The following is a 72089-nucleotide window of genomic DNA, read 5'->3' on the forward strand; positions in this document are numbered from 1 at the left end:
CATCAAATATAGAATCAAATGCCACTCCTGGGGTGACATTGGCTCTCTAGCCAGTTCTTGCCTTCTTCTTAGGAGCCATGTACTGAAAATTAGAGCAAAGCACGAGTTAAAGGAGGAACAATCCTACAATCAGCTTTATCGCACGATCGAGAACAAGAAAGAAGGGTATTATGACTCTACTAGACACGGCTCTGAGACATCCTAGAACACTTTAAAACCTTAGGCTCCAATACCAAGTTTGTCACGCCCCAAACTCGGGGAGCGCGACCGGTGCTCAACCGAGTGAACCCGGTCAAGCAATCATGTTACATACTTTCTATCCAAACTCACTTATGAATAAAGATAATACACATTTTAGTTAATTAGACAATAAAGAGATCATGTGTACAATACCAATTCATTACCATTAGTTACTTCATTTTAAAGTCTCAAATTACACACACTTTCATAGTTTGAAGCGGAAGATGTAACACACATACAACATTACTATCTTGACTTTCCCAATACCAATATAACCCACGCCATGTCTACGGAGCCTCTAATAGATACGAAAGAGTATTATGATAGTACCGGCAACAAGGCTCCGGCTATATCTCAAACACAATACACAAGGAACAAAAGATACATGACCCCGAAATGAAGTGGGGCTCACCAAGTCAACTGGGAAGAAGGTGTACCACTATCACTGATCAATGAATCCTGCTGTGGAACGACCTGCATCTATTGAAGATGTAGCGCCCCCGGCAAAAGGGACGTTAGTACATATGGAATAGTACTAGTATGAATGACAAAATACCCTCTCAATAGAATGATTAATAATACACACAAGAACAATCATACTATGAGTGGAAGCCTCAAACAATATCAAACCTCAAGTTAGGACCAAGACAGTGTTCAAATAAATTTTCATATTTTAAATTGGGACATCTTTCGAACCAATATGCCACTGTTCACTATACCAATACCACTGTACATTTAGCACGGAGTCCATCAAGACCAAATCGGCTAGGCCGTATCACCACAATGATGTGTGGATTGACATCATCCTTTTCTACCAATCATCTCGTTTCATACTTCTTTCACATCTTTTCATTTCATTAGCACTAGTGGCCATAATTATAAAATCATACTTGTCACGTTGGTCGTATTTTGTATATCATGCTCACCTTTTTCACTTCCAAACATCATCATCATCAACAACAACAAGGCATTTCAAATCAAGATTTTTAATACACATGAGAGCACTTAAGAGTCCTAGGCACATAGAGATGTTTCACAAACTTTGGCATAATAGCCTTCGTTTGAACTTGACTTGAAGTCAAAACATTTTTAATGCACAACCCATACTTTAAACACATTCTCAAATGATAACATAACATGATAAAAGCATTCGGGATACATATTGAACATAATCTTTCAACACAAGCTTATTCGGAATAGCCAACTTTATAATGAACAACTCGGGACTTACATAAATTACATGAATACCGTGGGAATCAATTCTAAGAGAGGAGTTTAGCCAACATACCTCGATTTGAGCTTTCCTTAAATTACTACAACGTTCCAAAAATCCTAGCAATTCCAATATATTTTGAGACATAACAAAATTAAACACAAATTAGGAAGATATTCATGGTTTCAGCTCATTTGAGCATTTTATCAAATACTAGGTGTGTAAATTTGGCTATAATGTTCTTCCACAAGATTTCCTTCATTCCACAACCCAATCTTTACTTATTTGAGCTCAACAATCTTCCCACAAACCTTGTCGGTACATGCATGTATACATAATACTCTCACACCCAAGAATCATACTCCCAATCACCCATCTTTTATCCGAAACTCGAAATTGAATAATTGGGGAAAGAAATTCTTTCCTCTTTGAAGCCCCTAGCAAGATCCTTGTAAAATCTTCAAGCCTTGAGAAAGAATTGATGAACAAATGGCTAGGTCTTCTCTTTATCTCTCTAAGATACTCTCACCTCTCTCAAAAAAATCAGATGAAGTCCTTAAAAAAGACCCCCAAAGCCTTTTTATAAAAATGGATCGGGTAAAATTTCTAAAACTTAAACTTGCCGAAACCGGGTCTGCGATCGCAGAACGTGCCGCATAATTGATATGCAGCCCGCATAATGGCCATGAAAATGATGCCCAAAAATTGGACTCGCCTGACCCAATCTGCGATAGTTCTGCGGTCCGTACACCTGTTCTGTGACCGTAGACTGGACCGCAGAATCATATTCCAGATTTTCTCATACCAAGTCTGCGACCGAAATGCGGTCCGCAGAGTGCATATGCGATCGCATAATGGACCGCAAAAATGACCTTCAAATTCAACAATCTCCCTGCTTCAATTCGTGGCAGATCTGAGGTCCACAGATCAATTCTGCGACCGCGGAATGAACCGCAAAAATGCCCTACACTTCCAAAGATTTTCTTTAACTCCCCAACACGCTGTTCAACCCAAAATGTCCGAGGGTTTCTACAATCCTCAAACACGTACGCCTACCCCGGCACCACGAAACCTTAAATTCCTTTACAAAATTTTACAGGACCTTACAGAAACAATCCTAAATGATAAAGGTCGAATCTTTACACATTTACTCAAAGTCAACTAAAAAGTCAAATTTGTGCCCGCACTTCGGAACCCGGCAAAACTCAAAAAAAATGACAACTCATCAATTATGAGTTCAACCATATTAACTTCACTCAAATCCGACTCTGAATCGATATTCAAAACTCAAAAATACCCTTTAGCAAAGTTTAGACAAAAAAAACCCATTTCTCTTTTGAAATCATCAATTAAATACCAAAAACGAAGATGGAATCATGGAATATAATCGAAACCGAGTAGAAAACACTTACCCCAATCCATGTGGTGAAATGCGCCTCCAAAATCACCCAAATCCATAGTCCATAGCTCAAAATATGATAAAATGTCTGAAACCTTCGAAATAGAGTTCTTATAATCACTGAACAGATATATGAATCGCGATCGCGAAGAAATAAAATCATACTGCCTTGAAACACTCTACGCATTCGCGAGCCTACTCACGTGAACGTGATGCCCACAGATGCCAACGCTCCGCGAACTCGGACAAATCTACTCGAGCGCGAAAGATAAATCACAGCTCCCAGCTGCCTCATCTCAGCACTATGCGACCATAATTCTTTATATGCGAACGCGATGCTCAAACCCCCACAACTTACGCGAATGCATTCAATATCTCGCGAACGCGAAACAAAAAATTCCCAGCTCCAGACCTTACCGTACGCGATCGCGTCTGCATCTCCACGATCTTCAAGAAAAATTGAGGCATCCGAAACCAGTAGAAACCAACAATGAAATCATGAAGGAAATGGTTTGATTCCACCCCGAGCCTCTCGGGACCCCGTCCGAACATATCAACAAGTCCCAAAACATAAAACGGACCTACTCGAGACCTCAAATCACACATAACAACATCAAAACCACAAATCGCACCTCAAATCAAACTTAATGAACTTTTGAACTTTCAACTTCCAAACCTCGTGTCGAACCATATCAAATCAACCCGGAATGACCTCAAATTTTGCACACAAGTCCCAAATGACATAACAAAGCTATTAAAATTCTCGGAACCACAATCCAAACTCGATATCATCAATGTCAATTCCCGGTCAAACTTATGAACATTCCAAACCTTCAAATTGCCAACTTTCGCCAAATAGTATCGAAACCTTCTAGAAACATCCAAATGCAAATCCGGGCATACGACTAAGTCCAAAATCACCATCCGGGCCTAACAGAACCATCAAACCTCTGATCTGAGGTCAAATGCACAAAAGTCAAACCTGATCAACTCTTCCAACTTAAAGCTTCCTAGTTGAGAATCATTATTTCAAATCAATCCCGAATCACCTGAAAACCAAAACCGACGATTCACACAAGTCATAATATATCATATGAAGCTACTCAAGACTTTAAATAGCTGAACGGAATGCAAATGCTCAAAATAACCAGTTTGGTCGTTACATTCTCCCCCACTTAAACATATGTTCGTCCTTGAACGTGCCAAGAGTCATTTCAAAGCCATTAAAGCACTGGGTAAACTCACCATGGACAAACCCAAGGGTGATCCTACATCACCTCAATCCATATAAGCCTCACAATACAAAATAGCTGGAGATCCTTACTTCAATCTTAGTCCGTAAGCCTTAGGACCCAATTTCCAACATCTGGAATTTATTACAAGACCCGAATCTCGCACCTACACACTGTATAAGTCTGAACCAGCCATATCAAACCATCACCATAACCCAAGATGTAATCATATGATATTCCACATGATTCAAATACTCATAGCAGTAATTTCTTATCACAGTAACTGCTCAAAAACAAACCCGATACCGGTAATAAATCTCATATCAAATAAAACCTTGTTCAAAACCTTCGTACACTATCGATGATGAAAGAAACACGTAGAAAATCATAGCCACTCATCATATCAATAAGTCATGGAGCTCTCTCTTGTCCGACAAGAACCAAAGCCAAATTATAAGTCGATTAGTGACATTATCCTTCCAAATATATCATAATCAAATTCGATAGCACCCATTCTAGGTCCAATGACCTCATCTCATCGAACACAGCTATTCTACTGACATTCCACACCAATATAACCTAAAGCCATAAACCGTGTAATCCGTGCAATAATTAGCAACAATTCAAATGTACTCAAGCATGGAAAATGACTCAAATGAGAAAACGGCCCCGCAAGCTCAACAAGTACCACCACATACGCAATGCTATGAACCCGTCACATATAGTATAACCAAGACACATAAATATATCACCAAGGATAATATCCCAACATAACTATGCTACAATGCGTGACCCGTCCAAACATCGGTCCATATAAAATACCTCAAGCCACAATGCTCAAAATCAACAACCACACGCAATTAAACATGAAGTACACGATGTTCATGACCATAACAATGGAGAAGCGAATAACACAATATACCACATAACGGAAAGACCATAACCAAGGCACAATCAACCATTCAACATCCCAATAACCATCTCGCTCGAATTTTGCCACAAAGTCCAAACAAGAACGCATCTAGTGTGAGAATAAGCAACATATCATAACCCATTGTAGAATAGAAGAGTAACACATAGAAAATATCGTAACACGAACATGCTCAACTCCAACTGAATTGTCACGCCCCAAACCTGGGGAGGCGTGGCTGGCACCCGGTGTCGTGCTGGCCCGAGCGAACCACTCTGTAACTCATGATCGTTCGACCAAAACTAGAACATACATAGGTCGAGTTGGCTGAACTCATTCCTTTTGTAACTATCATGGGCCAACATGGCCACGACTCATAATGTACAAGCGTAAGTGGGAAAGCACTGTATCACGAAAATATTTTTTTTCTTAAAACATAAATACATATGGGCCGTCAAGACCTCTAACATACTGTACAAAATGAACCTCTGTCTACAAAGCCTCTAAGATTATTTGACATCAAATGGGATAGGGTACCGGCGTACCCATAAGTCTGTAGAAAAACTCTGACACGATGACTCATGGGCTTGGCTGCACTCCGAATGAGGTGGAGTCTTACTGATCCTTCGCTGAATTCCAATTTCATCTACTATGAGGGCTCGTCAAACTGATTCTACCTGTCTATCAGGACCTGCAGCACGACATGCAGCGTCCACAAATAAAACAGACGTCAGTACGAATAATGTACTGAGTATGTAAGGCAGGAAAGCATAAGTAAGAATAATAATGTAAAAAGGGATGGAGAATATACAACATGTGACATCTGGGTACCTCTGAGGGCTACTGACATGAAATACATGATACATACATATATATACATAAACTTTTAAAGCATACGCCTTTGTTGGCATCACCATCATCATATCGTACCCAGCCGTAATAGGCTCGGTAAAACGTACCCGACCATCATAGGGCTCGGTAGAATCGTACCCGGCCACGTGGAGCTCGGTAAAACCCAACTGATCAGTGGTTACACAATAGGTGTTGTACCCGACCGACTATAGCGCGGCTCAGTAGAGTAAAATAGATACATATATATGATGCATGCTGGACTCATTGGAATCACATTTTGAACCTTTCGGAGTGACGTAAGGTCGGTATCCTTCGTACACGTTATTAGGATTAACTCTTCATCAAGAATCTTATAAGAATCAGAAACTACCAACAACATTGATAATATAAGAATAAAAGAAGTAACATCAATATCAATCGTTTCATAAGAAGGGCAGCAATGTAAGTACTGCTAGCTTCTAAGAGTAGAGTATCTTTGGGAGCTCGTTCATTACATTATGTACAATCGGAGTCGTGCAAAAGAATGAAGGGGATAGCCTCACATACCTGGAGTAGGGGAAAATCCGAATGATATTCTTGAGAAAGATTACATTGTACTCCCTTAATATTGCAAAATCTCACGTTAATTAAGAATAGAGATGTGATTCTCATGTTCTTTAGACATATAATGCTTCTCTTTTACTAAAATGATGTGCGGCTCAAGCTAGACTTCTGCAACAGCCTATCCAATTCCAATAGAGATGTATGATAGTAAATCGAAAACATACAAAAAGTAGAGGTAATAATTCATACGAATGATCTTGAGTTGAGAGATAGACTTTGGTCTAATGATTTGTATTGAACTATAAATATAGAGATCTCCGGATAGAACTCACGTTATATGAATGGATATGATTCTTATGTCTTTAAGACATATAAAGATTCTCTTTTTAAAAGTCCAATTGATCGTGCCACAAAAATCCCTTAAATTTTGCCACCTAATTCCATGAAATAATGAGTCATACTTTGGCTTTGATGAAGATTCATTGTGCTGCCACGCTTTTGGCTCATTACCCTTATCCAAAAGACTTTAATTACTCAATAAGTTAGTTCCCCCATTACCCACTAATTCACATAATTAAGGATTATCTTAAAATACTACTCACTTTATACATCTTACTATCACGTTCATAGGGTACCTTGTATGGTACTAGTCCATAAATATCGGGTATTATAACTCGGACCGTATTTTATCCCAAATAACAATTTCGGTGATACTCAATTTTTTTGATTCGTCAATCCTCTGACCTTTATAACACTTACTTATCACTTGTTACAAATAGCATAAATGCTTATGGTATGAAAATAATCTCATATTATTTTTTTCTTAAACAGTTTTACAAAAATATTTCACTCAAAATACCATATCAATATATATCTAACGGTATCAAAGTTGTAAACTTATGGGGTCTTATGGTCACAAATTCTCTGTAGAAAAGTACGGGATGTAACATGAATGACACACCCCTCAACAATAACAGTGTTGAGTCAACAAATCCGACCCGGTGCAGTATACACATCCTTATTGGACCAACCAATGGGCCCCTAAATCAACTCCAGTCATCCTCAAATGGATAAATAACCCTCCAAAATACAAAATGACCGAACTATAACACATACTACCATTTGGCTAACTTTGGCCACATCTTCACAATCCATAGCCACGAAAAAAATCTACTTCTGAGAACTCTCAGTCTCCATGTTATACCCCGCAGTATTACGCCGATATTATGCCCTGCAGTATTACATTACGATGATGTTACGCTCCGCAATATTATATTATGACGATGTTACACCCTATAGTATTATACGTGAAATTTTCGTAAGAAATTGACCTCAATTCAAGGACAAGATTATTTGGAGATTATAAGCATTATGATATTTCAAACACGTGATGAGTAAATTCGTGAAGGAGAAAGGGTAAGCAAATCGAAGGAAATGAGTTTCGTCGAAGTTTGACAATTTGGGATAAAATACGGTCCAAGCTATAATACCCCATATTTATGGACTAATACCATACAAGGTACCACATGACCATGATAGTAAGGTGTATAAAGTATGTTAAAAGTGAGTAGTATTTTAAGTAATTTGAGATAATTCTTAATTATGTGGATAATTGGTTAATGGGAAAAATTAACAAGTTAATTAAGGATTAGTTGGTGATTAATTAAGATGTTGGATAAGGCCTAAAGAGCCTCGCGTGGCAGCAAGCCTCCCCAAGATTAATGACTCTTAAGTCACATTGAAAGGTGGCAAAATTGGAGGAATTATTGGTGGCCAAGTCATACATAATTGGGGCCACACCCACTAATATACAACGCTTCTCTAAATTACATTGAGATGCTTACTACAAGAAGCCTCAAAGAAGGAATTCATATGAATCCTTTACAATACTTATGGCAAATCTTTCTTCGGCAAACTAACGTCCAAGACAATCAACAAGAAGCCACAAAATTCATAAAAGATTAGATGATAGCAACGTGATTTGCTACAACAAAATTTCATACGAAGTAATACTATGTAATAGCAACAGGAATTGCAATTCTAAGGGAGCCAAGTATAATCTTTCTCAAGAACATCATACGGATTTTTCCCTACTTCGATCAGCCGTTACGTGTTGTCGCAATCAACGGGTGTTAAAGGGATTGTCAAGAGAATCGGCTCAGGTATGTTAAGGCTAAGCCCTTCCTTCATTTTAGCATGATCTCGTAATTACATGGGTTTGATAACGAGGCATAAAGAGAAGTTCATACTCCCGAATTTAAATACATTATTCTAGTCTCATAAATTACAGTATTCTCCTTATCGGGACTTCATATTTAATTGAGTATTGTCTTCTTCCAGTCAAGAGAGAAGAGAGCCTATATATACAGTATTACAGTATTTTCATTACCATCGAGCTATAATCGATGGGCAGGCTCCTATTGGGCAACCTCTGATCAGATGGTAAGTTATATATCGAGCCTACTGTGGCCGAGCACCTATGAGCGAGCCCAGTTGGCCATGATACAGAGCCTAGTATGGCCGAGCGCCTATGAGCGAGCCTACAACGGCATAGCAGTTATATATATACCGGGCCTTATAGGGCTGGACAACTGTTTTACTTACTATATTGAGAGAATTAAGTCAGTATTAGCAGGTAAGCATATCTTCAGATTATCTTTGACTCCCAGTTACTTTCAATTATTATATTATCAATTCAGTTTCAGCTTTCAGTTAATATGTTGCCTTACATACTCAGTACATTATTTCATACTGACATCCATTTTGCCGGGGATGCTGCATTTCATGCGTGCAGGTTTAGACAGACAGACGAGTAGACCTCCTCAGTAGGTGTTGCCCGAGTTCAGCTTGATCTGTAAGCTCCGCGTCCTTCGGAGTTGCCGGGTCTAGAGTTTTATGTACATCTTGTGTATATATGTTATGGATAGGTTGGGGCCATACTCCGATCACAGTACATCCATCACTAGAGTCTTGTAGACACATATCATCTGTTCGAAACGTACATAAATAGATTTTTATAAATCTACAACTACCATAAACAAGAGGCAGCTACAACCGGAACGCAGGTACATCTTCAATGCAAGCGGGCATAGCAACATCAGCGACCAAAATCTATACGCAAGGTGCAGAAGCGTAGTATGAGTAAGACCGACCCCGTGTACTCAATAAGTAACAAACCTAACCTTAGGTTGAAAGTAGTGACGAGCTTGGACAACGGTCAGAGTCCAACACCAACAGCCAGAAACAACTCGTAACAATATAAATAAAGCAGTACAAGTAATAACTCAAAGATGTGATGTGATGCTCATTCACGTAAGAAGTTTCAACATAAGCCCTAGTGGCAATGTATTACGTAAGAAGTTTCAAGTTATCAATGGAAGATTGTAGATCAACATTGAGGTGAATCGATAATGGATGGATAAAAGATACAAAGTACGAGATGCGATTAGGCCATCAATCTTAAAATAAATAGTAATGAAAAAGCGTTAAAAGACTTAGCTTTCTGCATATAGGATAAGCAACGAGAGTAACCTGGAGTTTGGTCGCAGACCTCAGTCACTACAAATCAAAGTAAGAGTTATGGTATAGTATGGCCTACTTAGATGTAGTAAAGCTAATGACACCCAGAGGAACAACTTGACATAATTTTGTATATGTTCACAAGTGAGGCCTAGAGATCGGCTAAGAGCTAGAGGAAAGAGGAGAGAAGCGTCGCATAGGCTGCATGATAGAAGGTAGCAACAGTTACGAGATTAGAAGGATTCCGACTATAAGTCGTGGTGTGAGAAAGAGGCTTAAAGGGGGAATGCCCTGGCCTTTGGAGTTATTCAAAGAACAGTTGCCTAAATGGAAAGGGAATATTAAAGTATTCGCAAGGGCTATGGGTTATGAGAATGAAAAGTGAATCAGTCAACATTCGAGGACGAATGTTCTAAAGGGGGGAATAATGTTACGCCCCGCAGTATTATGCCGATATTACGCCCTGCAGTATTACATTACGATGATGTTACGCTCCGCAATATTATATTATGACGATGTTACACCCTATAGTATTATACGTGAAATTTTCGTAAGATAATTGACCTCAGTTCAAGGACAAGATTATTTGGAGATTATAAGCATTATGCTAATTCAAACACGTGATGAGTAAATTCGTGTAGGAGAAAGGGTAAGCAAATCGAAGGAAATGAGTTTCATCGAAGTTTGGCAATTTGGGATAAAATACGGTCCAAGCTATAATACCCCATATTTATGGACTAGTACCATACAAGGTACCACATGACCATAATAGTAAGGTGTATAAAGTATGTTAAAAGTGAGTAGTATTTTAAGTAATTTGAGATAATTCTTAATTATGTGGATAATTGGTTAATGGGAAAAATTAACAAGTTAATTAAGGATTAGTTGATGATTAATTAAGATGTTGGATAAGGCCTAAAGAGCCTCGCGTGGCAGCAAGCCTCCCCAAGATTAATGACTCTTAAGTCACATTGAAAGGTGGCAAAATTGGAGGAATTATTGGTGGCCAAGTCATACATAAGTGGGGCCACACCCACTAATATACAAAGCTTCTCTAAATTACATTGAGATATTTACTACAAGAAGCCTCAAAGAAGGAATTCATATGAATCATTTACAATACTTATGGCAAATCTTTCTTCGGCAAACTAATGTCCAAGACAATCAACAAGAAGCCACAAAATTCATACAAGATTAGATGATAGCAACGTGATTTGCTACAACAAAATTTCATACGAACTAATACTATGTAATAGCAACGGGAATTGCAATTCTAAGTGAGCCAAGTATAATCTTTCTCAAGAATATCATATGAATTTTCCCCTACTTTGATCCGCCGTTACGTGTTGTCGCAATCAACGGGTGTTAAAGGGATTGTCAAGAGAATCGGCTCAGGTATATTAAGGCTAAGCCCTTCCTTCATTTTGGCATGATCTCATAATTACATGTGCTTGATAACGAGGCATAAAGAGAAGTTCATACTCCCGAATTTATATACATTATCCTAGTCTCATAAATTACAGTATTCTTCTTATCGGGACTTCATATTTAATTGAGTATTGTCTTTTTCCAGTCAAGAGAGCAGAGAGCCTATATATACAATATTATAGTATTTTCATTACCATCGAGCTATAATCGATGGGCAGGCCCCTATTGGGCAACCTCTGATCAGATGGTAAGTTATATACCGAGCCTACTATGGCCGAGCGCCTATGAGCGAGCCCAGTTGGCCGAGATACAGAGCCTAGTATGGCCGAGCGCCTATGAGGGAGCCTACTACGGCAGAGCAGTTATATATATACCGGGCCTTATAGGGCCGGACAGTGAATTTACTTACTATATTAAGAGAATTGAGTCAGTATCAGCAGGTAAGCATATCTTCAGATTATCTTTGACTCCCAGTTACTTTCAGTTATTATATTATCAGTTCAGTTTTAGCTTTCAGTTAATCTGTTGCCTTACATACTCGGTACATTATTTCGTATTGACGTCCCTTTTTGTCGGGGATACTGCATTTTATGCGTGCAGGTTCAGACAGACAGACAAGTAGACCTCCTCAGTAGGTGTTGCCCGAGTTCATCTTGATCGGTAAGCTCTGCGTCCTTCAGAGTTGCCGGGTCTAAAGCTTTATGTACATCTTGTGTATATATGTTATGGATAGGTCGGGGCCCTGCTCAGATCACGGTACATCCATTACTAGAGGCTTGTAGACGTATCCTGTCAATTAGTGCAGTATGTTGGGCTTGTAAGCCTTGTATGTATATTTTGTTGGTTTGCCAGTTATAGTAGTTATGTCGGCCTTGTCGGCCCAGCTTTATATTGATGTTTTGTCAGTGTTCGCAATTGTCTTGCAATGTGGCCCATGGCCAAAGTATGACATTATATGTTTAGAGTCCCTTAGTCGCAAGTTGGTACACAAGTATAGGTGAGGCACCGGGTGCCGGTCTCGCCCCCCAGGTTCGGGGCATGACAAAAGTGGTATCAGAGTAGTTCTGTCCTAGGGAGTCTACAAGCCCTGTCTAGTAGAGTTTTGTTTATGGGTGTGTTGTGCACCACACTTATAAGCAGGAGGCTATAGGGCATTTAGGATTGTCACTCTTTCTTCTTACTCTAGATCGTGTGGTAGAGTATAAATTAAGCAGTAAATGGGGGAACGAGATTATAATACTCAAAAAGAACGGACGGGTCGTTACAAAAAGACAAGGTAAGAGATTGCATGTGGCTGTGGAAGAGTTGAGTCAGAGGAACTCGATTTTGCATCATGATTCTGATGAGTAAATATAAGGTCTTCCGCAGAACATGTGTGTACTAAGACATGTAAGCCTCTTTGATAAGGAGCCTTAAGGCAAGAATATCTATTCACCCATATGGTGAAAAGCAATAAGAGATTCAGAAGGTAAATACAAGTTTCAACAAGTAAAAGAAGCAAGGTGAAGAAGGGTACGAGGCACCCAGTTAATGAAGATTATCAGTATTTACAATTCAGACAGAAGAATATAAGCCTTTGGAGTACCTTCAACAATAACAGAGATATATACAATTGATCACACCCATCTCGATTATGCTCTATGGGAGCTAACAGGTGTAGTTTAAAAGAAGGACGGGGTATTAGGATCCGGTTGGGGTTAGAGTAACCCGAAATGGTGAATAGATTGTTTGCGTTAGTTGACATTTCCGAAGGGTATTGCAAATGTGCTAATAGATCTCCTTGTGAGACACCCAGATAGTGCACTCTAAAATGGTACAGCTGGATATGAGTACTACAAAGATAGGCACTGGAATCCTGGAAGGGATAAATATTACCTTAGTGTGGCTCCCGTCCCTAGTAAAGCGAGAACGTTGAGCAACCCGAAGAGCCACTGGACGGAGCAAAGGGGAGCTAAAAGCAAAAGAATGTCTTGTTAAAGTTTTCAGAATAAAGTGATAGACATAAATATTAGCGGGAAATAAGAAGAGAGTCAATAATATATGATACATGGATGACAGTGGATGACAACGGTAGATGACAGTGTCACCGAGTCTATAGCGAAGTGAAGGAAAAGACGAGATGTGACATGCCTTGAGACAACAAAAGAGTATAGGCCATAAAGTCATATCCTCATTTCAAGAAATAAGTCCGTGACTCCAACGCGACTACCAGAAGGAAAAGTTAGACCCCTGAATAATAAAAATCAGTATGGAATGGTGAACAAGATAAACTAAACATGAATTAGGGACTGAGTGATTTGATAATAGTCGGTATCGTGAGAATTTCATATTTTGTTCCGGCGATAATAGAATGGATAACAGAAGAAGATTCATGAGAAATTCAGAGAATGGTCATTCAGGAAGATGCTTCCCTAAATCAAGCAATGTGAGTAAAGTTAAGCTTAAGGAACTATATGTTTCAGTTACACTAAGTGTCACCCTCGTGAGTAAGGAATTCTATTATCCTTGGCACAAAAGGATTATCGCAAGGCGAGTAAGGATCATCGATGATGTGAGAAGACGCCAAAGATGAAGAGGTAAAACATCTATGGGTAGATCATCATAGCTCCAACTCTTAGTACTCCCCTAAAAGGGGAAATATGGAGTGATGTGACATTAAGTCAAAATTAAGTGATTCTAGTTACTATGGAATGGTAAAGGAAGAATGCGATAAAAAAAAAAGGAATAAGATTGCACTTATTCAAATCCTACGGATATGCTACGACTTCAGAACATTATGCAAGCACGACGTCAAGGAGAGGAATTAAGGGTTCCGGCCCGGGATGTTTTTGATAAATAAGGAGCCAGCGAGAGAGGTAAGTTAAGACAAAAGATATAACCCAAGAATAATTGCGCAGAATACTGATATGAGAATGGGCCAACGAGTAGTCAGTAGTTGATTCAGGAAAAGCCTAGTTATGGCTAAACAAGAGGATACAGACAAATCAACAGATCGTGCAAGATAAACATAGTGAACCCCAACATGAGGCATTCAGTCTCACAGATATGACATTGTAACCTTGAGAAATATTAAGATAGGAGTTGGGGTAGTAAAGGTACTGTATGCGTGTTACGAAGATAAAAAGAGTGCCACTGGGAAGACAATCAAAATATCAGCTCAGAAGCAATCCTACAAGCACAGGGTCATGAAGGTAAGTAAGTAAGGTTAATTACAAGTAGGAAAGAACATCAAAAATTCCGCCGGATAAACGATGTAATAACCTCGCAGTCTTGCAAAAATCAGAGGGTCCTCCCTAAGTACTACAATGAAAGACTAGCTGAGGAAATAAAGAAGAAGGCTTCAAACAAAGCACAGTGACCTAAAGAGGAAATGGTCATGTAACAACAGTCTCACAACAACATTATATGCACTCCATGAGAAGATGGCACCTACCGTGGCTAATGATCGGGAAATAAAATCAGAAGTGATATTCAAGGTCATATGAGTTGTATGGAATTCCAATATGCGTGGGCACTAAGATAAGCTAAGTACGCACGCAAAAAGGGGGCAAAAAGACCAGGAAAAGTAATAGCTTACGTTTAAAGAAAGCTGAGAAGGGACGAAAGGAATTATTCGATCAATGATCTAGAGTTAGTTACGTTATGAATGCACTTAAGAGTTTGGAGTATTATCCATGCGGCATGTATGTTGACAATCATATAGCCATAGAAGATTCTGGTATAAGTTAAAAGAAAGAATTGAGCCCAGGTCATAGACAAAGGATTAAATTGTTAGAAGATTGTATCATGGATATTCCATAGCGTCCATGAAAGGCTGAAGTAATAACTAATACCATGAGCCGTAGGTCGGAAGATAGCTTAAGCCTATATAAAGGTTGATCGGAGGAAACTAAAGAGTTACATCAACTAACTAAATTAGGAGTTTGATTATTGGACCCAGAAAATTAGGGACATCGTGACTAAGAACATTGCAGAATCACTCTTAATATCATAGGTACAAGAGAAACAATACAATAGCCATATTTTATAACAGCTCTACGATAAATCAAGTTAGAGAAATACCAGCCTCATAAAAAGTCAGTATAAAGCTCTCACCAAATCATGTAAAGAGGTGCAAATATTATAATAGAAATTCAAGTTGTGGATGTGAATTATACCTATGTGGAAGGGAGGTCATGAAAGAGATAGAAGATGTGATACGAGACTTTAAGGTAAGTAAGGTAAAGGTAAACAAAGTACGAGATACTCAAATGTAATAGGTTGTGAATAGTCCATACTTCGGATAGAAGGCTAGAATCGCGGGGATTCAATATCCAGGAATGATAGCGGCATCGTCAGTGGCATGTCTTCCGGCCTATGGTTTTTAGGTATCGAGAGGTCTAGTTAAGAGAGTAAAATAAGAGTAGAGACGATGTGATATCTCACGTGATGTTCCAGAAAAACATAAGGAAATCGGTCGCAAGCTAAAGTATGGTAAAGCGACAAGGTTTTAGGAAGACAGGAGTAAGGATAAGAAAGTGTGAGTGAGAAGGTGATGAGAATGAATGTGTCCCCAGGATTAAGTCCACGAAAACAAGAGAGCTGATGGTTTCTCTAAGTTGTAGAAAGCTCAACATAGCCTGAATGAACTCAAACGAGTCTAAGACTAGTAGCATTTAGAAGAGATGGAATGATGCCCTGGTAATAGAATGAGGGTGTAATTGTGACAAATAAAGGATGACGTTTGGGCATTCGATTGAGTAATGATTTGAAGAAGAAGAAGAAGAAAAGGGATTTGAAGAATTGTACAAGATTGAAATACCAACATAAGTGAATCACATTGGGATGCTATGAAATACGGTTATTAAAGTACAGTATCGCCCCTAAGTGGATCAGGAAAATTACTTCAAATACTCATCGATGCAACATAAGCCCTAGTGGCAATGTATTACGTAAGAAGTTTCAAGTTATCAATGGAAGATTGTAGATCAACATTGAGGTGAATCGATAATGGATGGATAAAAGATACAAAGTACGAGATGAGATTAGGCCATCAATCTTAAAATAAACAGTAATGAAAAAGCGTTAAAAGACTTAGCTTTCTGCATATAGGATAAGCAACGAGAGTAACCTGGAGTTTGGTCGCAGACCTCAGTAACTACAAATCAAAGTAAGATTTATGGTATAGTATGGCCTACTTAGATATAGTAAAGCTAATGACACCCAGAGGGACAACTTGACATAATTTTGTATATGTTCACAAGTGAGGCCTAGAGATCGGCTAAGAGCTAGAGGAAAGAGGAGAGAAGCGTCGCATAGGCGCACATACAAAGTTAGAGTAGTATAGGCTGCATGATAGAAGGTAGCAACAGTTACGAGATTAGAAGGATTCCGACTATAAGTCGTGGTGTGAGAAAGAGGCTTAAAGGGGGAATGCCCTGGCCTTTGGAGTTATTCAAAGAACAGTTGCCTAAATAGAAAGGGGAATATTAAAGTATTCGCAAAGGCTATGGGTTATGAGAATGATAAGTGAATCAGTCAACATTCGAGGACGAATGTTCTAAAGGGGGGAATGATGTTACGCCCCACAGTATTACGCCGATATTACGCCATGCAGTATTACATTACGATGATGTTACGCTCCGCAATATTATATTATGACGATGTTACACCCTATAGTATTATACGTGAAATTTTCGTAAGATAATTGACCTCAGTTCAAGGACAAGATTATTTGGAGATTATAAGCATTATGCTATTTCAAACACGTGATAAGTAAATTCGTGAAGGAGAAAGGGTAAGCAAATCGAAGGAAATGAGTTTCGTCGAAGTTTGGAAATTTGGGATAAAATACGGTCCAAGCTATAATACCCCATATTTATGGACTAGTACCATACAAGGTACCACATGACCATGATAGTAAGGTGTATAAAGTATGTTAAAAGTGAGTAGTATTTTAAGTAATTTGAGATAATTCTTAATTATGTGGATAATTGGTTAATGGGAAAAATTAACAAGTTAATTAAGGATTAGTTGATGATTAATTAAGATGTTGGATAAGGCCTAAAGAGCCTCGCGTGGCAGCAAGCCTCCCCAAGATTAATGACTCTTAAGTCACATTGAAAGGTGGCAAAATTGGAGGAATTATTGGTGGCCAAGTCATACATAAGTGGGGCCACACCCACTAATATACAAAGCTTCTCTAAATTACATTGAGATATTTACTACAAGAAGCCTCAAAGAAGGAATTCATATGAATCCTTTACAATACTTATGGCAAATCTTTCTTCGGCAAACTAACATCCAAGACAATCAATCATACAAGATTAGATGATAGCAACGTGATTTGCTACAACAAAATTTCATACGAAGTAATACTATGTAATAGCAACGGGAATTGCAATTCTAAGGGAGCCAAGTATAATCTTTCTCAAGAACATCATACGGATTTTCCCCTACTTCGATCAGCCGTTACGTGTTGTCGCAATCAACGGGTGTTAAAGGGATTGTCAAGAGAATCGGCTCAGGTATGTTAAGGCTAAGCCCTTCCTTCATTTTGGCATGATCTCGTAATTACACGGGTTTGATAACGAGGCATAAAGAGAAGTTCATACTCCCGAATTTAAATACATTATCCTAGTCTCATAAATTACAGCATTCTCCTTATCGGGACTTCATATTTAATTGAGTATTCTCTTCTTCCAGTCAAGAGAGCAGAGAGCCTATATATACAGTATTACAGTATTTTCATTACCATCGAGCTATAATCGATGGACAGGCCCCTATTGGGCAACCTCTGATCAGATGGTAAGTTATATATCAAGCCTACTGTGGCCGAGCACCTATGAGCGAGCCCCGTTGGCCAAGATACAGAGCCTAGTATGGCCGAGCGCCTATGAGCGAGCCTACTACGGTAGAGCAGTTATATATATATACCGGGCCTTATAGGGCCGGATAGCTGTTTTACTTACTATATTGAGAGAATTAAGTCAGTATTAGCAGGTAAGCATATCTTCAGATTATCTTTGACTCCCAGTTACTTTCGATTATTATATTATCAGTTCGGTTTTAGCTTTTAGTTAATATGTTGCCTTACATACTAGGTACATTATTTCGTACTGACATCCCTTTTGCCGGGGATGCTGCATTTCATGCGTGCAGGTTCAGACAGACAGACGAGTAGAGCTCCTCAGTAGGTGTTGCCCGAGTTCAGCTTGATCTGTAAGCTCTGCATCCTTCGGAGTTGCCGGGTCTAGAGTTTTATGTACATCTTGTGTATATATGTTATGGATAGGTTGGGGCCCTACTCCGATCACAGTACATCCATCACTAGAGGCTTGTAGACATACATCATCTGTTCGAAACGTACATAAATAGATTTTTATAAATCTACAACTACCATAAACAAGAGGTAGCTACAACCGGAACGCAGGTACATCTTCAATGCCAGCGGGCACAGCAACATCAGCGACCAAAATCTATACGCAAGGTACAGAAGTGTAGTATGAGTAAGACCGACCCCGTGTACTCAATAAGTAACAAACCTAATCTTAGGTTGAAAGTAGTGACGAGCTTGGACAACGGTCAGAGTCCAACACCAACAGCCAGAAATAACTCGTAACAATATAAATAAAGCAGTACAAGTAATAACTCAAAGATGTGATGTGATGCTCATTCACAGTTTTGGAAAATAGGCATGCTTTTCAAGTATAACAATAAATTCCAAATCTTTCACCGATATCACCAAAATATGAGTAAATCTGAAAACTGTGATTTTTTCCCAAAATAATCTTTCGACAAAGATAAGATGTTTCATTACCGGATGGCATGAGGAAGTGTGTCATTATGCCTACATGTCCATGTGCATGTGAAGTCATGAATGTCACAATGATGTACAACATGAGGAAAATGCATCTCAATGCCTACATGCAAAGTATGCATGCCAACTATAATGCAACACAGTGATAAAACCATATGCATACTCTCGGAGTATCAATTCGCTCAATCCTCCCAGTCACTCAATCCTCACAACCACTCAGTCCTCACAGTCACTCAGTCCTCACAGTCACTCAGTCCTCCCAATCACTTAGTCCTCTCAATCACTCAGTCCTCCCAATCACTCGGCATTCGCACTCTCACTCAGTAGGTACCTGCGCTCATTGCTGGTACGTCAGACTCCGGAGGGGCGGATCCTGCCCAAGCGCTAATATAAGCCAATCATGGCATGAATCAAGAAAGCCTGCTGCAGCGTGCAGCCCGATCCCATAAACATCCTTACAATCATGCCCTCGACCTCACTCAATTATCAATCTCTCCAGTCTCTTGGCCTCACAAATCTCATGCCAATCAACCCAAACAATGATAATATGATATGAGACAAATGATAACAGAGACTGAGATATGATATTCAATGAATGAGTATGACTGAGTATGTAATTACAATTTAAGCAAATAACTCAACAGCATAAATGACCTCAGTGGGTCTCAACAGGATAAACATATAGCCTAAACATGGTTTCTAACATGGATCACAACTCAATTACTCTAACACGTAGAAATTTCATGGATAGAAACAAGATTAGGTCACTACACAGCACCACAGAATCAATCGAGTCATAATTCACACAGTGCATGCTCACACTCCCGTCACCTAGCATGTGCGTGACCACAACACCAAACACATAACACGTATATTCAGGGGTTCATACCCTCAGCACCAAGTTTAGAAGTGTTACTTACCTCGAACAAGCCGAATCAAATACCGAGAAAGCCAAACAATACTCTGGAAATACCATCTCGCACGTACCGACCTCCGAACGGCTCAAAACTAGCCAACAGCAACTCAATAACATCAAATAATGCCAAAGAAAATAAACCTAATCAATAAAGGTGGAATCTTTAATCAAAAGCCCAAAGTCAACCAAAACGTCAAACTCAGGCCCGCACCTCGAAACTCGATAAAACTCATAAAATATGATAAGACATTCAATTACGAGTCCAAGCATACTAGTTTCACTCAAATCCGACTTCGAATCGATGTTCAAAACTCGAAAATTCACTTTATGAAATTTTAGACAAAAACCCCCAATTTCTCTTTTGAAATCATCAACCAAATGCTAAAAATTAGGATAGATTCATGAAATATAATCAAAATCGAGTAGAGAACACTTACCCCAATCCATATGGTGAAAATTACCTCCAAAATCTCCCAAATCCGAGCTCCCCAACTCAAAATATGTCCAAATGAATAAACTCTCGATATTATATGTTTCTGTCCAGTTGTTCTGCCTCGTTTCCTTTACCAAACGATCCTGAAACTCACTTTTGATACCTCTAATAGATTTTTTGTGAAATTCTAGTCAAGTTAGGCTTTTGAATTACTCAATTTGACCTTATAATGAAGGAGATGTGTTGGTTTCAATATTTGAAAATAGTGCAAATTTTTAAATACGAATTCAGTGGTAATTTCATAATTAATCTGAAAAATCTGACAATCCAAAATGACCATAAATTCCTCATACGATGTCGAATCTTGATAATTCCAGTTGTTATAGTTCCAAAATTACGATACGGATCTAATGATTTAATCAAAACAGAAATTGGAGATCATTTGTTTAATATGGTACCATTTATGCTTGAAGAAACTACGTCAAAATATTTTTTTTTTTAAAACGAGCGTAACACAATCCAAACCTATCTGAAACTCACCTGAGCCCCTCGGGACCCCGTCCGAATATTCAACAAGTCTCATATCATAACACGGACTTACTCAAGACCTCAAATCACGCATAACAATATCAAAACTATGAATCGCACCTCAAATCGAACTTAATGAACTTTGAATTCTTCAACTTCCAAAACTCGTGCCGAACCTTATCAAATCAACTCGGAATGAACTCAAATTTTGCACACAAGTCCCAAATGACATAACGAAGCTATTCCAATTCCTGGAACCACAATCCAAGCCCGATATCATCAAAATCAACTCCCGGTCAAACTTATGAGCATTTCAAACCTTCAAATTTTCAACTTTCGTCAAATAGTGTCGAAACCTTCTAGAAATATCCAAATGCAAATCCGTTAAAATCACCATCCGTACCTAACGGAATCATCAAAACTCCGATAAAAGTCAAGTACTAAAAAGTCAAACTTGGTCAACTCTTCCAACTTAAAGCTTCCTAGTTGAGAGTCATTCTTTCAAATCAATTCTGAATCACCTGAAAACCAAAACCGACGGTACAACAAATCATAATACATCATATGGAACTACGCATGCCCTCAAACTACCGAGCGAAGTGCTAATGCTCAAAACGACCGGTCGGGTCGTTATATTCAGCAACAACCTAAATATGCATTCTTTCTCGAACAACACATAATAAATAGGAACCATTAATTTAGAGCTCTTTCATTAACTAAAATAAGCATGTAGTTGAACAAGTAAAGAAATTCAAGTATATTGTGGTTGAATCTTCCTCCTTGCTCCTAGCGTATTCTTGCCTCCAAATATATTGTACCTCATCAAAAGGACGTTTTAGGGTGTATTTATATGACCTAGGTTTTGCATGGGGGGCTTCAACCAATCCAAGTTTGTATAAGAGAGCCAAAGGGGCGCGCCAGGTCCCGCGTCTATGGGGCATACTTCACTGTTTTGCTTTTGTGGCCAAGTTGTTGGGGTGTTAGCCTCTGCGCGACATGCATGTTTAGACGAGCTCCCAACTTTTCCTTCTTCACTTCCATTTTGCGTCAAATCTTATTGTTTTGCTACACGTCCTTCCAAACTCGTTCGTACATACACAAAACACGTAATGAGCACATTTTACTTCAAAACCGTGTAACTTCCTGCTAATTCACATAAGTAATGAGATAAAAATATACTAAAAAAGTATGCAATTTTCTACATTTATCATTCACCTAGAAGAAAACTTATGAATATCTTTATATAACAAGTTATGCAGTTAATCACCAAGGGTTAGTGCTGGGATATATGAATATGATCCCTTTATCGTTAATTATAAGTTTTAGGTTAGCCCTGAAAAAATAAATAATTATGGTAGGGAGCACTTTCTTCTTTAATGGATTTTATGTGGCGCTATTTTTTATTAATTGGGGTATCAATTTGAGTATCGAACATCGGTTAAAGAACAAAAAATACCGAAGTCTGCAGTTTCTGCAATTACAAGTAAAAACCATCTCTTTTTATCATTTCGAACCGCAAACGATTTGAAAATTTTCTTCTTACTTTCTATTCTTTTGTTCTCCTTTTTATCAAAGTTATTGAGGTACAACAATAATAAAAAATTTCATCAGTATAAATAGTTCAATCTCCATAAAGAAGAGACAGCAAAGAGGTGATTAAACGAAGAACATAATTATTATTAATACTTCGACGATCCATCATCAATAATAGCCAACAAGTATTTGTAGCCATTTATGCTATTTCTAGATGTGCAAGTAAAAACGCTTCTTTCTTTTTTTCTTTTTTCTTTTTTCTTTTTTCTTTTTTCGTTTAAAAACTTCATTTTTCTACTTTCTTTTTATGGATACAAACACCAGATTATTCTTTTCGGAAGATCTTATTCTTCAACTTTTTTCCATTTGAGTTGAGTTACGATGGCTTAGCTCTTAATTTAATCATAACTAATATTTTAACTTAAACTCAATAATTGAATATAACAAGAGTAGGTAAATCTATCATTTCGATTTTCCAAAAAGGGAGAAGTATTCATTTTATGGGTGGATTGCATCTAAGATGAGAGTAATAGAGCGGGCATGGTAAGTGATGATTCATATAACTAACTTTAATTTTAGCTATAGTTGTTATTGTTGCATAAGTATTTATTTAATGTGACTTAAGTTTTCTATGATAAAGCATTATCAAGATTCGGATTTAGGTTACAATTATCAATGAACAAATTTTGAAAAATGAAGTATGAAATAAGTGGAAGAAATTAATAATTATATCTAAATCATGATTAAAATGTCATAATTTAAGCTTCTCGCATAAAAAAAAATTGTGTCACTAAATTTGTGGGTCACAGTGTACAATGATTAATTGTCCTCCTCGTTAATTTCTAATTTAATTATATACATCTCATTCTTAATTCATTTCCAACTTTCAAACTTGTACCAAAAATGCTAAACAAACTAATTTAACATGACTAGTAGCCACCTCTTGACAACTAAAACTATGACCAACGAACTACATTATTACCCCGTCGAAAAATCAGCCTACATTGTCTCTTTCGACCTAATATATATAAAGACTAACCAACCTATTTACATTATATTAAAATCAAGCTCTTGACTTCCAAAACATTAATTACTACGCGCTTAGCACATCTTGGGTTCTCTACGATTTAAATTCATTTTCTAAATAAGATTAAACACAACACATGAAATGATCAATAAGGTCTGAAGGTTGATCTAGATGCATATAATAAAAAAAAGGAAATTTTATGGCTTTTTCTCTTTCTTTTAATTAATATGATTCTCTCTCAAAATCTCAATAATTTTTTTCTTCTCTCTCTTCCTTTTCTCTCTCTCTCTTCGAGAACGGGCAAAGAAAAAGAACGGAAACAGAGTAAAAAAACGAGAGACAGAGAGAGAATAACAAGGGATAGACAGTAGGGAAAGAGAAGGACGGCCATGGATAAAGTTTTGAGCAAATTTTGAGAAAATTCCTAGAGTTCTCAGATACCTTTTTTTTTCCTTTTTGATTTCCCTTCTTGAAAAACGAAAATAATCCAAAAAAAGAGTATATCTATTTTCGGTTCTAAATCCAGTTTCCAACTTTGGATTCACATTTTTTAAGCCGCACAAGATTTGAGGGCCGGGCGTTTGTCCGTCTCCATTTTTAGTTTTAATACAATATATATAGTAAAACGCCATCTCCGGCGAACTTTCTTCTCTTCTTTGCTATTTAGTCACCTACAATTATACAAATACATCATATTCTGTATAAATTCACTCAAATACATTATTTTTTTATATAAATATATTATTTTTTTGTCTGTATTTATGTATTTCGAAGGTTTATATTTTTTTAATACAACTGAATACACTTGTATTCATGAATACAGGATATAAACATTGAAATACATTGAATACAAACATTAAAATAGAACAGAATATAAACAGTAAATACATTTAATTTTAAAATACAGTAAAATACACTTAATACAAATAGAAATACAGTGAATACAACCAATGAAATATATTGAATACAACAGTAATAACTTGTATTAGAAATTACTAAAATACTGTTAATACAAATATATTTGAATACACTGAAAATAAAATAGTGAATACAATAAATATAAACATTGAATCTAATGAATGCAACAGTAAAAAATAAATATTGAAACACACTAAATACAACAGGTAAATACAACATATACAACTTACTACAGGCAGTAGATTTGTGTTTAGCGTCCGAAAAGTCATTCTAATTAATTGGGTTGATAATGAGGCGTGTTAGAATTGATTATGTTGAGTTATATTAGGAGTGTATCACGCGAATTGATTCTATTTCCGTTATTAGACAGCTGGACATACCTATTTTTAAGGTGATTGTTGTTGTTGTATTCATGAATACATGGCTCGAATACATGTGAATACAGTCGCGTACAGCTGTAACCCCCTATTTTTTAGGCGATTTTTGCTACTGTATTCATGAATACAGTAGCGCAAATACAGTTAATACACTACCGTAACAACTGAATAGTAGCTATAGGAAGTTAATAGCCACTAAACAATAGTGATTTCTGAAAATTCCTCATAAAAAACTACTACGTTTAATTATTCTTGATTTTCCTTTATGATGCATGGCTCAAATTATGGAATGTAAATTGTAAAAGTAAAAAATGCATGGGATTTTCTTGGGACAAAGGATCAAAGTCTAGAATTTTCAACGTTGGAAATTTTAAATATGTTTGAACAAATGTTTTTAAACTCAAAGGAACACATTTTGTAATGATTAGTTAATATATAAAACATATCTTCTGTAGCAAAATAAAAACACAAAGGAAAAAAAAAGTAAAGATTTTATTAAGCACGGAGTCAACTAATTCAATTTTGTATACTATACTATACTATATATATATATATATATATATATATATATATATATATATATATATATATATATATATATATATATATATATATATATATATAGTATAGTGGTTAGATTTTATTCTAATATGGCTACTATTTTGAACCAATCAAGGGAAAACATAAAGATTAGATTTAGGTCGAGATGAAAGTTATTACTCCATTAGTCTCACTTTATGTGAAGGTACTACTATTGGGAAATCAAATAATATTTTCTTCAATTATAAATTTGTTCAAACTTTTTCTATATGTTAGTTATTAACTACATTCACTTATAGTAAATTTTATGTATTTTTTAAATATGTAACTTTTATTTTTAAATGCTTAATATATATCCGGCTGATACTCTGAATACTGAACATAAATTGGGAATAGAGATAGTACTTGAAATTAATTTGTAGTTCTTAAAATTGAAATCGTTCAGTTGTTGGACAAATAATGTAAAGTTAATTAAATGTATGTGCTTTTATTACTAAACAGAATTAAATAAACGTAACGGGATTAAATTGAAATAATAGTTGGGCCAAACAGATTCCACTGTGATGAAGCAATTGCTGAGTTGGCGCCTCTAAAGGTCTGTGTGGGTCCATTTAAGTTTAAAATCCCGTGTTCTAGCTGTTTAACGGACCCCACAAACGGCCTTAATCAATTTCTAGGCACCACCTGTCCCCTCCGGCCGTCCAAAGGGATTGAAGATCACCTTCCAACACGTGGTACGTCAACAATATCGCGCGGCAGCAGCAAACAGTAGAGGTGTCATGCCACGCACACATTACGGAGAATACGCTGACTATCATTGGTTTCACGCTCACGTTGGAACCTCAAACAATCCAACTCCATTGTCAAGACTGTAAAATCCGTCCAACCTATTTACTTTGATCCAAACTTGATATTTGTCATTAAAAATTTATTAAATATGTACAAATTATCAATTTAAAACTCAATAACTTAAAAAGAATAGAATACCGAACCCAATAATTTCAAATCCTGGCTCCGCCTCTGTATAGCGGGCCCAAGCGTACACCCATGAAGACTTGTCCATGACACGGTTGTTAATGTGAAAGAAAGAAAATCGAGAATGGAAGAGGAAAAAGAATAAAACCTTTATTACGTCAAGGCATTCAAAGTACTTTACAAGTATGTCATGGACAATTTGCAGCTCATTTAAACTTTTCCACTACTGTATAATGAGATGTAAAATATTTGCAAGAAATGAAATAATAAGCCGGAAATGGCTAGAGCTCACTCATTCTTTACATCTGATCAGAAGGGATATGGCCAAAAATATCAGGACATGCCTCCCACTTGCCCTTTTCCCTTGCTTCCCAATAACCACCAATGTAGTGGTAAGTATCACCCCCTTTGTCTTTTGCAAACCACCGCGGCTTCCAACCCCTCTCTTGCATTTTCCGAGCCTGCAAATAAGTAACAATAACTTGACTTGCTCAACTAGACACACAACAAATGCTACTTTACGCATTCTATTACATTTTTAGAACCAACAACTAGAATATGCACCCTTTTCAGGATTAAACAGAAGTTTTAAGCTAAAAAACGCAAATCATCTACTTTAACATCTATTAAATAAAAGAGCCCAGATTTGTTCAGAATTCTAAGAACATTAGTTAAGAATTCAGTGGGTAGAAATCTGAAGCAACAATGGGCACAAGGGTAGGAAACTGGAAACAAACTGCAATACAGTTCTCTTCTCAAAAGTAAATGAACAAACAAGGAAAAAAGAATTTCCTCTCATTTACTAGTCGGGTCATGAATCTCACCTTTGAACAGAAGAGTATTGGCTGTTAAAGTTACCTGTCGCTGCCGTTCTTCAAGTCGCAACTTTTCTGAATTAGCACTGTCATACTCGCCGTTCTCCAAGCACCTTTGATCAGGTCTAAGTCTAGAATCTGTTGGTGGCAGCTGGTCCTATAAATAAAATTATATTAAAACCAAGGTCATCCAGGAACGGAAAGAATGTGGAGAGTTAAAGTTATCTACTAAGGTAAGAGCAGATGACGTGTGCAGATGATTACACATACTTTTATATCACTACTGCTTTACTATTCTATGGCCACAAATCTAACAGCACAACTATGCAAGCTAAATTAAAGCCTGAAAACTTCCTAGTGCATTGCAATGAAGCACAATGGGAGTTGAAGATGAAGTTTCAGCAGGCATCCTAGAAACCAAACCTAAACTTGGATTAACAAAATAGGTACTAAAGAGGGTTTTAAGAATTTCCATCAGTAACAATCAGTGCCAACAAATTAGCTCCCCAAGAAGGTGATCATTCAAAGAAAATAGATCTATACCATACCTTCAATCCAGGGATGAGCTCATTCATTGTAATCGCAAAGCGTGTCAGGTTATATCTAGTAGGATTTTTGGGAGGTTTGCTCCGCTTCCACAGCAAATGAGCCTCAGAGACAGAATCAAATCCTTTTCCTATGGAGCAATCTCCATTCACATAGTGCATACTCTCATCCCACTTCCCGAATAGTGTAGCTACTGTCTTCCCACTCCTGTCTTGGACTATCCCCTGTACCTGCAAAAAGGAAATTTAAAAGCAGCATGCTCAGTCTGAAGCTAAATCAGTCCAACTTATATAATAAACCATTTCAGAAGAAAAAAAGGGGATAACATCCCTCATGTCAATTATACAGAATTTGCAAAATCAAGAAACTACCAAAGAAACCTCTTCAGACATCAAAGATACAGTGAGGCGCAACTGGGATCCTAGTACTTTGTCTACATTTCCTGTAAGTATGACTTGCAAGCCACAGAAGTCTCATTTAGCATAGGTGTCTCATTTTTCTCCTCTCCTTCTGCGGGTGAACAGCATATTGATTACTTCCAGCTTTAGCTTTGAAAAAATATTTTGTGCATTTAAACATGAAACTCTTTCGGTTTTTTCCTACAGACTCAATTTACTAAATCAGCTAACATCGTAGCATCTTTGTGTTAGCCCTTTCTTCTACAAAATGTTAACAATTCAAAGAGCACTGGGTTTAATTACCTAAGGAAATTTTACAAGGAATCTTTTGCACCAAACACAAAGCAGGAAATCTGAATGAACCAACTATTTATCAGATTAACTCTCTGAGCACACATGAATTGCACCTACACAAATGTTGCTTTTACTCTAATCTTTTTTGCTGCATAGCCCAATTCACAATAACTTCAAGCTAGGGAAAATTTTTCATAAAGATACATCCACAGCATGTTGGATTATTACCATTCTGTTCGCATAATAGTCTAATGCTAAACTTCAGAGAGTGGAAGCATCAAAAGATGAGGTTTCTTGCATTTTCATGCAGGATGCCGAGAATAGAAAGAACCTGATGGGGATTCCGGTCTATAATTGACTGCTCCTTGAATTTCAGCTTACAAGAGTAATTATGACTTCCTTGTATGCGCATTGTTCCATAGTGATCACAATACAGTTTTCCCAAAATCAGATTGTATATCGATGTAGTTACCTATTACAAGATTATTCCCATGTTATAGATGAGCATGACAAATAAGAAATTTAATCATTATGTAATGATTAAATAGAGGATAAATATTCAAGTGCCCATATGCAAATACCTTGCTCCATTGGAAGATTTATAGATGAGTATGACAAATAAGAAATTTAATCATTATGTAATGATTAAATAGAGGATAAATATTCAAGTGCCCATATGCAAATACCTTGCTCCATTGGAAGATTTCTCCATCATCAAATTCAAGTGTCAATATACCAACAGGATCCAGCTGAATTGAGCGACCCCAAAATTTGCTTTTTAAATTACTATCTCCCCAAAATTTCCATCCTGTACCCTCACAATGGCATGCTATTATCATGGGATGATGACTTACCTAAACAAGGAGAGAAATATATCAGACATCAGCGACATGCTCTCTAGCAGCCTTGGAAACATTTCAAGCTACAGACTCTTGCTTGCAAATTAACTGTCACCCGACAAGAGAGGATTGCTCAAGTGGTAAGCATCCTTCACCTCCAACCTTGAGGTTGTGGGTTCGAGTCACCAAGGGAGAAAAATGGGGAGCTCCTAGGGAGGGGTTAAAAAAAATGTCACCCAAAAAAAAGAGCCACTGGGAAAGTAACCCACACTTAACACCACCAGTCTCCCAAACTTCCTCCTCAAGACCTCTCAACTAGAGACTAACAAAAATTACTACTTAATTACCACAAAGCACCTCCACGAATACAGTTGCATCAGGAAATCAAAATAATGTAAAGACAGGAAAAATGAAAAGCATTAATAGAGACACAGTGATTCCATAAACATCAATTCCATGATAGGTTGGAAGCTCGTAATGGCCATTGTCTCCGCCATAATCAGAAACTAAGGAAGAACACCTTGAAGAGAGAAAAAGTATAAGAAACTGATAACTGATTCCATAAACAAAATGACACCTTCTCTGAGAAAAACCGGAGGCCTTTATCTGGATAGTCAGCCTCATAAGTCTCCCCTAACAACGGATTGAATGGTTTGCAAATCCGTCCTTCAGTAGAGGCATATGCAGATACGGCAAATGCTGCTACGTTGAGAATCCTCATCAGGCTGTCACCCTATCAATAACATGAGATTAAAATCAGAACCTTGCACAGATAGTGCAAAATGGCTAACATATAATGCTTATGTGAATAAATGGCAACTAAGACGGAAAACCACTAGAAAGTTTTTGACGAAGGAAAAGCACTCAAAATGGTGATGAATCTTTTCCTTTATTTTAACAATTACCAATTACAATGAACGTAGACAGCACAAACTCATATTACAGGTACTAGGATGAGGACAATGACACCTGAAAACTGGTAAAAGTTTGTAAATAATGGTGAATAAGAAGAAAGATGAAAAGAAGTGCTAACCATTAGTCTTGCCAGAAAAAACAACTGAAAGTGAGCAACTATTATAAGCATCAATTCAGAGTTGAGATGGCATGACAGCTGTATGAACACACCAATAAAAACATAACCGCACTTGCTACAGAGACATACGCCAACAGACCAGGAAAGAAAGCAAAAGTCTGTAAGCTCACCTATGAGTGAAGGGAGTTCAAGAAGATACCAATGTGTCATGCCAGTGACCATGTAATGATCATACTTGCATTTTTTCAGAAACGAAAAAGGTCACTTAGTTCATCAATGGAAGAAAAAAAAAAGGCAACAGACGATGCACCTCGTAAAAGAGAAAGAGGAAATGGGATATCGTGAAGATCCGGGCGGCAAAGTGGAAAGATCACCATTAAGCTTTTCAAAGAATACATTTGCAGTTATCCCATACTAGTTAAAGATAAATGCAAAATCAGCTACAGCTATATGGACAATGAGAGATGGAAGTTCGAATAGATTATTCCTAAGCTAAGGTAGAGCCACATTATATTCATTGTTCCAACTACATGAAGAAATGGGTTCTTAGCAGATTAAATATATATCAATCAATCAAACAAACTTCAACCCAAACAAAGTTGGATCGTTTTTATGAAACTTCTATCACCTTTCCGTTCTATTATAAGAAGCTAAAATAATATATTTTCTGAATACTTGCAGAAGCAAAAGGTTAAGATATTCAGGCAGATTGAGAAAGAGAAGCTCCAGTAATTTGAGGGAGAGAAAAGTTATTTGCTATCAATCACTTTGAATATAGAAAAATCAAATAGATGACAAATGTGAAACAGAATAATAAATTAGATAGGTACACACCAGTGGTTATACTAGGCTTGAACTATAGGAGTTCTAGAATTGCACTGCAATTGCAGTGCTTAGTACACATAATAATACCAAAGAAGTTGCAAACAAGAACATATGAAGCTTTACAAAATTGTTATGGGTTCAAATACGTGCAGCACCAGAATACAGAGGGCCAAGGGAACCCCTCTCCTCCCCGTCTTGTCTAAATACCATGATTTATTTCCTCCTTTTTTATTGCATGTGCGAGAAATTAATTTAAAGTGTCTTAAAACTTCAAAGCAATACCAGTGCCAAAACCATCAGAGATGGCACAAAAATTTGGAACGCAATATCGTACAACTAGGAGAGAAGATCGTGGCCAAAAATCATTTCAAGCATTTAGCAAACGAGAATAAAAAAATATATACAATATCTATGCTATTATCCTTCTTTTGGCTTAGTTCAGGCAATTTGTGGTGAAAGGTAAAAAGTAATAAAAGAACCACGTCTTGATTATCCTGTGCATCAGAAAAATGCCCCAAATAATTTTAACACGATGAAGATGCATTACTTTTACTAACATAGGACGAATTACTGTATCCAAATAATTCTAACAAATCTATCCAAACGGTGAAGAGAACTTGTTTGCTTACCCTTCTTCCCCATTCTGAAGCCCGATCAAGAAGGTATGAGTACTCCAAGTCTTCAAACGATTTTTGCAAGGAAGAAAGAGGTTCATTGAAGTACACAGGGAGGCAGACTTTTGTGAGATCCTTCCCGATATTGTCTTTAATCATCGACCACAGACTGACTCCTTTCTCTTTCTCAATGGGATTAGGCAATTTCTTGCGACGCTTGACATGAGGAAACTTGGTTCCAGCAGATCTAATAACAGGGTCAACACTTTCATCAGATGCATATGCATACAGATCATCCTCGTCTGAAGAGAAAGATGATGTTCGAAAATCAGAACCACTGCTTTTAAAAGAACTTGATGAAAGAAAATCCCTAGTGTCAAAAAAAGCATTCTCTTCATCATCAGTATCGTCCTCAGCAGCATCAACTCTTTCATTGTCATCCTCCGATTCACTTGCACTTGCTTCTGGAACAAACATCCAAGAGGATTTAAAGGTAAGGATAAAATTGGTGAACACAAAATATATCCAAGCTGCACACACCACAGTGATCCTCTTGATCTGCAGAAGTTCAAACCAAATCACATCGGATGTGAAACCTTTCAAATTTTTTAAACTCTCCATGTATCATTTTATATGGCGGTGTTTGACTAGGAAGAAAGTATAAGAAAGAAAAGACTTTTGACACATACCAAAAGTCCACTTAAAACTTGTGCTCTTAAATAATGCCATGTCATTTACATGGCTATAAGAGCGTGTCATTAACGGTAAAATGGAAAATTTGAAGTTGAAGAGTTTCCAAATAGAGGAATTTGCCATTCTTTTGGAGCAGACTGGCAGGAGAGTGTCATATACAATGGAACAAATGGAGTAGCACTTATAGATATTGAAAAATAGGAATCTTAAGACGAAAAAAAAGTATGACAATCTTGATTCAGTTTTACCAATGGCAACAATTTGGAACAATATGTAACAAAGTAAAACGAAGACAAAAACAAATCGAGCCATACCACTGTATTTATCCTGCCTTAATCTAGTAGATGGCCCAACATCTTTCCACTGCCTTTGACTCTCATCAACCACGGTATTCTCTAAATCGACCTTTTCTGTCTGCAAAACGAAGATCCAATACCTTATTTTCTGGTGGCCAATAATGTTAGTGTCATCTTTCTTTCTCTTTTCTTTTTGATCAAGTGAAGTGGTTATTGTCATCTTTCAATTGATGAATTGCTGAAGCAAATCATCTTACATATAGTGAAGTCATATTGACACATGTAAAGGGAAGAGAAAGAGAATGTTCACAGAAAAGTAGAACTGTGACGGAATTATCTAGATCAAATACTTGTACCACCACAAATCCCACACTACAACGAAAGAGAAAATGACTTTACTCCGGTGTGGATCTATCCTATTGAATCCAACAGGCAGAAATTCACTAGAGGATAAAAAACAAAACTGTAAATATTTGGCACTTATCGGGCATTAGCACATATCTCCCTTCTTTCTAGCTCAGAATAACAGTATCAAGGCTATCCCATCCATGGGTGCTTCTATAAGTTCTATGGTGCTTGTCACTAGAGAAATGGAGGTCAATATTAAAGACGGAAAACTCAAGAGTTTTGGGTTAATAGCTCCAATGTCAGATATAATATAATAATCAAAACCCCAAAGATCAGAACTAAATCTGAAAAGCTAAGTGGGCAATGAGTTTTAACCTAAGTTGCTCGGACTCGGGTGCGGGCATCTGATACGGGCACGGATCCAAGTGTCAAATTCGGCAAAATCTAAAATTTAAGATTCGGGGGTGCGGATCCAGGTATAGATACAGGTGCGGGGATTCAGCTAAAAAAACTCAAAATTATAAAAAATAGAGCTATAAGTCCGAACTCAGAACACGACCCCTTGAATTCTTGGTTTTTCTGGAACATAAAGCAGCAAATATGAGACAAAAGTACTACAATATTAAAGGTATGCCATTTCTCATGCCTTAAATCTGTTTTATTTTTAATTTTGAGAAATCAAAATCTCAATTTCCCCCACAATTTATCGATGGACACAGGTCAAAGTATCCAAAGTTAGTTGACCGAATCCGGGACGTATCCCACTCCCGTCCCGTGTCGAGACAGGTGCTGCACCAAAAATGAAGAGTCTGCGCAACTTAGGTTTAACTACTTCGCTAGGACACAACAAATATCCAGCAACAAGACCAGCAACCTGCAGGAGGGGTGGGTGTAAGGTGTTGGTCTAAAATTGAAAAATCAAGTCTGTCCAAGAAGACGATGAAAGAACAATAGAGAAAGAAAAACTTCTTGTCTTTGGGAAGAACAAAAAACCAGAGTAGTAGTCGGCAAACTACACCTCTTTTTCTATTCCTTATTTTTGAAGGCTGCACCAACATCAAGAACGGATCAAACATTTGAATGGACATCCCAACTACGCAGCACGTCACTGTAACAAATTCCAGATATTGCATATAAGAAAATCTCTACTGTAGAATCGTTACAGTTTATTCAAATAAGTTTACTGACCATTAACATGCCCATAACGTCAAAAGCATATGAGAGGAAGTCTAAAAGACATACAAGAGCAGTAGACATAGTAAGTAAGAAAACTTTAGAAATACCGACATCAACCTTATAGTGCATATATCCAACTGCACACCCATCCAACGACGAAACTAATAGGAAGTTTGCAAAACAAGTGTCTAATACCGAGCAAGTTCGTATTTTCCTCCAATTTTTTAAAAATTCGGGTATACTTGACGCGCCACATCCAAGGGGAGGTGCCATGGTGCATGTTATTTGCAGATGACATTGTATTGATTGATGAGACGCGAGGCAGCGTTAACGCGAGGTTAGAGATGTGGAGGCAGACCCTAGAGTCTAAAGGTTTCAAGTTGAGTAGGACTAAGTCGGAATACCTGGAGTGTAAGTTCAGTGGGATGACTCAGGAAGTGGAAGGGGAGGCGAGGTTGGATTCACAAGTCATCCCTAGGAGAGGAACTTTTAAGTACCTTGGGTCTATTATACAGGGGGATGGGGAGATCAACGAAAATGTCACACATCGTATTGGGGCGGGATGGATGAAATGGAGACTTGCTTCCGATGTCTTGTGTGATAAGAAGGTCCCGGCAAAACTCAAAGGTAAGTTCTGCAGAGATGTAGCCAGGCCGACTATTTGTATGGGGCTAAATATTGGCCAGTCAAGAGCTCCCATGTCCAGAAGATGAAAGTTGTCAAGATGAGAATGTTAAGATGGATGTGTGGGCACACAAGGTTAGATAGGATTAGGAATGAAGTTATTCGAGACAAGGTGGGTGTGGCTCCAATTGAGGACAAGATGCGGGAAGCGAGGCTTAGATGGTTTGGACATGTGAGGAGGCGGAGCACTGATGCTCCGGTCAGGAGGTGTGAGAGGTCGGCATTGGAAGGCCTAAGGAGAGGTAGAGGTAGGGCGAAGAAGAATTGGGGTGAGGTGATTAGACATGACATGGCGCAGCTTCAGCAAACCGAGGACATAACCCTTAATAGGAAGGTGTTGGGGTCGAAGATTGGGGTAGTAGGGTAGTTAGTTTAGTGCTCTCCGTGTCATACCGGTAGTATTAGCACGTACTTTAGTATTCTGTTGGCATTAGATTTCTATGACTACCTGTCATTTCTTTCATTGCGGTCTCCTGACTATTTGGTTGTTATTTATGCTGCTTTTACATGGCTTCTCACTGTTGCGATTCTTGTTTTTTCTCTTCTTTAATGTGCTGCTTATGCTTCTCTGAGCCGAGGGTCTATTGGAAACAGTCTCTCTATCTCCACAAGGAACACTACCCTCCCCAGACCCCACTATGTGGGATTATACTGGATTTGTTGTTATTGTTGTTCTTGTTGTACTTGTCATCCCTTCAGGAAAAGTTGTAACTTAACTAAGTGCCACTTCGGTTACTAATGCCTGATTATGTTTCACTTTTATGTTCTGAAATTTTCCTTTTAAATGATAAAACATGAAAAAATCTTATCATACTTTTTCTCTGGGGGAGGGGGGCAATGAACTTGTTAAAAACCAAAAGTTTCCAACTCTTCGATTGAATGAAACCCAAGCCCTGAAATGAGGTATAGATGTCTCATCTAGCTTCTTCATCTAGTATTTCACATTACGATTACAGAAATCCAGTAGGTAAACGATGAGGTTCCTACTCTAGATGTAGACATTAATATTATTTTATTTTTTTAATTTAGTATTTTTGGACATGTTGCTCAACCAATATTGAAATACAATGCAACTTATCTACTGTCAGCTCTGTTTGAAACCATCAAAGTATTTTGGTATGCCCATCAAGACTTTTGATTGATAGTGTTGATTATCTTTCTTGGTAAATTAAGGTTAGATAATTAAAGATTAAAAGAGTGTGACTATTCATCACGTCTCCTTAATATTCAAAAAATTCATATACCGAAACTTAACCTTTATCCTTTAGTTTTGGATCCCTATCTCTCTTAACGACTATAATTTCAAATATATTACTCTAAAAATATGTGCCCATTTAACTAGGACAAATGATATGGCGTCGAGGGAGCATATCCAAATGCAGGAAATTTCGCCACAAATGGAAAGACAACAGAAAGGAGGAAAAGAAAAGGGGGAAGATAGGGTCGATAACTTAAAAAGAAGGAAAGAGGAGACAGTCATAAATATGGTCAAATTAAGGCATCAAAACTCTATTATTTTTCTCCTTCCTAACACAAGTTAATAAAGTTTCCAATTCGCAAAACAATCAGAATTCCGCACTTGTAAGAACTGAAGGGCCGTCCACTTCGATTGTCATACTCTCTTTCTCCATCCTAAGACAAAACGCATCAAGTGTCTCTCTCTCTTTCCCAGATCAAGCAGCAGTGCTCTACAGGTAAGTTTCGTCACTTCCCTTTCTTCTTCCTCCTCCTCCCCTTCTCTCCATAATCAGAGATCCTCTTCAATTCAGCTCCTTTAGGTCAATGGAGGACACCAGGTAAGGCCAAATTGTACATTCACGTAATGCCGCAAGCAAAATGGCTTGGTATCTAATGAAACATCTATAGATGTTATTGTCCATCGCATCAACCGAGCATATCACTATACATTCACCTGCTATACACAGCCTTACCATGTATTGGAAGGGAATGTTTCCATGGCTCCAGCTATTAGCCTCTAAGTCAGATCCATTTGATTTTTTTGAAACTTTTTCTTTTTTTAATTTCACGGTGTCTCTACTCCAATCCAATGTTCGGTAGGAATCTTTTAGTTTTTCAATGAGAGATTAATATGTCAATAGAAAATATAGAGAACCTTCAGTGTTAGAGAAACTAATTTTTATGATATTGGTGTGATACGGGCCCAAATGGAGTGATATAGAAAGTGAGAAGTAGATATTCGAGCCCAACTTGCTTGGGATTGAAGTGTAGTTATTGTTGTTGGTACCTCTACTAGAAGAGAAGCCTTGAAGCAACATAAGAGTTGCCTCCACGTGCCCAAGCGACAACGGGTTCAAGCCATAAAAGCAACTTCCAGCAGAAGTGCAAGGGAAGGTTGTGTACAGTACATCCATTGTAGTACGGCCTCCCTTGGACCGCGCGCATAGAGAAAGCTTAGTGTATCAGTTGTCCTTTTGGTGCCTCTACTCAATAACAGTAATAAAGACTCCATACATAGGAGACGTGTACAACAACAACACACCCAGTGTAATCCCACAAGTAGGGTTTGAGGAGGGTAGTGTGTACGCAGACCTTACTCCTACCTTCAAGAAGGTAGAGAGGTTGTTTCCGGTAGCATGTGATAAGCTTAAACGTCCTTGAGAACTTTTAAAAAGAGAAAACAGTAAATCAGGTTTTTCTAGGTGAAGGAACCAAATAAGAAACAAATGACACACAGTATCTTCATTTAGGAGACAAAACATAAACTCTATCATGAACAAGAAAGGAGGCAGCATAGCCACAAACGAGTCACTTCATCACAAGCATGACACTCTCTTTCATCTGGTGACATAAAGAGAAATAGGCCCAATTTTGTTTCTCAGATCCTTTGTTTTTAAAGTTGCCACTAAGTACAACTGAGCAACATATGTGCCACTTTATCATTGAACAAGTGAAAAATCAATATGGGCCACTTTATTGTGATTACATATCTTTTTAAGGTAACAAACAAAATAAGTACTATTACGGTATTCCTGAAAAAATCTCAAGAATAACAGTCAGTTAGACACTAGCCACCAACCAAAAGAGCAATCAATTGAGAAGATTTCAAAGCGGTTTCACATTCAGAATCACATAAGCAACTGAAAAAGAATACTGATGCTTTCTACAAGTCATGCTAGGTACCTCTAACTGTCTCAAGGTGTCCATCAGCAGCCAATGCTTCTGCTTAAGTACCATCAGTTGATTCTGCAAAGATGCAAACTCATTCCTCATAATCTGCTCGCTGTCCTGAATAGTAGCCTCACTCACACCCTCCTTCAACAACCGTTGCCTCAACTTATCTGTTGAGACAGCTACATTGTCCACTGGAGCCATTAACTCACTGTTGGACAATCTGGGAAACATGTCCTTCACAGCTTGCAATGCTTCCACCCATGCTATTCTGTCCTCTCTAGTCTCAGCCCTCAGGTGCAGCCTCTTTGTTCCAGTGAAAATCGAAAACCTCCTGTCATCTGATCTACTCTCGCGGATGGACGAGACCTAGCAAAGACTACTCAATTGTTAAAAAGATATGTAATCACGATAAAGAGGTTAGCAGTTCAGAGAAAGTGCATATCTAGAAAAATTAAGCAAAGAACTAATTGACCAAAAGAAAAGAAACTATCACCACCATAAGACTAAGCAAAATGAACACCACGTACAAGGGAATAAGGGGCAGACTTTAGGGGAAGAGTGTTTTCTAAGGATGTGAGAGGTTACTTTTAACAATCCAGATTTTACCCTTCAAAGTGCTGAAAATTTTAAAAATTTCTTCAAAGGAGTAGTCTTGCCTCATCCTCCCATCCCCACTAGTGTGATCAAAGGCGAAGAATTTAAAAAGCATTCCGGGTCTATTGGCGCTTTATTCACAAAGCGCAGTTAAAGCATAAGCTTTAGTTTAAAAAAGGCACAATGAAGAAAAAAATAAAAATATATCTATAATGTGAGAAAAAATTACAAGTTCATTCATAATGTTTTCATTAACAAAGTCTAGCTAATCGGCATAATTTTTTGTATTGTACAACAAAGTATTCTTTGAAATTGCAATTTCAATTTCGATCAAACCAACCCAAATCTGCTCCAAATGATGTCAAATTTGAAATAAAATGTCCAAATACCAACACGACAAATATCGAATCTCCAATTTCTTCAACACTTTTTAAGGACCAACAATGAAGTTTTGAAATTTTTAAAGTAAATCACTAGATCTGTAATTTCCTTCTTTCCAGAAACCTCAGCATGTAACAACTAAACTTCAATTCCACTAGGGACATCCGATAAAATTGGAATTCCACAAAGCACTTTGAAACAATTCATTAACATGGTAAAAAACCGGTAACTGAAATATATAAGTAGTAGAAGTATAACCTTGAGATGAACTTCACCAACGGGCTTGCGGCGAGCCTGAGAAGTAGAAACATTAGTAATCTTATTTGGCCGCGTCCTCGAGATTCTCCGAAGCGATTCTTCGCCAATAACTTTGGATCCTTTCTCAGTTTCCGAGTTCACAACGATCCTATCCGGTCCATGGATCTTGTAATAAGATAAAACTCCATCCTGCAACACGAACCAACGAGGCCTCCATCCTTTGCCGTAGTTCACCCACTTGTATAAAATTCCCGATATACCGTTCCCGACGATGTCGTTGATCTTCACTTGATCGCCGGCGGAAGTGGCAACGCACGTCAACTGAATCGCCTCCCTCATCGACGGCGGCCGTGATAGAGATGTGAAAATCGCCGCCGTTGACGACGATGATGACTCTGTCAAACTCCGATGACGAAGATGATGATTCGAGTTATTCGCGCTCCAATTATTATTATGATTGTAATTGTAATTATTCCCGCTAGAGGAGCGGTTCAGTAAGTCAGCCGATCTACTAGTAGATTCCGCCACCGGCGGCGGAGGCGGAGGCATTGGTAACGGTGAGGATTCGCGATTGTTGTTGTTAACACAGCAAAATGGATGCATTTAGCATATATCATACTAGTATTCCAAAATTATACTTTTATACTTGCATAAATAATAAAACTCTATAAATATATACTCCATATAACTTCTTTTTTTTTCCTCCCGTAACAAACAAAAATTACAATAACTGAACGGAAAGAAAAGGAAGGAAAGGAAATCAGCGACAAGAAATGCTGACGTGGCAGGAGAAGATTAAAGAGAACGCCTTGGGGGGCCTGTTTGGGGAAAGTCAAAAAAGAGTTGCGGGAGGGGGCAGTTTTAAATTTTATTGAAAGGAAATGTGTGAGTTGTAAGTCATGCCGGCGGTTGTGTGTGGAGAGAGTGAAAGGTGGGTGATGTAAAAGGCGACACGTGGATGAGAGCAAATGGTTTCTCCCGTGCATACCGATTCACTAGACTAGAGAACTTTCTTATTTTCTTTTTCAACAAAATAAATACTTTATTTTTCTGCAGTACAAAAAGTATTTTCTTTAATTTTATTAAAATAAATACTTTTTTTTATTTTATTGTAATACCTAAAAAAAGTTCACTATCGTCCTTTATTTTATTGATATAAATTTTATTTATTATTTTTTCTATTGTGATAATGTATTTTTTTTATTTTCAGATATTTTTGATTATTTTTGTCAATAACGATTAGTTAAATAAATTATTCGACATCATGAAAATAAAGTACTTATTTTGTTGAAATAAAAGAAGGTATTTTTTCTACGTCATGAAAAAAGTATTCATTTTGTTGATATGAAAGAAAATATTTTTTCTACATCATGAAAATAAAGTACTCTAAATAAAATTTTTATATATTTAGGGTGGGGGTTGGGTGGTGCGTGGGTGAGAGTGGGGGTTGAAGTGGGGATGGGGTGGGGTAAGGGTTGGGTGGGGGTTGGTGGAGATGGAGAAGGTTGAAAAACAGTTTTGGAAAATATTTTTTCTTCTCTTGATACGGAAAATATTTCCACCAATTGGAGAAAAACGAATTCATAAAGAAAATATTTTTCAAACATTTAAACAAACCAAACATGGAAAAAATAAAATATTTTGCAAAAATGGGTCAAGGTAGAACTTTAAGATTGAGCATTTCCATGAGTCAAGGTTGGGTATTATCATGGGTCCATTTGGGCTGATAATTTTTTATGAGTTAACTTGGGTTAGCCCAAAACACCCCATCTCCAAAACTGTTCCAGCCCAAACCCATTAAAACTTGGACGGGTTGGGCGGATCAAATGAGGGGTTAGTTTTGTCACCCCTAACTATCATATATAGGTTATAGTTGTAATACTTCAAATACTATCAAAATTTATTAGAACCGTCAAAATGAGTTTGGTCCGTGAGGCCAGCTCAACCCAGCCCGCTACTTGGGTAGGATTGGATTAGAATTTTTTGAGCCCATTTAAAATTGAGGCTTATAAGCCCGGCCCAAGTCAGCCTGTTGGCCCTTGAGGCTTAACCGAGTTGGGCCCGGGCCGGCCCGTAGGCCAAAAATTAATTAAATTCAAATTAATTAACTATTTAATATTTTTAAAAAGTAAAAACTAAAAAAACTATTAACTATAATTCTCATTCTCCAACCCTATATTGCTCATTTAACCTTCCATATCAACTAAAATTTAAATTTTTGACATGCATGTAATATGATAAAATTAGTTTTTCTTTTGCTTAATTAATAACGAACTCAAATAGTTTTAGGTGGCCAATAATAATATTTTTTTCAAAAGAAAATATTACTTTAAGTGGCCAATGATCAGTTAGGATTACTTTAATATATTATTAATATTTAAAATGCTCTTCTGTATAGAAAAAGATTAATTTTAAATTAAAAAAATGATCACTAGCAAATTTAAGGAATTTTAAAAATTTTATGGATTATAATGATGAAATCAGCAAATGATGTTAATCATAAATTAAAAAACCCCAGCATATAAACTTATTGAACCAATCTCTGAATCTGAGAAAAATGAAAGAAAAGTATTAAGAAAATATTCATGTAACTTTAAAAAAGAAGAGCTAGAGATATAGAGAATTTGCATTTCAATTACGAGATTTCTCGTCAAATATCAAGATTTTTGTACGCTCTAAGCAAACAAAAGTTGTTTATATGATTAATCGACTACGTCACGAAAAAATATTTAAGAATTTAAAGAAATTCTTTTTTCTAAAAAAATTGAAGGGTCGGCCCGCCCTAGCCCGCGACCCTCTTAGGGTTGGATTGGGCTGGCCATTTTAAGGCCCATTCATATGGCGGGCCAGCCCGTCCTAGCCACTAAATTTAAAAGCCCATAAGGCTTGGGCTAGGCTGGGCTGGGCTGACCCGTTTTGAGAGCTCTAGCATTTATAGACTTCTAAAATGATTAATTTTAGGATATGCATGCTGCACGTGTAATCTATATCCATGAATATAAGATTTTTAAAATCACACAAATATTTTTAAACTATGTGAATGGGTTATAAAATATAATTTTAAATTAATACAAGCTCTTGAAAATGATGAATTTTATATCCCAAACTTTGAAAATAACATACATTATATTTCATAAATATGCTAGAGTTATAAAATAAATATTTAATAAAAATTATAAGTTTCTGAAAATGTTTAATCTTGACATGGTTAGCTAACATCTCTGAATATTGAAAAATGGGAGGATAAAGCCTATTTCAAAGAAGAAGAAGAAGAAGATTGCCATGTTTATTTTATTCTAGTAAGTTAATTCATAAAAACTGCCTCTATTATTTTTTCTAATTGGTTATTGTGATCCCCTAAGAGTGGCAAAAAGGGGTTACAAATAAAATCAAAAGAAACAAAAATAGTTTATTGTGCTTACAATATTTGTTGAATCTTGAAAAACAGCATATATAGGCCCATGATATCGACAACCACATGCAGAACAATATCCTGCAAAGTAAGCAATTAAACATATGTAGGTGAATTACTCATCTTAAAAATAGATAAATCGATAAAGAATAATGATGGAAGTATTCGAAAAACACCAAGAAGTGAATGTAAGATTTTCCTAAGTGAACTCTGAAAGAACTCTTATCAAGTTTTATTCATGCCCAACTTTTCAAACTTCTGAAGGTTGAATTATGGTGCCACTTAAAAAGAATGTATATAGATATATTATCTGTTGAATTCCCACAACATCTTAGTATATTTACTTTTTTTTTTAGTTTTATATTTTGAATCTTCTTTGTGGACATTCTGAGCTCTTAAGTACTGCGCAAGTCCATTGAAACTAACTTTGAGTTCCTTCAAACTTGCACCAAACTCTTCATATACAGAAGTAAGCTTTTTACTATGTCCATATATACGTGATCGCTTGTCAATCACGCAATATATACACACAATTTTTTTCAGTAATAATAAGCCAAACAATGCTCCTTATATCATAAACAATAAGAAATCACTGAGTAGATGAATTTCATGAAAGCTTGAACAAGGAGGCATCTATAATGGCATCAGCCTTTGTATTAAACATGTGTTAATTCCTATAATCTATATCTATACTATATTAAAAGCACAAAGGTTATTAGCGAAATGTCGTTCTCCTTTTTTATCCTTTTAAAATAAAATTCACATTGAACCAAATAGTCATTTACTTATTTTTTAATATTTAATACTTTGAAATCTACTAAAACCTTGTTCATTATAATTTTCCTTATTTGATTTTTCACGTAAGAAGTTTATTTCACAGTAATTATGAATTGAGAATATATTGCTTCTCTATAAGTAATTTTTTTAAAAAAAAAAATTGTTAGAGGTAAAACGGTTGTTTATAATTTTGGATATCAAAACTAATTTCTTAGTTATTCGATGAATTTGAACTAATTAATACATAGGAGTTAGAACTTAGAACTAGATAAACTATGATTTTGCCACTTTGACTTAACGTATTTTTCTCCGATGATGGGAGAAAGATAGTGTTTTACATTTCTTAGATTTTTTTAGTGTATATATATGATTATTTCTTTCCAGTACTTCATTTCGCAAAACAAGAGATTACAACTTAGTACTACTTATTCTATTCTTTTTTGAATTTATTTCTTGTGTTTAAGTTTCTTACTAACATTTAGGAGCTTTAAATCAACTAAATATTGTACATTAAATCCTTTTCTATACGAAATATTCAAAAATTTCTAATATAAATCTTTTGTATAAATTTTTCCTTATTTGAATTATGTAAAATAGTAACTTTTACAAAATATAATAAAATCAGGATATAGGCGAAGTCCACAAAGAATAAATAAGAACTAATTGTAACTAAAATCGATATATCAACTAGCATTCTTTCCATATTCAAGGATATGTAGGTTTTTAGACTCTAGGTTCCTAAATATATTGTTTAATTTCTTTTTAAATTTTATTATCTTTAGTGTCAACATTTTAAAGCTCACGTAATATTATTTAATAACCAAAAATACAAAAGAAAATTTGCATTTTCTAAAAGAAAAAAAAACACTATTCTTGGAACTCTGATATGTGAAGGAATTAAACAATAAAACTCTTTCTGCATCCAAACTTATATGTTCTTTTAAACATGATTTTAGGTCTAAAGAAAGTAAATAAGCTTTTCTTAAAACAAATATAATATATGGGTTACACGCGCAACGCACGTACACTAAGACTAATTTTAGAAAAAGTGCAAAATACAATCTGATTAGTTTGTAATTCTCATAGGTCTCTTTATTCACAAGAATTTCATTTATTAAATTAAAGAAAAAACGACGAAAGCATGAATAAGATTCATAATGCTAATTGTATCGTTATGATAAAAGACAATTTTATTTTTATTAACAAAGAAAAAGGAATGTAAAAGAATTTTTCTATTGTACTAATAAATAACTATGGTACGTAAGAAGACAAATAATAATATAAACAACATAACTCACAAGTAATTCAACAAATCGCTTATAAAGAACCGTCAAAATAATTGATTGATTCCTGATTTTCAGTTGCTCTATTCAAAACCCCAGAAATTTTAATTGAACGAATTTGTGGAGGAATCAAAAACTATTTTGTGGAGAAAGCAGACAATTGCTTTATTCAACTACCTGCTATTTTGAGAAAACAAAAACTACGATTAAAAGAATCCTAAACCCAAAGTAATATTAATTTTGTTGAATCCTAAAACCAACTTTAACCTAAAGTGAATCTTAAACCTAAAAGATATAATGTAAAAGAATCCTAAAGCTAAATAAAAGAAGCGTATCCAACAAAAAAGGGCAAGAAGCGGCAGGTTTTGGTTTTTGTTCCCACATTTTTTATTAGTGTTTACAATTACAATTTTGTCTAGAACAAAATTAAGAAGGATAAAAAAGTCTATCAATATTTTGGATAGGGTATTTATAATTTTAATATAGTATAAATATAAATGATGCTACGATGGAACACAACAATTTGTGGCCACCTTTTGTTAGTAATAGCAAATACCATCTTACTAGCGGTTACTGAGCCAATTCAGGAAAAAAATTTACTGCTACTTTTTCCAACGTTAGAAATTAAATAAATAAAATATTCATTTTTTGACTATTTTTTCACGTGAAAACTAATAAATCTCTTTAACGTCGTGGAAGGTTATTATAAGAGAGAAGACACAATGACTTGTTTGGTTGATGTTGTTGTCATTCTTTACCCACACTAGATGTATCCTTTAAGAAGGAAAATTAACTGTAGCACCATATATAATTGTACGTAGTACCTCTGGATGGCAGTTGCCCCTTATTACGGGGTAATTAAAAAATAATTAGATTTACGAATGGTAATTAAAAAATAGGTACAGTTTCAAAAGTAATTGAAATTTAGCCACTTTTCATGTAAAGATGAATCTGAACGAAAATACTGTTTAAAATCCGGAAAACATTCCAGCATAATATACTGGAGTTCGAATTTTTTACATGTGAACTTCCAGCATAATATACTGGAGTTCCAGTATATTATGTTAAAACTCTAGTATATAATGATGGAGTTTCAGTATAAATATACTGGAACTCCATCATAATATTATGATGGAGTTCCAGCATAATATACTGGTCCAACATAATATGTTGGAAGTTCATACATAGGTGCTCTAATCTCCAGTATATTATGCTAGAACTTTCCGTGTGCTGGAATTCCAGCATAATATGCTGAAAGTTCATATACAGGTGTACCAATCTCCAGTATATTATGCTGGAACTTTTCGTATTTTTTGCAAACGTTTATTATTTTTCAATTACTTTGCAAACGCTTACTATTTTTCAATTACCAATCCAAACACTTGCTAGCCTGCGCTATTTTTACCCTTATTATAGCTGGCTGGCTCCCAGTCCCATAGGAAAAGAATGCTTCCAACCAGTCACGAGAAGCAATTATTCATCGTTACTAGATCTGTTAGTACCATTTGGCGACATGATATCACCAGAAACATACATACTGAATGGGATTTATACTTTAAAACCAAGCAATGCTTCTACAGTGAGAACGTACAGTTTATGGGTCATTTGGTTTCCTTTCCACATAAGTTAAAGAATCTTGTTTAATAATTAATATATTTACCAAGGTTAGTTCAAAATGCAATTGAATAGTGGATGTGGATCCATCATTTTGTCCTTCTCTATTTAAAATTTATCCACCACTCATATGTTATGGCATATTAAAAAAGTGATATGGCATGCCTCTTTGGACTTATCTTTTTTTTCAAATTTTTGACATTTTTTCTATTTATGTGCTACATTAGAAAATTCAAAATTCACTTCTTAATTATATTCTCTTAATTCTACCTCCCTCCGTTACTCTTCTTTCTCTCCCATTTCTTTTCAATTTAGAAGCCTAAAAGTCTCTGTCATTAATTCAGCGATCAATTTATGCAATATATAAAACAAAGAAATAGATATGGCTTCTTCAGTAGCCATTAGCCAACGCACTAAAAATCTCCGCCTGGAACCAAACTTGCCCCTCTTTTTCTTTCTAGAGGTGCTTTCAACTGTAACTTCTTCTTATTATATTTGAATAGTGTATTAGTTATTTGATAATCACTTAATATTAGTTTGTGTTATAAGAAAAATTAAATTATGATGGATGTCTACTCTTCCTTCATGATCTTCTCAAATGCTTAGTGACATATTTCTATGCTTAATGACATATTCAATGACATATTTTTCTTCACTTTTCATGTCTATATAAAGGTCTTGTAATAGATAGGAAAAAACACACAACTGAAAAAGAAATAAGAATCTCTCCTCTCTTTCTCTCTATATCCCTTAGCTTGTTTTTCCTTGTTCTATATTGTTACTTTGAGTTATATTTTATAACACGTTATCAACACGAAGTTTCTAACCTCAAGTTTGAATTCCACTTCTGGTAAGGTATATCTCGATGATCTATTGTCAAAATTATCCAGATTTTATTCAGAAAGGTATGTAGTGTTACAGACACGTATTTCTGCTACAGCAACAAGTCCGAACTTTAAACCAAATATATTTGTACCACTATTTAGAATAAGCAATGGTCTGGTTATTAGAAAATTAGTATTTATGTGGCTGCTAAGGATGTCACCTTGTTCAATTTTCATGAACTAAATAATAGGTGGCATGCGGTATGTTAAATAATCTACAAAATTAAAATTATACTTTCTTATGTATGCTTATGGTTTTACCTTATAATACGATTTTAGTATGCCTAGTAGAATGATTATACATTATTTTACTGTCAAATATAATATAATAATAATAATATTACTTGTAACTATTTTATTTTGATAAGATAAAATATTAGTACAAGAAGTATGTACTACACCAAATTTTTCATTGGTGATAGTTCTTATCAAATTAACGTGTTGAATCATTTCTATATGGAAAGCATATAGTAGTAGATAGTAGACAAAGATTTGTCCCCTATTTTATTTTTTGATTCCCTGATTAACCTAAAGGTTCTGCTATATCTCTTTGTTTTTCTAGAGAGCATAATACTTAGTTTCCACAAAAGTGCATGGTAACTAATAGTACTATATTATTCTATTTGATACATCATTTTTCTTTAATATTCTGGTTATATCAATTTCATCTTGAAGTAAGCTTATTGCAGCAAAGACCATATGTGAATTTTCAATATTATTTTGTATTTTCATATATCTGTTTGACACTAATTACTTAGCCGATTTAAGTAAATGAAAGTCTATTGTTGAGAATTATATCCAAATGACATTATGAAGAGTTTAACTCAAGAGGTAAGCATTTCCTTCGTATTTGAAATTGTTTTTATCATTTGCTATTAATGATATCAACTTCAATGAGTTCAAGTCACAATGCACCGTGAGGGTAAGACATTAGGATCAAGTCCTGGTGCTCCATGATGATAAGAGTTGGGGTTTGAGTCCCAATTCACTAACATGCCTTTATATTGGTAAGATATTGGGTTTGAGCCCCACTATACCATATTGATGATATAATGATGACTACAGAAAAATAATATATTTTTCATGAAAAGGCATGAATATTGTCTCACTTGATTTGCTTCATTCTTGAAGTGAATATGGTAGCGGCGCATAATAAGTCTAAATGAAGACAAGTGGTTGAATAATAAACGTGGACGTTTAAAAGGTCAAAATAATAATAATCATCACTATTATTATAAAAAGAGAACAATAAGGGTTCTCAAAATAGTCCTTCAAAATGTGAAGGCAATGTTTATCATCAAATTGGTATGAAAAATAATAAAGCACGCCGCTGATTATGATCCATTCCTTGAAAAGAATGTGACTTGTGATAAGCATTGAGAATGCAGACTCATTCCTAAAAGTGAATGTGGCAATATGTGATAAAAGTAATGAATAAAGACATGCAATGCATGATTAGACGAATACCACACAACTCACCTCTAAGGGAGGGCAGTAGACTGTTTAAAGAAAGAATTTGAAATGAAAGATCGTGGAAAGACAAAATTTTGTCTTGGTCTACAAATTGAGTATATGAAAGATAAAATTTTTGTCCAATAATCAGCATACACTAAAAAGATTTTAAAGCAATTCTATATGGAAAAAGCACATCCATTGAGTACCCCGATGGTCAGTGGCGGAGCCAGAATATGTGCGAAGGGGATTCAAAAATTTTAACAGTGTAATTTTCCGACGAATTCATTAATAAAACACTAATAAAATTCTGAAAGGGTTAGAAAGAGAAAGGAACTTACCTGGGGCTAACACCGGTGACTGGCGGGGCAACAGAGAGAAGATAGTGGTTGAGGGCTTTAGGCAGCGTGAGCAGTGGCGAAGAGAGAGAGAGAGAGGGAGTGGCAGAAGAGTGAGGCAACGAGAGATATATATATATATAGAGAGAGAGTTAGGGATTTTCAACCCAAATCCCAATTGGTAACGTTTTTTGGGGGAAATATAATTAAAAAGAAAAACGACGTCATTTTACTTAGTTAAAAATTAAAAAAAACTGATGTAAAAAGGGTAAGATTGCATTTAACACGAATGGAACCCGCGATCTTGTACAAAATTTGAACCCCCTTGACCACTCGGCCATGCTTTTGGCTTGTGTCAAGGGTGTTCAAGATATTATATTTTTATATATATATAAACAAATTACCCCTATATAAACAGTGCAATTTTTCGATGAAGGGGGTTCGGATGAACACCCTTCCGCCTCCCTAAATCCGCCCCTGCCGATGGTTGTGAGATCACTCGATATAAATAAAGATCCATTCCGACCTCATGAAAATAATGAAGAGCTTCTTGTTCCCGAAGTACCATATCTTAGTGCAATTGGTGCATTAATGTATCTTTCTAACATTACAAGGCCTGACATAACCTTTTCAGTTAATGTCTTAACAAGATATAGCTCTGCTCCTACAAGGAGACATTGGAATGGAATCAAACACATATTGCAGTATCTAAAAGGAACTACCGATATGAGTTTATTTTATGACAATGATTGCAATCTTGATCTTGTTGGTTATGCCGATGCTGAGTATTTATCTGACCCACACATGGCTCGATCTCAAACAAGCTATGTGTTTACATATGGATGCACTATCATATCTTGGCGATCGACTAAGCAATTAATCGTGGCTACTTCATCTAATCATGCTAAGATAATTGCTATTCATTAAGCAAGTCGAGAATGTGTATGGTTGAGGTCTATAATACATCTTATTATAGACAAATGTGGTTTGAAGTGTGACAAACTACCCACAATTTTGTATGAAGACAATGCAGCATGCATAGCCCAATTGAAGGGAGCACCAAAGTTATATTTCACACATGATCTTCAAAAGAATGGTGATATTAATGTGCAACAGATTCGTTCAAGTGATAATATGGTTGATTTGTTCACCAAATCTCTACCGACGTCAACCTTCAAGAAACTAGTGTACAAGATTGGGATGTGAAGGCTCAAGGATGTGAATTGATGCTCTCATCAGGGGGAGTTAATACGCGTTGTACTCTTTTTCCCTTACAAGGTTTTGTCTCACTGGGTTTTCCTTCAAGGTTTTTAACGAGGCAACCAAAAGGCGTATTTCTAAATAAGTGTACTCTTTTTCCTTCACTAGGATTTTTTTTTGCATAGGATTTTTTTTTCTAATAAGGTTTTAACGAGGCACATTATCTATGGACATCCAAGGGGGAGTGTTATAAGAAAAATTAAATTATGGTGGATGTCTACTCTTCCCCCATGATCTTCTCAAATGCTTAATGACATATTTCTATGTTTAATGACATATTTTTCTTCACTTTCCATGCCCATATAAAGGCCTTGTAATAGATAGGAAAAAACACACAATTGAAGAAGAAATAAGAATCTCTTATCTCTTTCTCTTTATATCTCTTAGCTTGTTTTTCCTTATTCTATATTGTTACTTTAAACTATATTTTATAACAGTTTGGTAATTATTCATTTTATTCTACTGGTATTTAAATTCTTACTTGCACAGTATTGAGACTTTGCATATTTTCTAGAGAGAGGGTTTATTGGACTAAATAGTGTCTCATAGCTGGCATCACTAATGCATACTCAGGTTTGTCTTCTGCCTTGTATCGCTCATATACAGTCTATTTTTTCAATTAAATACTATATTTGAGATTACGTTTTGAGGTTAATTCTCATGTGGGATCTAGCATATCATGCAAGGAATAAGCTTGCTTTACTATACCGTATAGACCATAAGAGGGTAATTTGATATCAATTAAAATGCGCTTTTGCTTTTTTGTTTTTTTTTAAATCATTTTATTTGTGATCTTTGCATATATCTGACTATATTTTCTATCTGTTAGTCTTTATTTATTTCCCCTACGTCCCAAAAATGTGACTGCTCTGCATGTTCTTTATATTATCCTGTGCATCATTTTATCTTTCTTTTTCCCTTCTCATATAATTATTTAGTATTATTAGTACATTTTATGCTGATATATAATATATTATGTGTAATTGTTTTATAACGTTCGTTGTTGTTTTTTCCAAATTCCTAACTGTTTATTCTCTTTAATTCGTTTATTTTTCATATTCTTATTATTTGGTTTCTTTTCTTATTCCAATTAAATCGGATAATTAACGAGAAGGTTGTTCAATATTTCTCATGTTTCTTTTATATTTTTTTGAAAACTTTAAATAGTTGGCAGTCTTCTAACGGGCAATTTACTTCCAATAACTTTTATTTATTTAATAGAGAAACTATGTGTAATAAGAGGTCGAAAAAGGAAATTAACTCACGGGGATCTCTGTGAATTATCCTGTAATATGGCCTTCAACATGGTCATTATTGTAGTTCTTTTTTCTTTATTGTACTATGCTAATTTTATATATTTGTAGCGGCATTAAACTATAATTTTTAATAAGTGCTCGAATTAAAAATATATTGTGCAACATTTATTAGCGTGAAGAAAAAGAAATAAATGCATAAACCTTCATATCTTTTTATTTATACAAATAAATTTATTGCGGCCAATTATTGTAATTTTGTAAATATTCGTATGCAATTATAGAATTTAATGATACTTTTTACATTAATACTTTGTTTGGAGCGTTTTAGAAGGCTATAATTATGAAAGATTAATAAGTTTTGTTTCCACTTCAATTTGTTATTCCAAATACACATCCAATAAACTGGTAAAATATTGTGGGCATGTGCAATAACATTTGGATGTTGATAGTTATTATCGCTTTAACTTTTATTCTCACTCTCTAAGATATCACAAACTATTTTACTGTCTAACGAAAGTTTTAATTTCTTTTTTATAAAGTCTCTTCCTAAATTGCGTGGGATAGTCACTTTTTAAAGTGGTATTTACTTTTTATCCAACATTTTTAATGCTAAGCAAAAGTAGCCTCTAGTCTATTAAAATTAATATGAAAAGACAGTGTTACCTTTCTTCTATCTCTTTTCTGTCCATGTTCTCTTCCTTGCCAGTGTACCTCCATGGCTTTGACCCCGCATGCACAGTAGTGAACAACTTTCACCTTCTCAAGTTTCACATTCTCTGGGTGACGCCACAACATAGCTAATACCAAGTTGTACTTGTTTGGAATTGGCTTGTATACATCTCTGAAGAATATGTTTAACAAATCCTACAAAATAAATCCAACTCTGTAAACATACAAAAAGTATTAAATATTTATACTGAATTCATAGATAGTCCTGAACTTAGAGTTACAAGTTCAAAAGTTAAGGACATGTAGTCCTGAACTTAGAGTTACAAGTTCAAAAGTTAAGGACATGTAGTCCTAAACTTAGAGTTCCAAGCTCAAAAACTAAGGACAGACAGTCCTTAACTTAGACTTACAAGCTCATAAATTAAGGACAGCTAGTCCTAAACTTACAGTAACAAGCTCATAAGTTAAGGACACTTGGTCCTGAACTTAGAGTTGGAAGTTCAAAATTAAGGACATTTGATCCTTAACTTAGAGTTACAAGCACATAAATTAAGGACAGGTATTCCTTAACTTAGAGTTACAAGCACAGAAATTAAGGACAGATAGTCCTGAACTTCGAGTTCCAAGTTCAAAAATTAAGGACATGTAGTCCTGAACTTAGAGTTACAAGTTCAAAAGTTAAGGACAGGTAGTCCTTAACTTAGACTTACAAGCTCATAAATTAAGGACAACTACTCCTGAACTTACAATAACAAGCTCATAAGTTAAGGACACTTGGTCCTGAACTTAGAGTTGGAAGTTCAAAAATTAAGGACACTTGGTCCTTAATTTGAGCGAAGTTCTCTGCAATCCGCGTAGGTTTCAGCGAATTATAGTAGAAGGGTATTTTCGTTCGGGCGGGTAAAAGTTTATTAAAGCAGTGGTTAAAGACTAAAGACATTTTAAACAGTGACTTAAAAGTAAATACATATCTTATTACTGGCTAACTGTGCACTTCCCGCAAAATCATCTTTAAAAGAAAAAGAAGAAAGATCTTAAAAGCTTGTAGCTCCAACCCCACTAATGATAAATTTGAATATACTATCTTCATTTTAATTTTTAAGAGGCTCTAATCTTTTCAAAGAAGAATTAATTTTGGTATATTGCAACATTGTAACTCTATATTAAAAGAATTCGAGTAGAAAACTCCAATAGAAAAAGAAATGCAAAACAAGTACTCATTAGAACAATATTCTTTTTATTTATTTGCTTTGCCTTATCTTTATCCGCCGCGCGGAGCGGTTTTTTTTATACTAGTAATGCATAATTGTAATACAGAGATTACAATAAGGTATTATTTCTCCTTGGAGATGTATTAAAATTACTATACCATTTACAACTAAAATGTGTGTTTACTCTTTTAAAGAAAATACAAGTTTGCTACTACAAGAGTTTGTTTTGTTTTAATCAAATGTATTACTAAATATATTTTCTCACATTCTTTCACATAAAATAATGCATGAATCACCACATAACTTATGCATATATTATTTATGATGATACAAAATGTAATAACCAAACATTATTCTAATAATGCTGGATATTATGTGAAAATTAAATCTCCTTAGCAGCAAACCAACAGTCATTTGGTTAAGGGTATGTGATAGACAAGAATATTTATCCCATGGGATTAAATATTACACCTTTTATATGGGATAATTAATTCCATCATTTTAATATAACAATAGTTCCTGAGACTAATTAATACGTATAACCAAACTCGTGATAAAATAATCTTGCATCTTATCCCGGCATTGTTATCTCTTATTCCTTAGCCTGCCGATGGAGATATTTTGATAAATCATACTCCTCTAACAGTATGATAATTACATGAATTGAATTTAAATGGATAAGTGGTGATTTATATAGTTGACCCTAACTTATTTGAAACTAAAACGTAGTTGTAATTATTGTTTAAAACTCCTCTGCCACTATTTCTCTGTGGAGCGCATCCGAATTTGCATCTCAAAGTCCTCATGCTAATAAGTCTACAGCAGGGCTAAGGAGCTGCTCTAACAAAGAATTATTCCTCCTTAATTTTTTTTAGACTAATTGAACAAAAGTCATTTAAGTAATAAGTAGTTCTAGATTCTTCAGAGGAAAAAGCAACTGCCCTTAAAATTGAATACAGAAACCGAAAGACTTTTCTTTCTTAGTGTTTCGGTTTAAAAATAGTGCTTTTAAAAAGTCACCATATGCAGGCAGAAATCATACTGTGCTCTCCTTCAGCTCATTTTTCTTTTGATAAGCCCTTTGAAGAAGTTAAAACTGCATCCAATGAATAAAACAATGTTAATTACCACTAATGGTCCAAGCATACATGCTAAGTTTTATCAGAAAACTAACAGCTCGTGACTGCCAAAAATAACCTAGACAAATTAGAACCAAACACAGCAGCCAATGATAGTTCCTTATCAGAAGCCATGAACTCCCAGTAAAACCATTTGCTTCAGAAATAAATGTAATGGAAGAACAGCTCATCCTTTTTCCCATTTGCTCACCTGCAAATTTAAATATCCTAAAAAAAAAAAGGTAGCCCGGTGCACTAAGCTCACGCTATGCGCGGTGTCCGGGAAGGGCCGGACCACAAGGGTCTATTGTACTCAGCCTTACCCTGTATTTCAGCAAGCAGCTGTTTCCACGGCTCGAACCCGTGACCTCCTGGTCACATGGCAACAACTTTACCAGTTACGCCAAGGCTCCCCTTCTAAAATATCCTAATAACGCAAAATAATTTAGCACCTTGTTGAAATGAATGCACATTCATCTTTAGCATGAAGTGACAAAATATTCATTAGAGGGGCTAAGATCTATGGCATTAAATTATTCAAAAGTATTATCTTTCATGAATATTCTGATCTCTCCGCATGGAATTAAAGCCATATTTGGTTTGAATACTAGAGTATACCATCAATTTTTGACATCATACAAACTTTAAGTCAAGTAGGAATCACTGGTTTCCAGCAAACATATTTTACTACTAATAGGTTTGAAATAGAATGCCACTATTCCTTCTTTTAAGTTGGAGTTTGGACACTTTGCTACCCACAACAACAGTTGCAGCTTAACCGCCATCGACCTTAGTCAACAGCCTAAAAAAGAGTATATCTAGTCATCATGTTCCATCTACTTCACAATGATTGCAGTGTGGTAAAATTGCACGACCTAAATCTAGCAATTGAAAAGCGCACTTGTTAACTTCATGAAAATAAAATTACAGAAGCATCCATCTCTTTCCACCCACACCTGCAATCTCAGTCCAGCCTTTGTTCTGTGCGATCTTCTATTGAAGAAGATTATCGTTACCAGTGTCTTAGAAGTAAAAAGAAGCTAAGACAGTAGTTTCTTAGAAATAAACACGACTACCAAAATATTGATTCTGTGATTATCAAGATTCACAAACAGAAGATGAGGGTAGTCTACACGCAGCTTACATACCATCAGAACACAAGCACATTTAGGGGCCCTTTTTTTCAAAGATTAAGATGTTTGATTCTGAATACATATCTAAGAAACATTTTTTTTCCTCAACATTTGAATGTTTATAATTTATTTTTATTAAAAATTTCAAAATATAAAATTCAAATAAAATAATTTAAAATATTGTATCCATAAATTATTAGGTTGTAAGTCAGTAGTTGGTGGTGGGCGGCTGGTGGAATTTGGCAGTAGTGGCTAGTGGCGGTGGTTGTTGTACGATAGAAGTGGTAGCGGTGATGTTGGCAGTGGTAACGTTGGTCGTTGGTGCGATTGTGCAATGGTGGTGGTTGTGATAGTGGAGGTGGTTGGTGGTAGTCGCTGGTGGTGGTGGAAGGTAGTGGTGGTCAGTAATGGAGGTGATGGTGGTGGTTAGCGGTGGTGGCACTTGTGATGGTGGAGGTGGTTGGTGGTAGTGGTTGCGGTAATGGTTGATGGTAGTGGCAGGTATTGGTAGGTACTAGTCGCTGTGGCAATGGTGGTTGGCGATGGTGATAGTTGTGATGGTAGAGGTGATTTGGTGTGGTAGGAGTAGCAGTGGTGGTTGGTGGTAGTGGTGGTGGTTGGCGATTGTGGTGGTGGTTGTGATGGAGGTGGTTGGTGGTAGTGATTGGTGGTGATGCTGGTTGATGGTGGTAGCTGGCAGTCGTGGTGGTGCTGGTTGATGGTCGTTGTGTAGTGGTGGCTGGTGGCTAGTGGTGGTAGTGGACATAGTGGTGGTGAAAAACCTCTTTGCAATTTTTTTGTGAACCTTTTAATAATATTAAGACATTGTTGAAGATCTGAATGATCCAGATCTATATAAACCCTTTAAACGATTAAATCTTTAAAAAAACAATCAAATGAGGCCTTAAAAGAAGAACTAGCAAATCAGGTTGATATCCACCCAATAATTAAGTATTGGGCAAAGGAACACTAAAATTGGTCCATAGCAACATTTTTTTCTTTGTCCGCATTCAAGATATGATAGGCAAACGTTAACATGTTTAGTTCAAGACAAACCTGTTGCCATCTGGGTGTAGCTCACACATTTGACCATCATCTGTGATTCCTAATAAGTACCCTGAGGATGTCAAACCCTGAAAGTAGAATGATCTGTTTATGTACTAATTACACAGACAAGGCAGTTTACTAGAGCAAGGACAACTAAGATAAAGTATGAAAATATGTGGTCACCAATCAAAACTTCAAAGTGTGCACACTTCATATAATTGACGAGGGTGCATGCTTCGGCTGAGTGACAATACGAAGAATAATAATCAACATTATTACAAGCATAAAGTAAGGAGTTATGCACGTCCCATTATGGAATGGAAGTATAAAATCAAAGATTTAACAGTAAACATAGAGCTCTACAGGTTTCCTACCCTCTTCACAAGAATAAGTGGCAACTATTCATAACCTCTCTTGTATGAGATGCTTTATATCTGTTCAGAAATCTTTCATCCAAATTCATCTTGGCTAACAGTACAGTTTCTTATACTTCTCTCTAACTCAGGACGTTGAACCCAGTTTAACCCATGGATAATGTATCGGGTAACAAAATCAAATTGAGAACTAAAAGGGAAAATATATTAGGTAACTTGTAAATTGCACAACTCCTTAAATTTTCCTAAGCATACACTCTTTCTTAGTGTCTTAGGAGCAAAGTCCACATTTAAACTCCCAACATGAAGCCCAAAAAAAAAAAAGAAACTTTTAGTCCTATTCTGCAATAACACAAAGACAATTGGAGACATATCAGGATTTAGTAAAATCATTAGAAATAAGAAAAACATGAATAGTTAATTTCAATAGAACCCCTTCACACCCAAAACCTTCTCTTTCCCCTTAGCATAAAAGCATGCCATTGTGCCAAAGCAACTTGCTAGCACCCTCGCCGGACCCCTTCTCACGCCGTTCCACACTCCATTGTCACCGGCATTCCCCAAAGTCTCCCAAATACTTCGACGTATCAATAAAGAAGCTTATTTTATTTCCTTCTTTGGAAATAGTATCGTATTACTGAAAGAAGAAATAAAGAGTTGACTAAAGACATATGGGAGTTTCTAGGCAGCTTATACATATACTAAACTCACCCTTTAGGTGAAACTGTCGAATATCATCACATCAACTTTAATTGCCTGAATGTTCATGAAGCTGCTTGATTAAATTGACTTTCCAACTGAATTACTAACTTGATTCAAAAGGTATAGTTCAGCTTCCCTTTTAATCATTTTTAGAAGGCAGATGAAAAAGGGAACAGGACAAACATTCAAGCAACAGGAAAGGAACCCAACAAAGTCACGGTTACAAGAAGGCTTGATTGTCCCATAACCTCCTTCAAGTGTTTTGCTAGAACCAATTCAAAGGGGCTATTAGCTGCACTTAGGCGCTTTATGGAAAATTTCCTTTCTAATTACTCCCTCCATTTCTATTCATGTGGAACAGTTTGATTGGTCACGGAGTTTAAGAAACAAAGAAATACTTTTGAAACTTGTGGTCATAAACATACCATGACATCTTTATGGTTATAAAAGCATCTCATTAGAGTAACATTGAAAATTGAAAGTTTAAAGTTAAATCATTTTCACATATAGAAAGCTTCCATTCTTTTTGGAACAAACTAAAAAGAATGAGGATCGAACTGCTCGTTTGAAAAATGAGGGGGCGATAATGCACTTTAGCCCAACTAAAATAATATAATATAATAAAATGTTAATATAAAGCTAGAGATAAAAGGAAAAATTCTAATGGTTGCTGCTGAACAACAAAAAAGTACCAAGATGAAATTCAATCTTAGTTTGGATTAAAAGCACTAGGCATATCTGCTTATTGTACCAGCTTCAGATTCATTGCAAGGACAGCTCATTCCTCTGAACATGTTCAATTGTATGCAATTAACATTTTCAGATCTTAGATTTATAATTATTGAGCTTTATAATGAATAAACATTATTTTTACTCATTCCCTTGACGTTTAATTGCTTGGTACAATTTTGCAAAAGAAGTTTGTCTTCACATGTGGTTCTCAGCATCCTAAATGTAAGCTTATTAAAATAAAGGAATTGTTAGTAAAGAGAACCTTACGATGGTTTTAGTTATTACCTTAAGCGAGTCTAGCTTTTAAAGAAAATTAAGGACTTATCAAATGCATTAATAAAGACGAGAATTCTATGCGATCATGAATTAGTCACAAATTTAAGTTTTAATCACTATATTTATAACAATAAAACCTACATAACAAATCTTGTAAGTTTACAAGAAAATCGTTGATAACTGTTTTTGACAAGCTTTCATACAATCCTTGAGTCATACAGCTTCAGCAAATCTCGTTTGTCGCTTTTTGTTAATTTAGTTAGGAAAGAATTTAGCATACACCAATTGAGTTAGACCAAAGGTCCTTTTCTCTGGGCAGACCGCTGATCTTTCGTTCGTTTTATCCATTGAACTTAGAAAAGATGATTAATGTGTATATTCATTTATAGTTTTGAACAATTTTAGGAAACTCCTTGTGCTAACCGTTGTTAGAAATCCTTTACCAGTTTCAAGTGCTTAAGTGGCCATTTCAGTCTTCCATTCAGATAATCCTAAGAGAAAGATTGAATGGAAGCCGTTGACATAAGGCCTAGGCTAAAACGCCCAAAAGTTCTGCCAAAAACCACCGCATTGTAACTGCACAGTACTATCAGGTGGATTCCCCTTTCCATGCACCTTAATATGTTATCTGCAAAGCATATACCTGTTGGAGTTTAAATGACATATCGCTGTGAAGAAGCAGCCGTACTAGAATTGAACTCAGATTCAAATAGTTACCATATTCTTAAAAAATAAAAAGAAATAGACAAGGCGTAATACTGAAAATTGAATGGTGCCCAATAAAAGTTTATATCTTAGGATAAGCAACTGAGAGATTCCACTCAAACCAACCTGAATGGTGACTACAGTTTCAACAAATTGGTCCTGATCACCACTTCTCTCCTGCACCATAACCCTTTGTCCACTATATTTATGTGGGAGAGCAGAAGAATATCAGTTAATAACTGACGAGATATTATCTTGTTACACTTGAATTCAGTAAAAAAATGAAGTAGAATTCACATTAACTTAACAGGTGTAAGGGTTGGCCAGATTTTAAAATAAAGAAGCATTCTAAAGGAAGACGAAGCCAAATTAACAAAATGAACCATGTGGGTATCCAAAAAAGGTTACATGTTTTGTCCACCATAAGTTAGTTTCATGATAACACAAGTAAAGTGTTCTACATCTATATTAAGGAAGAAACGGCACAGACATTTCAAGTGTAAGTGTGTAGCATGTAATCAAACACAAGCAGGGTACCTTTGGGCTTGGTCAGTGGTAAACTTTCCTAGACTCTTAATTTCTGCTAATGAATCAGTATACTGGTATAGGATATGAGCTCCATTCAATTTCCTCTATACCTTTTTTTTTTTTTGGATACGTGAACTTCATTTTAATATTAAAAGAAGGATAACACTTTTACCAGAAGAAAGAAAAGAGAGGAAAAATAAGAGAGATGAAGGCCAGTTGAGGGGACAGAAAATACCATATGACCATTTTAAGAATTTGTAGATAGAACTAGAATATCTGGAGGTCTCCCAAGTATCGCCATCCATCTTTATCTTCAGCTTATTTTGATGTCAATTCTTTCTTACAATAAAGAAGCATATGAAGTGCTCAACTGGCAAAAGTGTCCTAATAGAGCTTTGATCATTTTGACTATTGAGGCTACAACTTTAGCTCCACAGAACAGGATTCTTTCTTCATAGTTACAATTTTTTGGAGGATGATTAGATGAACATTCACCTCATAGGCCCACAAGCTCTTGGTCCATCTTATTCAGGATGAAGCTACGCTCATTTTCTGTCATCTGATGGACAAGAAAGGTTACCTTTGTTGGACCTAGTATTCCATGTGTATCTCCAGCTTCGCCATGGCTATCCTTCAGTATGAATCTACCCTAACCTCCCCCATCTCCAAAGAACCCTGTTACCTAGGATCGGCCATTTATCCAGTACAAGTACATTGAATTTAGCACATATTTAGCGTGTTTTGAAATGCAAGTGAACTACCCAGCCCTAAGTCCATTTAACATTGTTTAAGAGTCTCTTTTATAGTCAGAAGAATGCACAAACTGTAATTGTTATATCACAAAACTTTAGGTTGCTCATCTAGGAATATTCTTTGTCCTACTATCCGACAACGCTAAAAGAATTTTGACTTTCTCCTATTTCCCCCATCAAAAGCACATTCCAGCACAAGAAGATGTCCACATGTAATTAGAAGTAAACAAAGGATCAACTTTACGGGATTCCCATAGCATAAAGTTCTCTGATTTGTAAAGAGTGTTTCAAATTGCAATAGCAGAGCATTACAGATGTTCGAATCTACAGTAATTTTAAAAAGTACTTACCTGTGTAACCAAGTCCTATAATACAATCCTTCAAGAGCTTGAAATCCTGCATGCACACAGCAAAATGCATCACTATTTTCATTATTGTACCAACATATGCAGAAAAGAAGGGGGGGGGGGGGGGGGGGCGGAGAACCAACATATGCAGAAGCCCCCTAGAACAAGTAGCTCGTTCTCACCTAAAAACACTCCATGATTTCAGGTAGCGGTTCTAAGACCATCACAAAAAGCAAAGAATGCAGTTGATAAAAAAGCACAAGACTGAGGATATGAATTCCTAGCATCTAATACACAAAGCCTCGGAATACCACCCTCATAACAAAAAATTTGAAGGATCTCAAATTTGCATGACTAACTAATACCCTTGACAGCAAGCTCAACATTAACCAACCAAATGAAAAACAAATATAGGATTATTCTCTTTAATGAACCTCCCTTTCATCTGCTGAAACTAAGTAACATCTCAATGGGGAAAAACGGATACGCCAAAAATAGACCTGCTAAGAAAATGGCAGAGGCAAGTGGAAAGAAAGTCTAGTATATGATAAATTTTGATATTATCACTGAACTAACACTGAGAACAGGGAGAAGAGAGGCTATAATGGTTTGATATATAAAGTTTTGTGACAAATTCTAAATAAAATTAGCAAATTAAAATCTCATCACCATCACCACAACTATGCTTAATATTATTGAAATCTTCCTAAAAGAACCAGCTTATCTTTGGCACTGCGAAAATATATGAACAGCTCGTAGAGACAAGGACTCCCCACATTCATATTGGAAGTTCGCTAACTTTATTTCATTTTGTAACATCGACACGGCCCACCAAGAAAGAAAGAGCAAGGGGACAAGGGAGGAGAAAGCGTTATCTTCTCACAAACAATTACCTCGTTGTTCCATTTTATGTGACACTCTCTCCTTTTTAGTTTGTTCAGAAAAGAATGATACCTTCCTATATTAAGAAGCAACTTAACTTTAAACTTACCATTTTACCCTTAATCACATGATTTATAGCCACAAAATAGTCATGGAATGTTTAAGATCACAAGTTCCAAAGTCTTATCTTTCTTTCTTAAACTCTACGCCCAATCATACACCTTCACATAAGATTAAACGAAGAGAGCACTTGATAACCCGCCATATTTGGATATTACTTAATTAGATGTTAGCAAACAGCAATTTCATTTTTATAATTATTTTTTTGGATAACCGAAAACCCCCCCGTGAGCTAGCTGACCCAACACTAGTTTGCCCACAGGTTCGACACTCGGGAGTGTTGGCCTGCCCCTCCATCCCACTTCCACTTATATACCAGGTGTGTGTCAATAGCAGGGCAGACAACAATGTCTTATTGCAACATGAAATTAAAGAACAAATGAAAATTCAAAGGTAAAACATGATTATAATCTCTAAATGAGTTGATCAAAAGGGGACTGGACAGGTTAAAGGCCTGGTTGGAGATCTTTTCCCTTTATCATTGGGGTTTTAGGATTTTCACAAATGTTGAAGATTTTCGAATGTTTAAGATAGCTCTGTTTTTGAGTTCAAGAAGTTTAGTGTTTTAGGAAGCTAGGTGTATATCTATTTAGCCGCATTGAAGGTTCTCATTAGTTACAAATTACAATTGTGCCACTTGACTTTGCTTGGGAAATCTAGTCCCTGAAGTTTTGTATTTCAACAATTGAAAATCAGATTGTATACACTATGGTTGCTCAAATGAGTAGATAATGGCAATTTACCTTGTTCTGAGAAAACATCATACAGGTTCTCAAATTTATTGAAAAAGGCTGCAATAACATCTTCTCTCTTCAATTCGCGTGAGAGAGGATTCACTTTCTTTAAAACAGCATTCAAGCATGTAGTAGGCTTCTCATTCCCGACATTCAATCCAACTCCTGTGAAATAATTATCAATACCCAAGCACTCCATGTAATTTCTCCAAATTGATAGACTGAGAGGAGATAGAAATAACTACAGATATTCATCACTCTACTTAGAATGATCCTGAAGGGGGAGTAAGAAAGTTAGCTATGTTAAAAAAGACTGCAAGTGTAAGAAAGATTGCTGACTAACCAAATTCATTAAGTTTGCAACATCTGAAAACCCGCCAAGTTTGTACTTAGCATGAAAACTTCTATAAATCGAAGGAAAAAATCCATTTCCGGTATGAGGAAGAATATATAGTGAACATCATTGAATGAGTGAAACATTTTTTTTTTTTGTTGGATAAGTTGACAAGTGAGACAGTTTACCAGCACTAACATAGAACTTCTTCGACCTATATACCGATGTGCTAAGAATGCCACCCACTTTAACGTCACCTAAATACAGATCATTTGGCCACTTTATTCGAACATCAAGCTCTGGGGTTCCCTGTGGCACATTATGTAGCCAAGAACAACAAGGAAAAGAGGTAAGCATATCAACAGACGTTCTATGTAAAATAAACTACTACATGTAACGCTTAGCTTCTATGCAGCACACAGCTAGTTTCTACAAATTCTGTCCTACCACTCCTCTTTTTTCCATCTGTGTCCAGTTAGCATTGTTCAAATACACTACATATATGTGCATAAGTGAACCATTCTATTAGCCAAGTACCATAAAATTCAGGAAACACTCTCTTTTCACGAATACAGCACAAATACATGAAGAGATAAACCGTTCGTCATTTAGGCATTTGTAGACGAAAATAAAGTAATTAATAGAAAAGACTGATAGAGAATCTTGTAACTCAAGAAGAACCAACAAACTACATCAATGCTCCAGATCATAGACAGTTGAATTAACTGAGTTTATCTGAAATTAGATTTAAGTGCATCCTACATTGACTTATTCAAAGGGCCCTGATATTTATCCAAATTTTCCTTTTACAATCATCTCTAGTCCCAAATACCTCCTAACTCGAGTAACATTCTTTAGGAAACATGATATCCTCTTTAGCAGACCAATCAGCACTAACAAATAATAGTCCACAAGACTGTATACAATTCTTCACAGACCATCCATCAATAACTGCTTAAATTTCACAGTGCACGACTAAATGGCAAAACTATATAAAATATATGTGCAAAACTATAATGTTTCAATTGATACAACCAGATAGAGTATATAAAACTTACAAAGACATGTGAGAAAACTTCAGTTCATTGTTTATGCAATGTGGACATAAAATCACACTTATCTCCTTCTTACTTTTCCCATACATTACTTTACCATTCCAATTTCAATTTCAGGATGCCGGTACACATATTTGTATTATAAGTACTTACCTTTTCCAAACAGACAGCCTTAATGGCCTCTGTCATGGCAAGACAGACGACATACTGTAAATGTGGCACCACTCTACCGTCCTCCATTTGTATTGAAAAAGAAAACAGAAGGCAACCCTTTGGTGATTCCCACACATTACTCGAACGGCCTTCAGATGTAAAATAAACACATAAGTAAATCAAAGTAAAATATAAATAATTTGGGCAAACGTGATAAGAGCAAAAAATCTCCAATACATTAAACAGAGCAACTACAATTTTTTATTCCTAGTTTATGACAGTGATGCATTTTTGTTACAGTTTTTCAATTGCACAAATAATACCCTAACTTTGAAACAACGATAAAGAACAGGACTTTCTCTAACTTCTGTTCATTGTTAATGGAAAAGGTCACACACAAAACTACACATATTTACGCTTTTTAAAGGTCCAAACAGCCGTACTCAATATTTCATAGTTTGTGGAGGGAGAGAAACCTACCATTTGGTGCCAAAATCCACCTCTAATCTCCTTATACAGTATTCAGTCTTCTTAACATAGCTATGGAAGATGCGCCCAAGAGTGTGGTCTAGTGGTCAATGAAGTAGGCTGAGAATCGCAAGGTCTCAGGATTTGAACACTAGGTGATTTCTTCCCATCCGTCCAAGCCTTGGTTGGACAGAGTTACCCGGTAGCTATGCTGGTGAGATAGCACGTACCTCACAGAAGAGTCGAGGTGCGCGCAAGCTGGCTAGCACAACACGATTATAAAGAAAAACGTAGCTGTGAAAGTTGATCGTTTTATATGTCATCGAGAACAGTCCAGCTCTATAATTATTTCTTATTGTTGCACAAAATGGAATACCAGCATGTGCTAATTAGCACTTAATTGGATTGTAACACAGACATAAACTTTTTTACTGGAACAAAACCGTCCTCCATTTGAATGTGTGCAACTCAAATCAAAACAAAAAATTGGACCCTAGAAAGTTAAAAATGCACAAATGCAATAATCTTAAAAAAAAAGAAAAAAAAAGGTCCGTGTACCTCTCCCTTTCAGTTGAACATCAGCAACACACACTGTACCAACTGGCAAGTCAGAGTTATTTCTGCCATATACAAATAATTAAACAAAGAGAACAAAAATTTAGTGTCAATAACCAATAAGCAAACAGGCATAACTTGTCATTAATGAGTTTTCACAATAACAAACAAATAACTATTAAGAGTTTTAAGTTTATATACAGCATCAGTCTAAAATAACATTTACACAAACATGTCAACCAAAAAAGGTAAGTCTCAGTATTGGATTTTGTAAAAGTTTCTTGTACTGTACATAACTTAAGTATAGCCGTATAGGGACTAGGTAATTTACTGTGAAATAACGTCATGAGTAGAGGACAATTTGGGAGAGTAAATGAGGAGTCTCCCAAAACGCCTAGTCGAAAGGGAGTTGAAGTATTCTTCAATTCGAAAAGCGTCGTCGTTTTCCAATTTCACCTCGGAATGCAAAACAAGCTCAACTCCTTCACCAGTTTTAAGGGTATTGTTATTCTTGAGTACCTTTGCCACGTCATTCTCCTCCTCGGATTTCCCAGATAGTAAAAGAAGCGTGTCCGCAGGTGCAGGTGATTCCATTTTTCTTCCGAGGACGTTTGATGATGAGAAAGCTTTGAGATGCTTTGATTTTGAAGTGAAAATAAATTTGGGAAATTTTTGTGTAGAGGCGCTGAAAAAGATACCTTTGAATTGAGAAATCATCAGACGGAGAAATTAAGGACCTGTGTTTTGTTATATTGTCAACAACAAGTACAAATATATTGATGTCAATGTTCAATTTTTAACGGCATCGAATGAAACTAAATTAAAAATAGGACTAATGGAGTATACAATTGTATCCAAACAGTTGCATAGGTGTGTGTATTCATGTGATGTGAAATGTGTCTCCATGAAGATTAATTGATGTGGAAATCTTTTATTTTTGGATACTAAATTTATACTTATATCATTTTCAGTGTTCTATTAGGTATTTTTTGTACTAATAATTGAGTGTAAGCATGGAACATGAAAGTGGTATTTCACAAATAATCGTGAGTATTAAAGTTGACATTAAATTGTGTTTGCTTTGGCGTAGTTTTTATAATAGTATTAGACCCATGTTTTCTATTTGAATTACAGCCATGCTTCAGTTTGTTCAAATGTATTACCTAATTGCAAAGAAAAAAACCAGTTTGTTACAATTTTAAAAAAAAAAAAGTGAATACAAATTTTTACAACAAATATTTTAAAATTTTCAAAAAAGAAAATTTAACAAACACCACTAGTGTTGGTACGTAATTAAAAAAAATCATAGTTTGAATGAAACTACTAGGATAAGATTATGTCTTAGTAAGTATCACCACAAGTGTTGCTACAAGTTGGCATTGCGTATCCAAATTTTGGTACAAAAAAATATAAAGATCTCATGCGTTTTATTTATAGCTCTCTTATGTTACTTTTTTACTGACTAAATAATATGAATGCACCAAAATTAAGTGATGCTAATAAGGTGATATCATAATGTGAATCAATGTTTGAACACGTCCACCTTACAACTTGTTTGGACGCTTGTTATGTATTTTTTCATAATGTATCGTATAATATTGTATTGTTCTGTATCGTTTTGATGTATATAATGTTTGGATAGATTGTATTGTTTGTCGTTGTTTTATGATATTATGCACCAACAATATGAATAATAAACTTGTAATGTTACAAAGAAAAAGTAAGGTACGAGGTAATATTATTATATAAAAAAGTAGGGTAAAGAATAAAATAGGATTATTTAATAATAAAAAAGAGCAAGATGAGAAAAATAAAATAAAAAAACGACGTGATCACACCAAATCGGTCGTTTCATAAAGTGCACTTTTCGTCGTTACGTAACGACAAATTTAAACGATACGATACAATAAAATTTAAGTAACCACCAAAACAAACATTGTATTTAAAGTAACAATACGATACAATACAACATGTAACAACCATCCAAACAAGTTGTTAGTTAAGATTATCTAAGTTTCGATTTCGGTAAATCCATCACAACTTTTATGAATTATCCAACCAAAATAGAAATCATGCGTTTACCCGTAAAATAGTACAGTTGAATTTGTAACGTAGTTTATAGACATGTGAATTAGTTTGATCCAAAAATATGAAAGAAATAAGAACATAAATAAGATTATAAAATAACTTTAAGGAAATACAAGCATGACTATGAGTTTAGCTTCTCCGATAGCAGTAACAAGAGCAATATTAAGAATAAAATAAAGAGAGCAATTTGATAGAATAAGAACTGATTTATCTTTTGAATACAGAATATTTCGTGCCCTACAATGAATACTAATTCTCATATTTATAGCTCTATTTAGGGAGACAAGATCCCCAAATCAAGCTCCTCCTAAATGAGAATAAAACCGCCAATGATGGCTGCATAACTGTTATTAATACATAGATTCTTTATAACGACTACTCATTGAATGATGTCTTTCCCAACCGATATCTTCCTTTCAAATCTTTGTTATCGGTTCTCATGTGTTCGGAATTTACACAGTACCAAACTCATGTTTGTATCCGATGTCAACTATTCGCTGACTCATATATTATCTGTCTCCATTTACATGTGTCACCTCGTCATTCATCCACTTGTCGCTAACTAATTTTACCTCATTGAGATAATTCCCTACTTTTTCGGTGACAATACTTTAGTGTTACCGGAAAGTAGATGAAACTTCTTTCCTTAGCGGGTAAGTTTCTGGATAGTTTCTGACACTTGAAAGGACGCATATCTCTTCGCATTTAATGACCCGAACACGTATTACCCCGTGATTTGGAAAATATTTTCGCCAGTTTTTAAGGTAATCATGACCATGAATTATGCCGCTTATAAACTTCTCCTCTACTCATCACTTTTACAAACTCTTCTTCTTTTTAGAATCTCCTTAGAACCCTACTGCAAATTCTCATTCTTCTCGGTAAAATTTTTTTACCCATATTTCCTAGCATCATGTCTTCTGTTACTTCAACCCTCAGAAACTCCGACCTTCTCTTCGGTGGTGGCCCTAAGAAGAACAAAAAAAAAGAAGTCGATGCCAACTCTGAACCTCCTACAGTTAGCACCATCATACCCCTTCAACTTAACACCTAGTCAGACCTTCATGTCCAAAAAGAACCTGTTAATCCCAAACGCGACAGACACTGGTATGTTCGCAGGTATCCTTCTTCCATTCGTCTTTCTAGCATTTCCGTCGTGAAGAAAGATTGTGAATGGAATAACATCAAAATCTTCGCCCCCAATGAGGTGGAAAGGGTTACCTTCACCAAATCAGGGTTTATGTATATTTATACATACCCTTTTACTTTGAGATTGGATCGTGAAATTGACCCCATAATTTTAGAATTCTGTCATCGTTACTAAATATGATTGGCTCAAGTAGGCCCATCAGTATGGCATATAGTGGCTTGTCTTCTAAAGTTGTGCTTCGAGATCGGGGAAAGCCTAACTCTCGCTCATGTGATCAACCTCTATTCTCCAAAGATCTTCTATGGAGGCGTGCTAAAACTCAACAAACGAGGCCACTATGCCATCCTTACCAGCATTGATGACAATAATGACCGTGGATGGATGAAACAGTTCGTTGTTATTTATACTGGGGACATTTTCCTGACAACATCTACTCCCATTCCTGAAGCTTGGAATCTTATTCGTGAGTCTTCAGATATATTTCCCTTACCTTGTTTAAAAAGGCTTTCCTCATTTGTTGACATTTCTTTTTATTCCGGCTACTTATTGGGAATCACCACAGGTTAAGAACCTGGCCCAATGGGTATAAAATATTCTAGACATTTGTACACAGGACTCTTGAAGGTGGAAAAAAATGGCTCCTAGATTTAATTGGAAAGCTAAAAACCATGGTAAGTAAAGGCTCTTCCTTCCTTATTTCACTTTTTAGCATGACTCAAAATCAATTTGTTGTCTCTCTTTTTGCTACACACAGGTCTTCCGAAGGGATCTGTTGTTTGCCCTGTTGTTGAGGTTTTCGATGACCCAGAGAAAGCCCAACGACCATTACAAGATCTCCGGCACGTGAAGTCGCTCTTACTTCAGGTGAAGGCACTTCCTCCCGGAGTCCCCACCCCAAGGACAAGAAATCAAAGAGAAAACGTACCTCCACGGCTGGGACTCGAGAGAAGACTTCAGGCAAAGAAGCTCCAATAAGACCAGTCTCAGTGGTCCTTGATAATGAAGGAACTGATGATGAAGCAACTCCTCTCCAAAGAAGAAAAAGAATTTCATCAGCTCAACCGGATGCTCAGCCGGGTGAGCTTCAAACTCTATGACCGGACGAAGTTAAAGGATTCTTCACGGAAATGGGATTGGCCGAAAATGCTGCATCTCGTTTTTGAATCCCCATTGTTGCTTCTGGTTATAGGAGTTCAACCCCTGACATTCCTCCACCATCAACATCTACACCAGCTGCAACCGCAACTCCTTATACACCAGTTGCATCCTCAACTCCTTCTACACCAGTTGGTGCCTCTCCACCGGACCCATCCGGACAGATAGAAGTCGTTCTTTCCCCATGGTTATCCTACCAAGGAATTTTGGGGAACACTTACCTTGCACCCACTCAAAACCCTAATGGAAAATTGAGTGTCATTCTCACAGTTTCGAAATAATGCCACATACTTTCCAAGCCGATAGAGGTTTTCAACTACCTGAAGCCGCTGGCAACGGAAAAATATTGGAAAAAAATGGACTCTCTTTCTGCTGAGTGTATGATAAACAACAACATGCACTGTTGGGCTCAGGTATCAATCTAACCCTTTTCTCTTCCCTTTTTATTTGTTAGACTTTGCCTTAATAACCTTAGATTTAACCTTTTTAGGCTAACCTCCTTGCTCCGAGGGCCTGCAAAAGTTGATTTTGGATAAATAAGAACTTACTACGGAACGAAATCAACTTTTAACCGAACGGAAACAGCTTGTCGAGCGCCTCCTGGTGTTGGAACAAAAATTGCTCAAATGGGCGAGCTCGAAACTCGATTATAGCAATCCGAGCAAGATAGAATTTCCCACAACTAAGAAATCGCTCAATTACATGAAGATCTTAAGGAGGCAAAGGCCAAGTGGGCTAAACTGCATGTCGTCGTCACTACTGCGACTGAGTGTGTGTCTGCTTTTATGGAACAAATCAACAACTTGGAAGCATACTTATGCTTGAAAACCGAAGAGGCTATTGCCGCCTAGGATAAGAGAGACAAAATGAAAGAAAGGCTCAAAAAGGTCATGGAGTAGAACCAGCTTCATGCGACAACCAATACTGAACTTGATTCCAAGATCAACATCGTAAAAGTTGAAAATGATAAACTTCAATCCAAAATTGAGAAACTCCGAGCTAAACTCCAAGATCAAGAAGATTCTTTCCTCCTTGAGAAAACTCATGCAATTTATCACATGAGGAGGAAAATTTTAGAGGAGGCAAAGGAGGGCATTGCATTGCCAAAGCTCGCAGATTGGAGACAACTGCTCTAGAGAACATCCCTGCTTGGCCTGTTGTTTAAGATTCTTCGAACACTAGCTCCACGTATTCAGGAACCGAAGAGGAAGCTGAAGAAGAAGAAGTACATAAGGATGAAGGGCTTGAACTGGATGCAGAACAACCTTCCCCTGAAAAGGAAACTGAAGACTCTTCTCTCCCCTCGAACTATGACAGTAGAAATAATTGATGTATTTTACTTTTCCTTTGTAATTATGCCTAAACTTCTTTATAAAGCTTGGCATTTCATGTAATGAAAGAAATCTATTGCTTAAATATTGTGCAAAAAATATTCTTTTTATTTATCTGATAAAGTTCGGGAATTCTTTTTACATCCGATATCTTTAATTTCGGGCATTCATACTTTTCAGAATCTACCCTTTGACTACAAGGGTTTCATAAGAGAGGGCCCTTATGTTTATGATGCTCTTGAAGAGGACGTCTCATGTTCATTCCGGCACAAGCATTTGAAGTTTAATTAACTTACAAATGAAAAATAAATTAACTTATCAGTTGGACAAGAAATAAGATAAAAACAAAAAGAAATTTAATTTATTCTTTCCTTTCTCAAAAGTACATAAACAATAATTTGCTTAAGTAAATAAAGCTGCCAATACATGTGTCTAACTTTGTACAACTTATTTCTACAGGACTGATCATGCAGTCCCCGGTCCTGATAAAATTTTGCCCTCGGTTCTAATAGTCTCCGGTTTTCGTGACACTTTTAGTGCTCTGTTATGTAATAGTTCCCCCCAAGTTTTCGGATGATAAGTATGAGAATTCGAACATTGGAGATCTTGTTATGGTTGATGATCCTTTATCGTAGTATGCTTTGCGTTGCTGCTTCATTAAAAACCTTGCTAGAAAAACCTAATTGGGAAAAAAATTGGTCGATGGGAAAAAGAGTGCAACACATACTTTCAGAATTAATAAGGATCTTCAGTATTAATACCTTTTGAGGTGAGTTACGTTCCAATTGCTTGTCTATTTAACTTTGTCTTGATTCTCCTATTGATATGAACCTTTACCGGTTATAGTTTAAACCAAGTAAGGTCCTTCCTATGTTGGTCCCATCTTC

The 72089-nt window shown here is 36.0% G+C and overlaps 2 protein-coding genes across 9 annotated transcripts; both read right to left on the minus strand.

Annotated features, from left to right (window-relative positions):
* Positions 1-26506: 26506 nt before the first annotated feature.
* On the minus strand, positions 26507-40141 carry LOC107816402 (oxysterol-binding protein-related protein 1A). Of its 5 annotated transcripts, none has more exons than XM_016642119.2 (10): positions 39308-40141; positions 38084-38440; positions 32753-32852; positions 31761-32209; positions 29851-30006; positions 29121-29288; positions 28766-28906; positions 27745-27972; positions 27240-27353; positions 26507-26842 (listed from the first exon to the last, which is right to left on the minus strand). In XM_016642119.2, exons 1-10 carry the CDS (start codon positions 39908-39910, stop codon positions 26681-26683), a joined length of 2478 nt encoding a protein of 825 aa, XP_016497605.1. In that variant the 5' UTR covers positions 39911-40141; the 3' UTR covers positions 26507-26680. The 5 variants fall into 5 exon arrangements, 3 of the variants coding, with proteins under 3 accessions (XP_016497605.1, XP_016497607.1, XP_016497606.1); XM_016642121.2 differs by having other exon boundaries at positions 27240-27347; positions 39308-40034; XM_016642120.2 differs by having other exon boundaries at positions 31761-32206; positions 39308-40033.
* Positions 40142-54320: 14179 nt separating this feature from the next.
* Positions 54321-66269, minus strand: LOC107819232 (biotin--protein ligase 2). Of its 4 annotated transcripts, none has more exons than XM_016645316.2 (9): positions 65810-66265; positions 65482-65543; positions 64456-64604; positions 63436-63556; positions 62923-63078; positions 61181-61226; positions 59677-59749; positions 56771-56847; positions 54321-54559 (listed from the first exon to the last, which is right to left on the minus strand). In XM_016645316.2, the coding sequence occupies exons 1-9, from the start codon at positions 66193-66195 to the stop codon at positions 54517-54519; spliced, it is 1113 nt and encodes a 370-aa protein (XP_016500802.1). In that variant the 5' UTR covers positions 66196-66265; the 3' UTR covers positions 54321-54516. The 4 variants fall into 4 exon arrangements, 3 of the variants coding, with proteins under 3 accessions (XP_016500802.1, XP_016500804.1, XP_016500803.1); XM_016645318.2 differs by having other exon boundaries at positions 65998-66147; XR_012697328.1 differs by lacking the exon at positions 59677-59749 and having other exon boundaries at positions 54487-54559; positions 65810-66269.
* Positions 66270-72089: the final 5820 nt, after the last annotated feature.

The sequence above is a fragment of the Nicotiana tabacum genome, chromosome 12 (genome assembly GCF_000715075.1).
Source record: "Nicotiana tabacum cultivar K326 chromosome 12, ASM71507v2, whole genome shotgun sequence".
NCBI classification, from domain to species: domain Eukaryota; kingdom Viridiplantae; phylum Streptophyta; class Magnoliopsida; order Solanales; family Solanaceae; genus Nicotiana; species Nicotiana tabacum.

Coding starts and splice junctions, on each gene's coding strand:
- LOC107819232 (XM_016645316.2), bottom strand. CDS start 66,195: ATGATTTCTCAATTCAAAGGTATCTTTTTCAGCGCCTCTACACAAAAA. Junction 65,544..65,809: donor ACTCATGACGTTATTTCACA/GTAAATTACCTA, acceptor TGTATATGGCAG/AAATAACTCTGACTTGCCAG. Junction 56,848..59,676: donor AAACTGTAGTCACCATTCAG/GTTGGTTTGAGT, acceptor TTCTACTTTCAG/GGTTTGACATCCTCAGGGTA.
- LOC107816402 (XM_016642119.2), bottom strand. CDS start 39,910: ATGCATCCATTTTGCTGTGTTAACAACAACAATCGCGAATCCTCACCG. Junction 32,853..38,083: donor ACACCTTGAGACAGTTAGAG/GTACCTAGCATG, acceptor TTCGTTTTGCAG/ACAGAAAAGGTCGATTTAGA. Junction 27,973..28,765: donor TAGACCGGAATCCCCATCAG/GTTCTTTCTATT, acceptor TCCTTTTTGCAG/GTACAGGGGATAGTCCAAGA.